The sequence below is a fragment of the Schistocerca gregaria genome, chromosome 6 (genome assembly GCF_023897955.1).
Source record: "Schistocerca gregaria isolate iqSchGreg1 chromosome 6, iqSchGreg1.2, whole genome shotgun sequence".
Lineage (NCBI taxonomy): Eukaryota > Metazoa > Arthropoda > Insecta > Orthoptera > Acrididae > Schistocerca > Schistocerca gregaria.
In genome coordinates, this window is record NC_064925.1 from 414,848,022 (window position 1) to 414,920,110 (window position 72,089).

Below are 72,089 nucleotides of genomic sequence, written 5' to 3' on the forward strand. Positions count from 1 at the left end.
GTCCCTTATCATTTAGCTACAAAATAGCAGGTCAGCAACTGGAAGCAGTTAATTCCATAAATTATCTGGGAGTACGCATTAGGAGTGATTTAAAATGGAATGATCATATAAAGTTGATCGTCGGTAAAGCAGATGCCAGACTGAGATTCATTGGAAGAATGCTAAGGAAATGCAATCCGACAACATAGGAAGTAGGTTACAGTACGCTTGTTCGCCCAATGCTTGAATACTGCCCAGCAGTGTGTGATCCGCACCAGGTAGGGTTGATAGAAGAGATAGAGAAGATCCAACGGAGAGCAGCGCGCTTTGTTACAGGATCATTTAGTAATTGCGAAAGCGTTACGGAGATGATAGATAAACTCCAGTGGAAGACTCTGCAGGAGAGACGCTCAGTAGCTCGGTACGGGCTTTTGTTAAAGTTTCGAGAACATACCTTCACCGAAGAGTCAAGCAGTATATTGCTCCCTCCTACGTATATCTCGCGAAGAGACCATGAGGATAAAATCAGAGAGATTAGAGCCCACACAGAAGCATACCGACAATCCTTCTTTCCACGTACAATACGAGACTGGAATAGAAGGGAGAACCGATAGAGGTACTCAGGGTACCCTCCGCCACACACCGTCAGGTGGCTTGCGGAGTATGGATGTAGATGTAGATGTAGAAATGGCTCTAAGCACTATGGAACTTAACATCTGAGGTCATAAATCCCTTGGTCTTAGAACTACTTAAACCTAACTAATCTAAGGACATCACACATATCCATGCCTGAGGCAGGATTCAAAACTACGACCGTAGCAGCAGCGTGGTTCCGGACTCAAGAGCCTAGAACCGCTCGGCCACAGCTGCCGGCTACCATTTGGCCATTTGCCACATAGATATTAACCGTATGTTAGTTTGGAATCCATAGTTACATGCTACCTGCCTTTTGTACTATGCTGCTTTGAGACATCAAAAATTTTGTAATTTGTGATTTTTGACTGCATTACTATACAACAGTACACTTTGCAGCACTATACTACATTAACACAACACTAGATTAGACTACTCTCACCCGTCGCACAACCAAGCTAGATTTTTCATTTGTCTTGATAGTGACCCCTGGCAGACTGAGGCACAGCTCAGGTTTCATAGGGACCCTGCTACTGCCACCCAAGTTGTATAGATTGGGAGGTGACTACCAGGGAATAATCCCCGAGGCTCATCTCCTCCATCCTTGTGAAAAGTTGCTGTAGTTGGATGTTCTGCTATGGTACAACTCGTCGTCTTCATATGTGACCTTTTCCTTGTTGTCTCTAGCCAGTGTATGCTTGCAGTTCATATGCTAATACATACATCAAAAAAAGTTTTGCATCACTCCGGTTCCCAGAAATCCTGAAGACAGACGTTGACTGTGGATTCCGTATGACCCATATAGTCACTCTGACTGTTCAGATAGGTCACTAAACGTGCCTAAAGGTGTAAACAGCCATGCATGAGCTGCTCCCATTGGACGAAGTGTGTCCGATAGCAAATCATATACAGTCACTCCGCCAGGAAGGAGGTACATGGCTCATGTAGTCTGTAGTTCCATCGTGCCTAGACGGTCAATACCGCGGTTTGATCGCGTCCGCATTCTTACTTTGTGCCAAGAAGTGCTATCAACAAGGGAAGTGTCCAGGTGTGTCGGAGTGAAACAAAACGATGTTGTTCAGACATGCAGGAGATACAAAGAGACAGGAGCTGTCGATGATATGCCTCGCTCAGGCCGAGAAAGGGCTACTAGCGCAGTGCGCGACCGTGACCTACGGATTATGGCACGGGGGCACCCTGACAGCAATGCCACCATGTTAAATAATGCTTTTCGTGTTGCAACAGGACGTCGTGTTACAACTCAAACTGTGCGTAATAGGCTAGATGATGCACAACTTCACTCACGACGACCAACGCGAGGTTCATGTTTGCAACCACGATACCATGCAGCGCGGTACACATGTACCTGATAACTTGCCGAATAGTCCGCTCCAGACTGGCATCATGTTCTCTTCACTGTTGTGTGTCGCATAAGCCTTCAAACTGAGAATCGCCGGAGTCATGTTTGGAGGCAACCTGGTCAGGCTGAAGTCCTTAGAGACATTGTCCACTGACTACAGGAACGTGGAGGTTCCCTGCTGTTTTGAGGTGGATTATGTGGGGCCGACGTATGGCATTCATGGTCATGGAAGGCGATGTAACGGCTGTACGATACGTGAATGCCTTCCTCCGACTAATAGAGCAACCATAATGGGCAGCATGTTTACAAGGCATTCGTCTTCATGGACTACAAGTAGCGCATCCTTCGTGCACATCTTGTGAATGCCATCCTTCAGAATAACGAAATCGCTTGATTAGAGTGGACAGCATGTTCTCCAGACATGAACACTACCAAACATGTATGGGATATAGACTAACAAGGGATGGATGACGTGATCCATCACCACTCTGAGGGATCGACGGCAAATTCCTTCCACCTTTCTGCTTTCCCTTCTTTGCTTAGAACTGGGATCCATCTGAGCTCATGAAATTCATGTAAGTGGTTCTCTTTTCTCCAAAGGTCTCGCTAATTTTCCTGTAGGCAGTATCTATCTTACCCCTAGTGTGATAAGCCTCTACATCCTTATAATTTATCTTCTAGCCATCCCTGCTTAGCCATTTTGCACTTCCTATCGATCTCATTTTTGAGACGTTTCTATTCCTTTTTGCCTGCTTCATTTTCTGAATTTTTATATTTTCTCCTTTCATCAATTAAATTCAATATTTCCTTTGTTACCCAAGGATTTCTTCCAGCCCTCTTTTTTTTTACGTACTTTATCCTCTGCTGCCTTCACCACTTCGTCCCTCAAAGCTACCGATTCTTCTTCTACTATATTTCTTTCCTCCATTCCTGTCAATATTTCACTTATGCTATCCGCGAAACTCTGTACAATTTCTGGTGTAGTCAATTTATCAAGGTCCCATCCAATTAAATTCCCACCTTTTTGCAGTTTCTTCAGTTTTAATATACAGTTCATATCCAATAGATTGTGGTCAGAGTCCACATGTGCTCCTGGAAATGTCTTACAATTTAATACCTGGTTCCTAAATATCTGTCTCACAATTACATAATCTATCTAAAACCTTCTAGTATCTCCAGGATTCTTCCATATATATAACCTTTTTTTATGATTCTTGAACCAAGTGGTAGCAATGATTAAGTTATGCTCTGTGCTAAATTCTACCAGATGGCTTTCTCTTTCATTACTTACCCCAATCCTTATTCACCTACTATGTGATGGGGAAAAAAGATAGTAATTCCTTTAGATCAATTACTGTTTTGCCCTATGTGAGTGCTCTCTCCTCGAAGATCCGTCATATTCTTGAGAAAAACTGTGTTAAGGCTATCTTACGAAGATTGCAACTTTACTCGATGTAGATTAGCTAATAATTTAATAAACGGAGATAGTGGTTTCTGTTTGGACAAAGCATAGAACCCAGCTCTTGGGGTAACTAAACTGCAGAGAAGTTGTCATGGTTTCATCTACGCCGAACATATATCAATAAGCGAATCGAATTTCTGTACAATTTCTTCAAAGGCGGCGCTTATATAAGCGCATCTTAATGCTGCTGACCAGCGTCTGTGACCCGCATACGAAACACCGCCGCTGTGGAGCATGTAAGGACGCGCATAGCACAATGTCGTCAGCCTTACCGCACGTTCTATGGATGGCCGGACAATATTCACCAGAACTATCGGCGGAAGAAATTTTATTTGCGCGGCCGCATATCCGAAAATTAGAGGGCTAACATAAAATCTCTTTTGTATGGTGATTTCGGTTAACTGTTTTCTGTGCACCAATTACTTAGTCTTTCAAGAACTTCACTAAAATCCTCTACTCATTTAGCGCTTGTGCTGCCAGATACTGTAATTAGGAGATCATCTCCGTAGGCTGCGCAGCCTCTAGTGTCTGCTGTACTATGAAGCTGGTTTATTAATGACTCTATGCCAACATCTCAGAACTGTGGACGCAAAGAGCATCCTACAAGCAGGCCTTTGGTGATTGCTGTCACGATTTTGGTTCCAATGTTTCAAATGGCTCTGACCACTATGGGACTTAACATGTGAGGTCATCAGTCCCCTAGAACTTAGAACTACTTAAACCTAACTAACCTAAGGACATCACACACATCCATGCCCGAGGCAGTATTCGAACCTGCGATCGAAGCGGTCGCGCAGTTCCAGACTGTAGAGCCTAGAACCGCTCGGCCACTCCGGCCGGCTGTCCCGATTTCGTTTCAAGTACATACCAGTTGCATCTGAATGTCTGTGCAAAAATTTCGTAGTATGTTATAGAGACATATGAGGCAGTCCATCTGCTTCATTCATTTTAACAGGGCCCGCCACCATAAATTACCAGAAGCCATAGCTATACCAGTCATTGTGCCTATAACGTACTTGTCCACTGAGGTGATCACAACATATGCTGGTTGATTTACCGATCATGGGTGGTTTTCCATTTCCTGACACCATCCTGCAGGGGATTAACGCCTATTATATTTCTGTGATCCTTCAGGTGGCAGCACAGAAGCTCTTCTTCTATTTTGTCTAGAACACACCATATTTTCCCCCTCACCTTACTTTCATTGCGGGGCGGAGCTGAAACTACTCTGATTCCTTGGTTACAATTTCTCCATCTACTAATTTTGAGGCTAATTATACGCTGCATTACCTCCTTCCCTCTCGGTGTGACGTATTGCCTCTCGTCACATATAAACTTTCCATGCAACGTCCTCATTTCTGGTGGCGCTCTTCTAAACTCCCTTCGCACTACAGTTGTCCCGTTCCCTGTTCATACGTGCGAAAGCCACCTCCGAAGTTGCCTTCACTGTTGTGTCCCGTACCGCTACCTCGGGAATCTCTCTTCGCACAGCTGCCTCGTTCTTCTCACTGTCCGTCATTAAACTTTTCGGTGGGAGGACGTTATCGCGCCTCTGAGGCTTTGGCCGTTCACAAACTGTTTTTGTGATTTCTCTAGTTCAGAACCCTGTTCTACTCATTAATATCGAGACCCTCCTGTTGTGCTCTCTTTCCAACATCGGCATCATCTTCTTCTACTCCTTCTTAGCGTAGTCCCATTGGAGCGTGGTCTGCTTTTTTGCACAATGTACACCTTTTCGTACGTTCTAACACTAGCTGTAGGTTTATGTTCCTTGATTTTAGATATACGTTTATAGTACCTATCCGATGCGGTTAAGGTCTTCCGCGCTGGTTGTGGTCTTCAACAGTGAGACAATAGGTTAAGCTGATGACTAAAGTAGATGCTATATAATGTGTCCATACCACCGAACGCTCCATTTTTGGATCTTTTCGTTGATTGGAGCCACTCCAGTTAGTTGTCATATCGTTGTCTTGTTACTATGGCCGAGCGGGAAATGGCTAATGGTCTTCTCAGCATCCGAATTTTCATAATGTAGTGAAACCTGAAAACTACTTGGTGTGAGCTTACGCTCAGTATCACATAATGCAACTGTCTTCACCGTTGTGCCTTATATCTTTTATTTTATGTGGATGTGCATCTTGTTCTCACAAATAATATCAGTGATGTGTCTGAATCGATTCAGATCACTGTGATTCCTGCTTGTTCATCCTCTTACCTGTAGTCGAGAACCTAGATATAGAAATATGTCCATCTTGCTAAGTGTTTCAATAGCCTTCGTTGTATCCACCACGTGCATCATATCTTCACCATATTGGATTGTCATCTATACTATTTTCTATAAGGGGCTTGTTATCGTAAACATAACAGTAAAAAGAGCAAGTATGTAGCTGAATTATTTAAGTATCTGAATCACACATGATCACTAAATTCACAAAGGGTATATTGGCTACAGGTATGCTACAGATAGCGCAGACAACACATGCTCCAAAATAACTCACGAAAATTAAATAAATGACGGAAGGAGCGTAAATGAGTAGCCATAAAATTTAACTGATACACAGTGTTAACTCTTTCGCGGGCACATTTTTTGTAGCACCTCAGCGAACATAATATTTCGCTGTCGTTTTATGAATATGGTAAACGTACTGTACTTATTTTTAATAACTTTACTTTTGAGATAGAGGACCAAAAACTAAGTTCGTTTGTGAGGTATTTAAATTGGTTGTAAATGGATTTACCACTTCCCTTTTGAGTGCTGTTATGTGTCGCCACTCCACGCAAATAAAATCATAAACATTGTTTTGTGTTTTTATTTTGTTCTGAAAATAATTGTTACTGCTATTAATGTTAACTTACCACAACGTGAAAACAATCCTTGAAACTTTGTCATTGGATAAAGCTACGAGCTGATAAGGGATGCAATAAAGGATATTGCAGGAGGGAAGCAATGTAATCTGACAACACTATTAATCCCACGACATGCAGAAACTAATTGTTGTAGTAGTTTTAGTACACCTTGTGCAGTGTACTACCACAACATGTCTGGAATAGACAGAGGTGGTAAGAAATGTTCAGAGGTGGTAAGAAATGTTCCTAAATGTTTTTGGATACCACTTTGTTGGTGCTAAGTACGCTTTCCAAGGACCACAAATGACAGATAAATTTTACAGGAAGTATACTTTCCAAGCCACTTCCAGATACTATATTGGTGGTTACCATCATTCAGAATAACCTATTAATACACCGCTTTTTGTCGGGATATATACTTCTCGCAATCCTGAAGGCTGTATTTCACAACAAACTAAAACTACAGCTGGTGCAGCGAACTTCCACTAGATGCCAGGAGGGTTCACAAGCGATAACACAAATTCCCTTACTCACTGTAAATACACTCCTGGAAATGGAAATAAGAACACCGTGAATTCATTGTCCCAGGAAAGGGAAACTTTATTGACACATTCCTGGGGTCAGATACATCACATGATCACACTGACAGAACCACAGGCACATAGACACAGGTAACAGAGCATGCACAATGTCGGCACTAGTACAGTGTATATCCACCTTTCGCAGCAATGCAGGCTGCTATTCTCCCATGGAGACGATCGTACAGATGCTGGATGTAGTCCTGTGGAACGGCTTGCCATGCCATTTCCACCTGGCGCCTCAGTTGGACCAGCGATCGTGCTGGACATGCAGACCGCGTGAGATGACGCTTCATCCAGTCCCAAACATGCTCAATGGGGGACAGATCCGGAGATCTTGCTGGCCAGGGTAGTTGACTTACACCTTCTAGAGCACGTTGGGTGGCACGGGATACATGCGGACGTGCATTGTCCTGTTGGAACAGCAAGTTCCCTTGCCGGTGAGGAATGGTAGAACGATGGGTTCGATGACGGTTTGGATGTACCGTGCAATATTCAGTGTCCCCTCGACGATCACCAGAGGTGTACGGCCAGTGTAGGAGATCGCTCCCCACACCATGATGCCGGGTGTTGGCCCTGTGTGCCTCGGTCGTATGCAGTCCTGATTGTGGCGCTCACCTGCATGGCGCCAAACACGCATACGACCATCAATGGCACCAAGGCAGAAGCGACTCTCATCGCTGAAGACGACATGTCTCCATTCGTCCCTCCATTCACGCCTCTCGCGTCACCACTGGAGGCGGGCTGCACGATGTTGGGGCGTGAGCGGAAGACGGCCTAACGGTGTGTGGGACCGTAGCACAGCTTCATGGAGACGGTTGCGAATGGTCCTCGCCGATACCCCAGGAGCAACAGTGTCCCTAATTTGCTGGGAAGTGGCGGTGCGGTCCCCTACGGCACTGCGTAGGATCCAACGGTCTTGGCGTGCATCCGTGCGTCGCTGCGGTCCGGTCCCAGGTCGACGGGCACGTGCACCTTCCGCCGACCACTGGCGACAACATCGATGTACTGTGGAGACCTCACGCCCCACGTGTTGAGCAATTCGGCGGTACGTCCACCCGGCCTCCCACATGCCCACTATACGCCCTCGCTCAAAGTCCCTCAACTGCACATATGGTTCACGTCCACGCTGTCGCGGCATGCTACCAGTGTTAAAGACTGCGATGGAGCTCCGTATGCCACGGCAAACTGGCTGACACTGACGGCGGCGGTGCACAAATGCTGCGCAGCTAGAGCCATTCGACGGCCAACACCGCGGTTCCTGGTGTGTCTGCTGTGCCGTGCGTGTGATCATTGCTTGTACAGCCCTCTCGCAGTGTCTGGAGCAAGTATGGTGGGTCTGACACACCGGTGTCAATGTGTTCTTTTTTCCATTTCCAGGAGTGTACATACTACAGTGATAAGTACACACTAAAAGGGTTAAAACAATCGAATAATACATATACATCACATAGGCTCTACACTAAGTGTGAACCTCTACCGAATTTTTAGAAATCACAGAAAGATAAGGTTTCTTTGCACATATTCCAGCAGTGCATTAAGTAACTTGAAATGCAAGGGACGATAATAAAACGGAGTGCATAAGACATTAGACAGAACAATTTAAATACTTTCCTGTAGTCATGTTGCAACATACGAAAAATAATCGATCTCTGAGGCTCTTCAATACCATGTCACTCAAAGCTAGACAGTGCCGGAATTAATCACCACTGCAGGACAGAAAACAATTACAATTTAAATATGTAAACATCACAATATGTAAGTATCCAACGCATTGTGTATTACTATGCACTGCAAACAACTGTAGCCGTCTCACCAAATCCCTAACTGAAATTTCATTCTGTGATCAGTTCTGTATTGTGTTCTGAAAAGAGTCATTTCGGGATGTTATAAACTCATGCAAAAGAAGAGAAAAATATCCTTTATACTCACATGAGGAAAGGAAGCCACTTAGCAATGAATATTAAGTTTGTGTGATAATACTGAAGCTAGGTTTTATTAATGCTAACTTCATGGTGAAGACTGCATGCTTGACGTTATAGAAATCTAATTCATGAGTACCAATTTTTTACTTCCACAATAACAATAAAGTCACATATACAACATTGCAACTCAAACAATTATTCGAAGGTAAATATATAAATAGATTTTATTTATAGAAATCTAATTCATGAGTACCAATTTTTTAGTTCCACAATAACAATAAAGTCACATATACAACATTGAAACTCAAACAATTATTCGAAGGTAAATATATAAATAGATTTTATTTAATCGTTGCATACAGAAGTGCTAAAAGGTATATTATTAGAATGTAGATACTAAACTTTACGTTAAAAGACTGATTAACTCCCGTAATACCAACACATTTTACATAATGTGCATTACCATGAGGATGGGGGGCGACACATTGAACACCTTGAAAAAGTTTTTTAAAAAATTTGATAATTGTTGTTGAAGTATATTAACAACATGCTTTTTAAAAGCCAACTTGTATGCGATCATGGTCCAGATATGGAAATACCTTTAGCACAGTCTTAGCAATTACTACACACTTTCGATAAGGTGTAATGTTGGTTTTATGAACACCACAAACAATATAAAAAAGCCATTTCGGTAATTGTTTTTGACGTTTTCTCTCAATATACTTTTTAAAGAGATGCTGATGTGTAACTAAGGCCCAAAACTTGGAAATACTGCAAACGGCCTTCATTGTAGAAAGTGACATCTACTACTGAGACTTAAATTTTTCGGTTGAGATTACATGAAAAATATGAAATATCCTCGGTATATTAGGAAAGTAATGTGACTGATTTTTGGTCTACCAAGGTTTTTTTTTTCGAGATTTGGTTCCTACACAGTAGTTTCTTTCGGCAAATTTACGTCGGTATAATCATTCTTCCCAGGCTTGGCAGCAGCGCCGAAAGGCTTTGAGTCCTACGGCCTTCAGTATGTTTCCAGAGTCCCAAAATGACGTCTTTTGAAGAAATTCTTAGTTTCGCCAACAGAAAATGCATGACAGGGACACACATCAGTTGACTAGGGTTCCTGTGGGACAACAGGAATGCCTTTTGTGGTGACAAGATCCGTGATGGAAATGGTTGTGTTAAATGGAACGCTATCACGATTCAGTGTCCATTCGTCTGCATGTACAGTCGGTCTCACTCGATTTAATCTTCTCCTGAGAGTTTTAAGGATATCCTTGCATAACACAAGGTTGACAGTTCGTCCTGAAGGAACAAATTCATTGTGCAAAAAAGTAAATACAAGCTTTTTTTATATTTGATTTTCTCATTCGAGCTTCTTTTGGTGGAGAAGGTGTCTCACTGTGCCACTCCTCACTTTGCCCCATTGTCTCAGGATCATACTCAATAATCCTCAATACAACAACGATGATTACACTAATGAAACATTCGCAGTTAATAGCAGTCTTCTCATGAACACCAACACACCTGTTTCTTCAATTGTTGTTCTTCTGAATTGTGAGATTTCTCAGCACGATTTTGGCACAAACCTTCCACATGTGCAAATCTTCAGTCAGATTTTTGATTTAACGTGAAAGTTGTCAAGTTTGACAGTTCACCCATTATCTTTATTGTTAAATGTCCGTCTGGTTTCGAAAGACCATGCACACGTTCGACGTTCTCGTCGGTTTTTGATTTTGAAGGCCTCCGTGAGCAAGATTCATCTTCATCGGGCTATCAGCCTTCCAAAAATGATTTGTGCCAGCGAACAATTTGTGCTCTTAACAAGGATTTTTTCCTATAGGCCTGTTTCAACTTTTGAATGATCGCACTCATTGATTCCCCAAGTTTAACAATAAACGTGACTGAATAACGTCGTTCTAAATTCCGCTGTTCCATTACTGTAAACACAAAACAAAAACTCAACTTCACTGATGGGGGCTACCAAAAATCACGTGATTCATGTAAAGAGCTGAAAACTCAGACTGTCAGAAAGCGACGATCACGCCAGTGTACATAGCACTGCTAGATCGTTCAAGTGCTGTCTGCGACATTACTTTTCTCACACCACACATATACTGAATCTGGTAGTATAATTCCTTAAAAACAATAATATAGTTTGAAGGTGTCAGCTTGCGAACCTTTCAAAGAAACAGCACCGATATGGGCTTCAGGAGGCGAAGGCCGACTCCTGTACCCTGATGACTGCATGATACAATACTTTACACTTTGACTAGACCAATCAGCACGTCATTGGACTGTTGATCACTGGAAAAATTATGCCTGGTCGTCATCAGAGGACTGTTCAAGCTGGTGGAAGCTTGTGTAATGGTGTGGGATGTGTGCATTTACAGTGATATGGAACCTCTTATACGACTCTGACAAATGACAAGTGCATAAGCATTCTGTCTGATAACCTAAATCCATTCCTGCCCATTGTGCATTCCGATGGACTTGGGCAATTCCATCAGGACAGTGTGGTACCCCACACGTCTAGATTTGCTACATAGTGCCTCCAGTAGCACTCTTCTGCGTTTAAACACTTCTTTGACCACCAAACTCCCCACGCATGAACATTACTCAACATACTCCATACCACATCGTGTTGAAGCAGTTCTGCGTGCTCGCGGGGCCCTACGCTATATTCCACAGTTGTACTAGTTTCTTTGGCTCTTCAGCGCATAATCCACATGTAATCCATTCACATTAAAGTATTTATGAATGGACTCACAGTGAACATCACCTCAGATGATCAATAAACTTATAGTGTCAACATGTACATCACAGAAAACTACATCGAAAATTCTGTGCTAGACTTGTGGCTCATAGTAAAATCCCTTTATCAACACTAAGTATAAAAAGACATCTAGCGGTACCGCAAAAATTAATCGAAAACATGATAACAACCAGGGAAATCATGTCCATAATGCAACAACACACACAAAAGAATTTTGTGTCCCTGGATGCACTGAAAATATTGAAGAATTATGTCGCAGTACACTAAATAAATTGCCTTTCAGTAATTTGCCTACCACTTCAGCACAATTAATCCAACTCAATATTTATTGTGAAGTTCAACGACCTCATTGGCAAATGATGAAATAAGACTGCTTGAACACCATACTCAGTCACTACAGGCAACTCTTCCCTCATGCTTTAACATACCATCATTATACTTAAAACTCACTACAACACAGCCAAAGGCCATCACTTCTTGGTATTTCAACAAGAAATCAGCCCCTAAAATCGTATAACTAGCCAAATTCCACACAGTTACTAAATTCGAATGAAGCTATAACCTTGACAAAGAAAATCAATACTGACTTGTCCCTTCATCCCTGCTCCTTTTCTGTTAATCATCCCTTTCACCTGAGTCCACGGTAAAGAAGGAATAATCCATAAAGCTACAACTTCAGATCTGTGAAATGCTGACTCGCTCACCCCAGATGACTGGCTTCCAACACCTTAAACACAATGTGAAATATGTTTGAAACGTTGGACTCTTCAGAGAATTGAGATTTTCCTGTCTATCACTTAGCAATATGTAACTCAAACATACAATAGTCAACGTATTCAATTTCTCACAGGCATTTTTCAATCTGCTTTCAGCACTCAAATCAGCCGTGCACATCAGTTTTCAATTATGTGGCCATGGGGCTATGGGCTACCCACTTGAATATATTTATGTGGATAAAATAAGCGTAATTCTACAAAATAGGGACTTGTCAATGTCAGTGACTACCATTCTCTTCAGCATCTTGATTTGTCGTAACAGTCTTCTAATCTAATCACTATTACCACTCCTAAAATTGTTGCTTTCATTGCAATCACATAATTCCTCCGATTCCTCCAGTTTCCGTTCCCATATCTATCACAATATGTATCACATTGTTGCTGATCATTATTCCAATTGCTCTGTGGCCTCAGATTAGGATAAATAACTTACTGTTGCTTCTACCACATCCATTCCCTTCAGCATTGTCATATTCTAATTCTTGGAGCAAATTTCAAAACCCACTAACTACCCATTTACCTGACCAGGAATAATAATATGGCTCAACTTGGGAGGAATTTTTCCACGTCAATTATAATTCAGTTCAGTAGGATTGTAAATTTTGTTAAAAATTTATTTTTCCACACCATTCATTCAAAGAATGAAGCAGGATTTATAAAATGAGTATTATTAATATTTTTCATAACCAAATATGCCAAAGATTATGTCTTGCGCTGCTCAGACCATTCTTCTAACAGGAATATCTGATAAAACTCGTCATATGGTACACAGTTTCACGTACTAAGGTCACCCACCAAACAGCCACATACAAAATCAGTTCTGTGATCGGCTAGCAATGTGGAAGGAAATACAAAATCAAACTAGTCTAATCAAGCATGAGGATAAGTACCATTTAATGTAATTATGAAAACTTGAAATTTCAGAACAGGCAACAAACGGTTATATTGAAAACCATGCTTCATTTCATAGTTTCCAGCATCATGATTAAAATGACCATGTTGGTGAAGAATTCTCCTCCTTTCATAACGAGCTTCAGGATCTCATTCATCTTCTTGAACAGAATATAAATCACTATTATCTGGCACACGACCTTTGCTGTAACAATGACCTCAACATTTTTTCACTTTTAGAAACTCTCTCATTCATGTACTGTCATAATTCTTTATTCTCCTCTTACACTCCATTTGATTTTCTCCAAATCTCCAAACGTCTGGAGAGTTTCTAGGACAATAGATTGATTCCAAACGAAATTGGCAACTTCACATTAATCATGCCTTAGAAAGATATTAAAGCCGTCCTACCTCATACAGAGATTATTTGATCCAGGTGGAAATAAATATATTTGCACAGCTTAATTTGGCTTTTTTAGCTTCACACACATATGGGCTGTTGTTATGTGGTCACTCATGTCATGTCTGTGACGTAGTACTGATTCTGAAATAGCTCCTACAAATAATTATGAAATTAGCCCAAGGGTAAAATGCAGCCCTTTGTTCACTAAGATAAAAATAGTGATGATGATAAAACTTTATGTCTTTTTGTCATTTATATTCACTGAAAACAGCACAGAAGATTTTGACACCACAGAGAACATACTCTATCATTATGCTAGAAACAAAAACGATATTGACATTGTTGTTGTTGTTGTCAGTGCTGAGACTGGTTTGATGCAGCGCTCCATGCTATACTATCCTGTGCAAGCTTCTTCATCGCCCGGTACCTACTGCAACCTACATCGTTCTGAATCTGTTTAGTGTATTCATCTCTTGGTCTCTCTCTACGATTTTTGCCCAACACGCTGCCCTCCAATTATAAACTGGTGATCCCTTGATGCCTCAGAACATGTCCTACCAACCGATCCAGTCTTCTAGTCAAGCTGTGCCACAAACTTCTCTTCTCTCAGCATTCATATGTAGCACCACATTTCGAAAGCTTCTATTCTCTTCTTGTCCAAACTAGTTATAGTCCATTTTTCACTTCCATACATGGCTACGCTCTATACGAATACTTTCAGAAACGACTTCCTGACACTTAAGTCTATACTCGATGTTAACAAATTTCTCTTCTTCAGAAATGCTATCCTTGCCATTGTCAGTCTCCATTTTATTTGTTCTCTAATTCGACCATCATCAGTTATTTTGCTCCCCAGATAGGAAAACTCCTTTACTACTTTAAGTATCTCATTTCCTAATCTAATTCCCTCAGCATCACCCGACCTAATTCGACTACATTCCATTATCCTCGTATTGCTTTTGTTGATGTTCATCTTATTCCCTCCTTTCATCACAGTGTCCATTCCGTTCTACTGCTCTTCCAAATCCTTTGCTGTCTCTGACAGAATTACAATGTCATCGGCAAACCTCAAAGTTTCCATTACATCTCCATGGATATTAATACCTACTCAGAATTTTTCATTTGTTTCCTTCACCGCTTGCTCAATATACAGATTGAATAACATCTTGGATAGGCTACAATCCTGTCTCACTCCCTTCCCAACCACTGCTTCCGTTTCATGCCCCATGGCTCTTATAACTGCCATCTGGTTTCTGTACAAATTGTGAATAGCCTTTCGCTCCCTGTATTTTACCCCTGCCAACTTCAGAATTTGAACGAGAGTATTCCTGTCAAGATTGTTAAAAGCTTTCTCTAAGTTACAAATGCTACAAACATAGGTTTGCCTTTCCTTAATTTTCTTCTAAGTTAAGTCGTAGGTTCAGTATTGCTTCACGTGTTCCAGTATTTTTTACGGATTCCAAACCGATCTTCCCCGAAGTCGGCTTCTACCAGTTTTTACATTCGTCTGTAAAGAATTCGCGGTAGTATTTAGCAGCTGTGACTTATTAAACTGATTGTTCGCTAATTTTCACATCTGTCAACACCTGCTCTCTTTGGTATTGGAATTATTACATTCTTCTTTATGTCCGAGGGTATTTCGCCTGTCTCATACATCTTGCTCACCAGATGGCCGTCAGTAGTTCTAATGGAATGTTGTCAACTCCCGCTGCCTTGTTTCGACTCGGATCTTTCAGTGCTCTATCAAACTCTTCATGTAGTATCATCTCCATCCTCTTCCATTTCCGTAATATTTTCCTCAAGTACATTTCCCTTGTGTAGACCCTCTATATACTCATTCCACCTTTATGCTTTCCCTTCTTTGCTTAGAACTGGGTTACCATCTGAGCTCTTAACATTCATAATAGTGGTTTCACTTTTCTCCAAAGGTCTCTTTAATTTTCCTGTAGGCAGTGCCTATCTTACCCCTAGTGAGATAACCCTGTACATCCTGACATTTGACCTCTAGCCATCCCTGCTTAGCCATTTTGCACTTCCTGTCGTTCTTATTTTTGACACGTTTGTATTCCTTTTTGCCTGCTTCATTAACTGCGTTTTTATATTTTCTCCTTTTATCAATTAAATTCAATTTTTCTTCTGTTACCCAAGGATTTCTACTAGCCCTCGTCTTTTTACCTACTTCATCCTCTGCTGCATTCACCACTTTATCCCTCAGAGCGACCCATTCTTCTTCTACTGTATTTCTTTCCCCCATTCCTGTCTATTGTTCCCTTATGCTCTCCCTGAAACTCTGTAAACCTCTGGTTTATCAGTTTATCCAGGTCCCATCTCCTTAAATTCCCACCATTTTGCAGTTTCTTCAGGTTTCATTTACAGTTCATAAGCAATAGATAGTGGTTGGGGTGCACATCTGCCCCTGGAAATGTCTTATAATTTAAAACCTGCTTGCTAAATCTCTGTCTTACCATTACATAACCTACCTGAAACTTGTCAGTATCTCTAGGCTTCTTCCATGTATACAATCTTCTTTTATGATTCTTGAACCAAGTGTTAGCTATGATATTCCTAGATTAGACTCAAAAAAATAGGTAACTTTCGCAAAGTAAACTGTTTGAACTTTTTGAATAAACTGACATGTTGTCCAATCAATACCGCTTTCAACAATTTTAGGAGTAAGTTGTATAACTAAGTTCTATAAGTTGTTAATAATCAATCCACTCTACAGTTCAAGAGAGTTCTTCGAGAGTAGTAGAGTAGAAACTCAGTTTTAGGATTATGATTACAGTTCTGTACAACTGGTTTATATATGATAAATAATTTGTATCTGTAAAGTGAACAGTAATTTTGTCATGATAACTACTGGACTCTCATCTACAGAAACCACTCTTATTTTTTTCACAGCAGAGAGCCTCTCTGCAGCTCTTACCTTAACCGAGTGGTAAGTGCACTAAATTTTCTTGAAATGTCTTCCACAGTGAATTCAAACTTCTGCACTAAATGCTGAATTCGTCTCTGTAGTAGAATAGCACTGCCTCGTTGTTGACTGGGAACATCCAGCAAGTTACCATTAATCCAATTCGTACTAGTTTGTAATTTCACTCTATGTTCCTTTCCACTAGTTCTCGGGCTAACATTTCATTAGGCCCCTTACATTAGACTCAAATCCCATAATTCTTGGCACATTAGCATATTATTCATTTTTAATTGTGTTTTGAAACTGAATTACATCTCTATAGATCATCAACAGGAGCTATAGTATCATTTTGCAGAATACCACAAGTAGTACTAGATTCAGAAATTGTATCAAATTGACACATTATTGTAAACATTACATCCTTGTAGGAGTGATGTACTAAAAGTTACATTATCGCTCCACAAACATTAATTATTCATTGGAAAAACTGCGTTGATGATCACAGAAGCACAATCAGCCCTAGCTGACAGCCTCTTTCCACAATCCACCGCATGACCACTCCAGATTCATACTAATAGTAATGAAACAAATAATTTTAATATAAATTGTTCTATGTTGAACTACATCGCAGTAGTAAAGATTAGGCAAGACTAGTGTTTGGACTAATTTTTGTTTAACATGGGTTGGAAATATTTTTCTAAATTTTTGAATTGCATGTAGGGAGGAGAGCGATTTCCGGCAAGCTGTGACTGTTTGTTCTTCCCAGTTTAGGTGTTCATCCAAGATTATTCCAAGGTCTTTTACTGTTTTTTGGTATGGTAGTTGAGGAGTATTTTAGGGACCGTTTCGCGAAAGTACCGGCTGATTAACATTGGATGAGATATAAGTGTGACCTGGGATTTCTTGGGGTTTAGTTTCAGACCTAGGTTCTGTGCCCAGCGAGAAACAGAGCAAAGATCTGCGTTCATACTCACTACTGCGCCAGCCATGTTTTTGGGGCTTGCACTTATGTACAGTTGGATGTCGTCAGCATATAGATGGTAGCTGCAGGAGTGAATCACTGAAGAAATATCATTAATGTACAGTGAGAAGAGTAGTGGACCAAGGACAGAGCCTTGGGGAACTCCAGAATGCACGCTTTTCCATGATGACTTTTCCGACCCACAAACGACTTGTTGACTTCTGTTTTTGAGGTAGCTGTCGAACCAGTGTATTGCGCTGATTGAGAAATTCAGCTGTTTCATTTTAATTAGTAATATATCGAAGTCAACTGTGTCAAAAACCTTGCTAAATTCAAGCAGTGTTAGGATAGTAGCTTCACGTCTGTCCATAGCAAGTATAATGTCATCAGTTACTTTGATTAATGCAGTTGCTGTACTATGGTGCTTTCGAAAGTCTGACTGATATTCGTCATGGATGTTATGAGTTTTGAGGTAATCCGTCAGCTGTTCATGGACGATGTATTCTAGGGCTTTAGATATTGCAGGTAGTATGCTGATCGGCCTGTAGTCACCTGGTGACTTAGAGTTGCCAGTCCTGGGTATAGGCTGGATTAAACTTTGCTTCCACTCAGTAGGATATATACTACTGACAAGAGACAGGTTGAAGATGTCTGTGATAACTGGAATAATAGTGTCTACGACGTTTTTAATCATGCCCATGCTCACTCCATCATTTCCTACTGCCTCGGAAGAGATTCTCATAATAGCCTTGTGTACTGTGCCGGTTGTGCAATGTTTTAGGAAAAACTTGTCTCTCGAGAGATTGATATCTTGGGGCTGGTAATTTGTCGCTGCGTGGCAGATTACAGATGTTGAGAAGAAATCGTTTAATTCTTCTGCAGACGCTTGATAACTATAGTCAGTGATACAATATCTACCAGCTGTGATAACTATGCTCATAATTTGCCGTAGATAAACTGTGACTAACACAGCTCACTTGTAAGTCCCGAAATAACCGTCACTTCCCTGTATCTCTTTAAACAATTCCGAAAGAAAATCTTTCAATCTACCAATTTCATTCCTCATTTCAATATCCGCTGATGCCTCATAAGTAAGACAGACGATTGCCTAGAGAACAACACAAATCATACCACTTGTTGACCGACAACCAAGCGTTCTGCTCCACTCCCGTTAAAGTATGACAAACCCAGGACCATTCCATCATTTAGGATGACATCAAAAAAACGTCACCTGAGGAAAGAAACAGTCTATCAACGCTCTCCTTCCAAACACAGGAACTAACGGCAAGCAGAAAGAAGAAACAATAGTAACAAGAACCTGATAATAATAGTATAGTAATAAAAGAAAAATATATCTTGCAATGATACGAAAACAATAAATCCACCTGAACACAAGACAATGCAAAAAGTATACATAAGAGAAATATCAAGTACTAATTTAACACTAACATACCACACTAAATAATCCAACAACATTATTAATTACGTGACGTCAAGCTATTAGGCATCCTAGTGCCTCTAATTGTCTAACGGACGAGGTTCCTACATTCTACCTTCTCCAGACTATACCACCAAGGACACAGGTAACTGTGGCACAACATCCAAAATACTCTTAAATAGTTTCACCAGCCTGATGTGCACGACATACATTTTGGTAGGAACCTGTACCTTTCCGTTAACCGGCGTGTTCATCCCCACGACCAGATATGGTCTGTGATATTTGATCAAGATTTTCTTCGTCTTTCCTTCTGGCGTACTGGGATTAGCGACCAATACCCACTGCCGTACACGGTACTGTGGTAGTCTGCCCATTAGCCTATTCGGCGGTCCATGGCATTCGTGTTCGCCTTTTGTACGTTTTTCCACACCTCCCGATTTCTTCTCACAACCTTCTTCACTGCTTCGCTGTTGGCGCATAATTTAGGACTTAAAGCGTCAAAGTGGAACAGCATTTTCGGCTCGTATACTGGCTCAGGTAGAGACATAACTGTTACCATGTGGACCTTCGAGTTGCACGTGCAAACTATATATAGAAAATAGATATCCCAGTCACCATTAAGGCTTTGCATTTTGAAAATGGTCTTACGGTGGTGCTCCATTCAAATTTTGTTTTGCGGGTGGAACGGACTCTTTTGTAACTTCCGAATACGCAATACATGACACATCTGCTCCGTAGGTTCCAAAACTAAGCTCGTTCTCTGGTCGGCAATTAAGTTATTGGGGACTAAAATCTCCAATATCCAATATAATACTAGTGCCACTGTACTGGCCTGTTGATCTGGAATTGATATCATTACTATATCCCGCAAATGCGTACAGGTGTACTGTGGATAGTAGATGTCGAGCTCAAGCATTTAAAATGGCTTCGACGCCTCTGTTGGCCTCAGCGAAGGGATTCTCTTGTGCAAAATATCCTCTCCCTCAGGGCATGGTAGACATTCTTTGACACGCTTCCTATTCCTCCACCAAAACCATTCCGTAATAAGCCTGTCTGTTGTCCGTCGGCAATCAACAACTGATAACAGCTGGTCATGAGCCTGTTGTATCAGTTCCTTTTGAAGAACTCTCGGGACCGCGATACGTGGCCCCTATTTCGGAATCCTGCAAAACAAATCTTCAAGTATTAAAGCGTGCGGCTGTGACTTAAAGGCTTGATAATCGTTATCGTCTGCCTATGCACCCTGCTGTTCCAATAAACTCTTGCCCAATACACTAAACAAGGCTGTTTTGCGAATTAATGTAACATCGTTTGTGTGTCTTATGCCCGACAACCTCGTAATTAAACGTATTAGCTTGAGGGCCCAGTGTGGCAAACGAGAAGAGGGATCATTTAGACTAAACAATCAGTTCAATGACGCATCATCAGTCACAACTTTAAATTTTCTACCATTCATAAAACATCAGAAATGTGTAATATCACATATGACCTTTAACATTTCCTTTTCATTTGTTGAGCCGTTACTTTACGCCTTATTAAACCGTCACGGTTCATAAACTACTAGGTGCCCCTGTCCATAAAGCATCCGACCCAAAATACAGCCGACTGCCTTATTTGAGGAATCATAAGACGGGATGAACTCTTTGTCAAAATCTGGAATAGCAATACTACATCGGAAATCATTCTTTCCCTCAATTCCTCCATTGATACCTGATACTCCTGCGTCCACTGAAACATTACACTCTTTGTGTATTACCTAGTAAAGAAAATCATACATTCTCTAAAACATAAATTTTATCTGGTTTTGATGGTGTTCCCGATAGAGTAATAAATGTTAACTCCCCAAATCTTAGAAGCATTAAATGATAAATAGCACCATTTGGCATTTTCTGCGACCTGCCTGAGGCGTTTGACAGTGTGAATCACAGTACAGTCCTAGATAAATTGCAGATTTATGAGACTGGAGACACAGAAAATCAAATGATAATGTCATACGTAACCAAATCAATAAGAAAAGTTGTACTAAATAAGTCAACCAGTAGAGTCCAAGGACATGATTCCCCAAGGTTCAGTATTAGGCCTATTATTGTTCCCTATATATATGTAACCGATCTGTGGTCTGATACGCCACAAGCAGAAACAATTCTTTTTGGACATAACAATAGTAGCGTAACCAGTCCAAGCATACGCAAGAAACAGAACAAATGATAAACGATGTTTCTAAAAGTAGCATTGGTTATCTGCGAATGATCTCACACTCAATTTTTAAAAGGCACAATATATTCAGTTCTTCATATCTATGAGTACTACATCAGTGTTAAGGTAACAAGTAGTAAGGAAATAGCGAACAGGTTGAAACTTCAAAATTGTCATGTGTCAGTATTGACGAGCATTTACACTGGAATAAGTGCATTTTGGAACTCCTAAAACAACATAGTTCAGACCCTTTTGGAATTAGAAACATTGCAAATCTCGGGGAGAGGCAAATCAGTAACATGCTATATACCCCATATTTTCATTCAGTGACGACAAATGGGATAATGTTCTGGGGCAATTCATCTTTAAAAAAGAAACACTTCATTGTTCAAAAACCTACTGTACGAATGATATGTGGCGGTCACCCATGATCATCTTACAGTCATCTGTTTAAGGAATTGAGCATTCTGAGCACTCCGACAGTACAGTAAAGTATAATTCAAAAACAATCTGAAAAAGTTTCTTCTTGACACTTCTGTTCAGTAAAAGAATTTATATTTAATGGGTAAAAGTTGGTGGACAGGAGCTACTAGCTTAAATCTGTAAATTTTACAGTTATAAATGATTAGCATGTAGCCATCTTTACAAATTAATTGGCGATGTGTATGTGAAATGGCTGATTACACATCATTACTATTTGTTGTACAGAATTATCTGTGGAACATAAATCTAACTTACTAATTAATTTGTTCAAATGTTCAGTTGTATTCAAGAAATCCCTTATGAATTTACGATAGCTCAAAGCGACAAACGACTGCATGTGCTTGTTAGATGTGCAGACTTAACCTACTAAAAGCATCCTCCAATCGTCTCACATGTTCCGGTTTAACCGAAGAATACACTATTAAGTCATTCAAATAGATCATGTATGGGCCTTAGGATTTAACCCTCTTAAAACTCCGTCCAATAACCCTTGAAAAGTAGCAGGCGCGATTTCCAAACCGAATGACATTCGCTTCTATTGATAGCGTCCGCATGATGTGGTAAACGCTGTCTTTGGCCTATGCTCAAGTGCTACTTCCAACTGATGACTACTTTTGAGTGACATGCAGTAAAATAACAGCACTCAACACTTATCCAAAATTTCAGTAAGGTTAGCGATTGGATAATCATCTACTATCTCAGAAAAAAAACATGTATTCCTTGGTTCCATCCAATGATATCTTAGGGATGATTACGACATGTGTACTTCAGAGCCTGCTACTTCATTCTTGATCCAATCTCGTAGTTTCTGTTCCATGAACTTCTCTACTAATGTCTGTAAATGTCTCGCTGTACGAACTGTTTGCTGTAAATTGGTGTAAAATCCCAATTTTATACAGTGCTGAGTTACTAGAGTAGCTGGTAACACCCCATCTCTACAAAACAAGTTGATAAATTTCAATAATACACTTTCCTTATTTGTGCGATCACTGGCCTACAAGTGACACAGCTTCTTGCGTAATGTTTGCTTATGACTCGTGTCCAAACTCAACGTATCGACGTTTTAATATTTAGTAGTGTCATTATACCTTTTGACAGATTAACTCCTCCTCTCCCAAAATTATTTACGCTAACTGAAACCCTTATATTATCCATTAACATTACTCAGTGAGACACGCTTCTGCATACAAAACAATGTGAAACATCCAACTCTTCATTACACGAGTGAGATTTAACTAGGTTCTGGTCTTTCGGATTTAGTGGAAGATCTGATGTGACCATCAGACTACAATTCTTGGAGTCGCCTGTTCTATTGGGAAAAAGACTGATAGGTGCGGTTACTGCTGGATCAAAAGGAGAAGAATCTACCTCCAACTCTGCCTATTTTCCCCCGACAGGCTGTGACTGAACCTCAAAGCTTTACAAAACCACAAATCTACGAAGAAGGTCCTCATGCTCGTACTTTTGGTAAAACATTTCTTCTGTTAACATCCGCAATTGCTCTGTTATAGCAGCAACAGATTCTGTTGTAATACCAGCACTTGATTTCACCACTACCAGTACCAGAAACACAAGTAACTCACTACTGAAGAAAAACCTTATACGTTACCTTTTCTCATGTGTCGTCACCCATCTATAGTCTGCACTATGGAGAGCCAAATGATCAACACGTGTACATGTAAAAAATGTGCCTGCTACACCTGTACACCTGTAATGCATGGCAATTCGCGCCCTGCAAAATTGCAAAACAAACAATGATAAGTTCAGGGATTCACATGAATTCGCAAACGTAACCTTATTATATTCCACCCAGTACTCGACGTTGTGGGTCTCTTAACTGAGAAAAAATACTGAATCAAACATAAACAACGTGTGGTTCAACGCACCCCATTGTAATGAGCCAATGCTAGTGAAATGGAGATACGACGAGTACCACTGCTCGGATGTAATTTACTAAATTACCCAGTCTTACTGCCCGACTCCAAGAAACGTTCTTTGGGCTTAAGTGTTACCGAACAATCACCTCTCTCGGCTAACTCTACGGTTTGTATGCTGGAAGAACATTTCCCCCAGACAACCCGCGTCGTGAAGCGGAACGACTAATTCATGACACCAACTGTAACAGTTGGGCCTATACCTGACCGAGCGAGGTGGCGCAGTGGTTAGCACACTGGACACGCATTCGGGAGGACGACTGTTCAATCCCGTGTACAGCCATCCTGATTTATGTTTTCCGTGATTTCCCTAAATCGTTTCTAGCAAATGCCGGGATGGTTCCTTTGAAAGGGCACGGCCGATTTCCTTTCCCATCCTTCCCTAACCCGAGCTTGCGCTCCGTCTCTAATGACCTCGCTGTCGACGGGACGTTAAACCGTAACCACCACCACCGCCTATTTCTGACCTCTGCCCCTCATGATTGGTGAGATGGTGAGGGAGAGGGCAGATTACCGCGGTGTCATATACTCAAACGAATGTAGTATTGACAGATCTTTGTGAAAGCAGCCTTATACTGCATTCCAGCTGCCTTCACGGACGCGCTTTGTGCTTGAAAACACGGCCGATCCAGTAATACGTCGACGCCCATTCCCGTTGGCGACGTCTGTTGACCTGAGTCATGAGTGGCAGCTACCGTGATGCTGAGTTGCCCACGAGAAGTGAAGAACGAGGGTATGAGTCAGTCATTGGGCAGCTAGTCAACAGATCTTCATCAAGAAGCGTGTATTGTGGTTACTCTGAAATTCAAAAGCACATCATTCTGTTTGGTTCAAACTCAGGCAGAACGGCGGCACTACTCAATGCTTTGAGCAACGAAGTTCGATTATTTACAAGCTTATAGCTATGCTTCTGATGTAGACTTATCGGAGCGTCATGAGTAGGTTTTCTTTATATTACTTGTTCCGTTAGCTTTTTCTAGCTCGCTCTCTACTGAGCACGGGTTGCTATACCCAGTTAAATTTGCGAAGTATGAGTTTCTTGGTAGCACGTACGTTCCTGAGTAATAAAATATTACTTCACTCTTGGTCACACTGTTCCATGCACTCGGCCGTTGACAGGTGGTGTAAACGCCACTCTGCCTGGACTGTTTTATCATAGTGGTAACAATACCGTCGAGTGGCTTACTTAGTTATCACATAGACCGGGCAGGCCTCTACTGCCTGCAGGCGGTAGGAATAAAATTCTAACAGTTCACATATCCCAAGCCGAACATTTAAGGAGCGCAACAGCACAAAGTGTACTACACATTTTGAAAAAAATGGGGCAGAAAAGAGAATGTAAGTGTCGGACCCAAGAAAACTGATGTAGCACCATTTATGAAGAAGAAAATTCATCACACAGATCGTATACTTGAATGTCAAGGTTAAAGATGAAACTCTACGAGTAGAGGGATGCGAAACTATCATGGGTCCCTCACGTAAAGAATCAACATTTTTGGGCAAAATGCACTCTTTGCAGCACTAAAATGGCCAGTTGTAAAAACTAGCTTCTAACTGATGGGGCTACAGTATGGAGGAATGAAGTAGAGGGTGGTTGTTAGGGAGCTTAGTAATGTATAGACATTGGCCTGGTTATCTGTAAAAGTAGGAATCAGCAGCACAGCTTAGTAATGTACAGACATTGGACTGGTTATCTGTAAAAGGAGGAATCAGCAGCACACCCACTACCTGGTATGGAGACCATGGTGGACATGCCACCTTTGCATCTTTTGATTACAATGGAGGCAGCTGCATGGACATACAGTTAAAAAACTAGAAATAACTTGATTCCTTTAGCATAAGGAGAACTTCGAATCAGTATAACGAGTGTGATAAATATAGGAATTGTGTATGAAATGCCGACTTACCATACAATAACATTTTGCAATTTCATAAACGTTTCGCTCTAACAACTGCAAGAAGGGAGCAGTCGAACAATGAACCACAATACCTTGCAGGAGACATAATCTGGTCTGGTAGAAGGTCGAAAACAGATAAACCCTCTGGGGCCAGAATTTACGGGGCACAGCGTTGAACAAAGAGAGCAGTATCTCGAGGGAAGATAGCCACAGGCGAAATTACCCGTTTTCTGGGTTTACAAGGAGGAGCATTTCCGTTGGTGCTACAAAGATCGTAGCACCTATTTTTGTAAGGTGGTCATGTCGTTTTCATTTTTGTACACGCACTTTAGAGAGAGAGCAATTTACGTTAAACAATGTTTGGTATTGTCGTGGCAAAGTATTTGAACTGCGCGCTCTGCTACGTTATTTGAAGTAGGGTAGGTGACGGACGTATTTCGTAGTGCTGTGTGAACCGTGTCTTTTGGCTCGGTTCCTGTTTTTCCCTTGGTTTACTCCTGTTTGGAGTTTCTCGTAGAGGACGTTGCGGAGCCTCCGCGAGGGTGCTGCTAGCGCGCCCTCTGGGAGGAGCCGCGGTGTGCCGTGCCGAGGGCGGAGGAGGCAGTTGAGATGAGTGTTCAGCCTTGGACGACCGTTCTGTAGCCGGACGCTCGGTCCCTCTAGGTCCCTCTACGCTAAGTCTGGATGAGCCCAAAAACCAGGGCTGTGAGGACACAAGAGGCTGTAAATCTGTGGACAACGTTTGGTTTCCGTTCATGGGCTGGGGAAGCTATGAAGTCCGTATGCGACTGCTAATAACCTCCAGAAAGTTGTGTCGTCACTGAAAGTAAGATTTTTCATCTAGTTAGTGCAACGGTCGTCGTCTGGCGGGGCAAAACTCCAGTGTTGTGGGAGCTATTAATAACTGTGTGGAACGTTTCTCTGCTTTGAGTTTGTGAACGGAAATTGCGTTGCGTGAGTGTTACTGCCCCGTGCATGATCGTATATTTGAACGCCATGCTGACTTAAAGGGCGCGTAGAAAAAAAACAAAAAAAGGAAAATTTTTTGGCTGTGGCCTTTCTGCAAGCTGTTATTTTACCATGGACGGCGTAGGTCACTGTTTGGATAAGCACGTTGTAAGATATTAAATAACCGTGTATTGTCTGGCGGAGAGACAGAGAGGATTGTAGCCAATTAATTTTATGGATGTCTGAATTGCGAGATTATGTTAATATTCGCCAATATTTGTTGTGTTTTAGTACGTAGGTATATTTAACTTTAGTCTTTGTTATTGTGTGTATATTCTTGTGTTAAGGAGTTTATTCCCCGTGGCATTTAAGTACTCTATGTAATTACATTTATGGTAGTGCCAGAGTTTCTATTTGGTAATCCGCCTAGCCACGACTGATGTCGGTTGCTCGATCTGTCTGAAATGTTACGCCTATTGGGTGGAGACCGTTGTTGACTTGCTCTCCTTAGCTCCGAAGTCCCGTATTGATACTGCGGCGGTAGTTCTGCTGGAATCTCATTTTCAGAAGTTACCAGTTCTTGTGAGCACAAATAAAGATACCTTTTCCTCTGTAATTTTCGTCCTCTGGCCAGCAAGCTTTGATTAATGATTAAAATTCGCCGTCTGGTCTTCGTCCAACCTAGTGGCTCGTGTTAGACGAGTTCCCTTTCCAGTTCGGGCAAATGTTTCCTCCTCCTGGTGGAGCCATCCTCTTTCCCGAGCCACACTGGATAAGAGTTGCCCGAGTGTCTGTTGCCGCTAAATGTTCTAGGAGCATGGAAATAAGAGGTTATTTATCTACTCCACCGTTTTGCCCAAGAAAGGCGAATTATAGTATTTCTGGATAACCTAATTATTTTACACTATTAAGATGGTTCTAGCTTTGGAGAAATTGTTGTTTGGTAGACTTTAGCCTTCTGTGTCGGTAATTCGGCGTATTCCACAATCCAACAGTGTTATAGAACTGAAATATTTGATTTTCATACATTTGATGAGACGTGACTTAGTTATTTGCTATTGATGTTAATTGCTTTAAATGGATTTTCTTTAATTTGTGTTTATAATTCTTAATGAGTGATCATTCTTATTGGTTTAACATTTAATGTAAGTCCTATTATCCCCTATGTCACCTACTGACTTCATTTAGAGACTGAAAAAGTGATCCTTGCTCAAGTTTATTGGACTTTCTTAACCATTGATCTTTATCGTTTATGGTCTTAAAATCATGTTTGTTAGATAGGAATAATCTTAGATTCCTATTGCTTATTAAATAATTCTTAAATTATATAGCAAATATTACGAGTTGAAATATTCTCTCATTGTTACTTTGCTTGTTCTGTTGTTTACACTGAAGGGTGTGACAATAAATGCAAAATCTAAAGAGAAGCGTTGGGGCGAATTAATCCTTTCCCTTATCATTACCTTTAAAGGTAACTGTTTGTCACTTGTTATTGAAATTGGTTGGGAAAATAGTTTATTGATTGACCCTCTAGAAATAGTACATCACTGTGTTGACTTGTGGTTGTATATTTTAGATGAAGAAAGATGCAATGTAAAGGACACCAAAGATGAGTATGATGTATATGATGAAAATTGAAAGGAATATAAATTTTGGATACGATTTTTTTGTTTTAAAAGTGAAGGAGTCTCAGATACGACTGCAGCACTGCGCACCTAATTTGTAGAAATGATTATTGCCAGATAGTTAAAGTCGTTCATTTGCCCAGAGCTGAGAGAAAGACCACCCCACTTCCCTGATCATGAATTAAAATTTCAGATGATTAAGTTATTTCATTTTTATAAGAATTCTCTGTGAATTTTGTACTCTTTTGTACGTTGTTCACATTGCACCAAGAGGTAGGCAACAGTTTGAATATAATTTGATAATTTCATTTTGAAATAGGAATCTACCTCTGATGCTGTCTGCTTGCCGTTGTCTGTTGTACTTTGGAGAAATCTGCAAAAGTGTTGTCACAAGACGTGCGGTAAGTGGAAATTTTGATTACAGGCATGCCACTTATTTACTTCAGTTGCACATTTAATATAAAGAGAGGATGTATTCAGCGCAGTTACATTTCAGATCAAATTACGTTATACTTTGTTAAAAGTTAGCATACGAGCTCAAGGTGGATAACAGTTTGTAAAGAAATAGTCTTGGTAACAAGTATTTTTTTAAGAGTGGAAATTAAAGTAGGGCTAAGTTTCACGCAGAAACGGAAATACAGTGGGAATGTTACTCAAGTATTCAGACTGCTAACCAGCTGTGAAATATCTTTCAGCCCCTGGAACGATGGTACAATCAAAACTGCATTGTTGAATCAGAAGGTGGTGCGTAGAATATTGATCTAAGACTCAAAATCAGAAATATGGCATAACAATATTGCCGAATCCACATTTCAAGAGAAGTTCTATGATGTGGAACTTGAACAGGAAACAGATCAAACTCGTGGTAGAACTCATGACTGGCCGGGGAACTTCATAAAACATCAACACACGATGGGTATGGAAGGAAAGGCTCTCTAAGAGTGGACTAAGTGGTGAGGAGGATGAAACTGCACCACATATAAGCTTTAGCGGGCAAAAGTCACACAACATTCGACTCGATAGAGCCTGAGGAAATCGCCTGTAATAAGGATCTAGTGAAGAGTCTTGTATCACTTCTTAATGGTACTTGTTTGATTTACTAGAACCACAGGGGGTGAAACAGCACAATGAATTGTTTCCGTGGGTTTAGCAGTGGGCTAAGACCATTACTGTTTTTATCTACATGCATTAAACATATCAAATTGTAGGGTCTCTACATGAGCCTCTTCGTCATTTCACTTAACATTTAACTTAATGTACTTACATCTGGCACCTGAAATGTGGGCGCAAACTGTAAACTAAATAAAAAAGACTAAGCCGCTAAGTGCGTCTTTAGTGGCTTCAAGGTGTATTATCTTTATTTCACTTCACATTTTACTAACGTTTGATAACTGTCCGAGCACGATTACGCATATTCAGTACATCTATGTGCAGTATGTAGGTATATACATCCTTTCCTCATCTAACCTGATGAATGAAAAGCGTGAATGAGAGTGTACAAGACAAATTTCATATCTAACTCTGTGAGAGTAAAAGTAATCTGCTAGTGTGGCTTAACAGCCAGTCCCATACAGCACATATCACTTAGCAAAGAAGTTGTCCGCAGCTCGTGGTATAGTGGTAGTTCACTTTCAGCTGCGATAGCGAGTGGACGCTGGTTTCTTTGCTGCTCTGCAATTCCGTATTTACATCGCTGTACTTGAGGTTCGTTGAGTGTTATCCGTCAGTTCATCTCCGCGTTTGCTCCTATTCCTTGTAATCTCATTGCTCCTTCTGGTCGTGCTGATGTTAATTTGAATTTTGGGTGTTTAACCAAAATTTGGTCCCTGTATTAAGCCTAGCTACAAATCTCAGGAAGAATACTTTGGTATTTTCTTTTGACAACGTGTCACGTCCTGTTCAGCCGACATCCCTGGAAATAGATGACTGGATTACACAGGTAATTGGCGGCCGGTGTGAACTAGCGATTCTAGGCGCTTCACTCTGGAACCGCGCGAGGTTTTTCTTTCCTATACACTGAAGAGCAAAAGAAACTGGTACACCTGCTTAACATCCTGCAGGCCCCTTGGGAGCACTCTGAACTGCCGCAACATGACGCGACATGGGTTCGACTAATGTCTGAAGTAGCGCTGGAGGGAGCTGACACCATGAATCCTGCAAGGCTTCCCAAAAATCAATAACAGTAAGAGGGGATGGAGATCTCTTCTGAACAGCCTGTTGCAAGGCGTCGTAGGTATGCTCAATAATGTTCGTGTCTGGGGTGGTTGGTGCCAGCGTATGTGTTTAAACTCAGAAGAGTATTCCTGTAGCTACTCTGTAGCAATTCTGGACGTGTGGGGTGTCACATTGTCCTGCTGGAATTGCCCAAGTTTGTCGGGATTCACAATGGACATGGAGGGATGCATGTTATCAGACAGGATGCTTACGTACGTGTCATCTGTCAGACTTGTATCTTGACTTACCGGGGGTTCCACATCATTCCAACTGTTGACGGACAAGGCGAGGCGTAAAGCTTTGCATTAATATTTTACCGGATTCCTAATATTCACGGTACACTCGTGAAATGGTCGTAAGGGAAATTCTCCATTTCATGGTTACCTCAGAGATGCTGTGTCCCATCGCCTGTGAGCTTACTGTAATACAAAGTCCAAACTCTCTAAGGATGGCCTACCTCCGATCGACCATGACATGTTAAACTATTTCGCGGAGGGTGGAGACCTGATCAGTACGAAGGTGGGTAATTTGGTCGTAACAACGTCCTTGCACAGATCAGGCCTGCATCCTTTGCAACTCAGTGCAGTTCGATTATTTGTACGCTTACAGCTATGCTTCAGATGTACAGCTGTAGGAGGATGACGAGTAGCTTTTTCATATTACTTTTCCCGTTAGCTTCTCGTAGCTCGTTCTCTAGTGATAAATGGTTGCTAGACCCAGTTAAATATGTAATGTGTGAGGTTTTTTGGTATCACGTACGTTCTCGAGTAATAAAATGTAATAAAATATTACTTCACTCTTGTTCACACTTCGTTTCATGCCCTCGGCCGTTGATCGGTGTCGCAAATGCCCCTGTGCCTGCACTGTTTTGTCATAATGTCAACAATCCCGTCCAGTGCATTACTTAATTAGCGCATAGGCTGGGTTGGCATCTACCACCTGGACGCGGTACGAATAAAATTGCAAAAATTTACAAATTCCGCGACAAAGTTTTCCAAGTCGCAACAGCAGAAAGTTTTCAACACACTTCGGAAAACTGATGCAAAAAACAGGATCTAGGTGTCAGGTCCAAGAAAACTGATGTAGCACCATTTATGAGGAACCAAATCCGTTACATACATCGTATACTGGACTGTCAAGTATCTCGATGAAGCTATAGAAGTAGAGGGATGCGAAACTGTGTAAATAATAAACGTTACGAGGCAAAAAGCGCTCTTATGAGCACTAAAAGTGTCTGTGGAAAGAATTAATCTAAATCCCTAGGAATATGTTCTGGATATTCACTACTGTAATTAGATATATGAGAATAGATGGGGTTACAGTATGACGGATAGAAGTGGAAGGTGGTTGCTGGGGAGCTCGGTAAGGTACAGAGATTAGACCGCTTAGCTGCAACAGGAGAACAGCTATAATGAATATGATGTATTTTTTGTAACACAATAAGTTTGACTCATACGTCAAGATTTCAATTGATTAAGTTGTTATATTTTTATGTAAATTCTCTCTCATCATTGTACACTTTGTAAATCATTATCCACATTCCACCATGAGATAAGCAACAGTTTGAATATTGTTTGGAAATTTCATTTTGAAACAGAAATCTAGATTAGCTGCTGCCTGCTTGCCGTTTGCTGTTGTGCTTTCGAGAAATCTACGCCAGTGTTGTCACAAGACGCGAGGTGAGTGGAAATTTTGATTAGGAGCGTGCTGTTTTACTAGTTAAAGGCTACCTAGCCACTGACCTTCGTCTGTGCGATTGCGCACAGGTTCCAAAGACTCTTACGGGAATCGCCAAAGCGTGCGCGAGCAACCAGTGAATGGGCAAATGTCTATAAGGTACATTACGTATGTAGAATTGTGGACAGTTGGAATGAGTGTCTCACGGGAAGCGTGTACGGGATACGTCGAAGCACTCGAACTATTCATACACTCCTGGAAATGGAAAAAAGAACACATTGACACCGGTGTGTCAGACCCACCATACTTGCTCCGGACACTGCGAGAGGGCTGCACAAGCCATGATCACACGCATGGCACAGCGGACACACCAGGAACCGCGGTGTTGGCCGTCGAATGGCGCTAGCTGCGCAGCATTTGTGCACCGCCGCCGTCAGTGTCAGCCAGTTTGCCGTGGCATACGGAGCTCCATCGCAGTCTTTAACACTGGTAGCATGCCGCGACAGCGTGGACGTGAACCATATGTGCAGTTGAGGGACTTTGAGCCAGGGCGTATAGTGGGCATGCCGGAGGCCGGGTGGACGTACGCCGAATTGCTCAACACGTGGGGCGTGAGGTCTCCACAGTACATCGATGTTGTCGCCAGTGGTCGGCGGAAGGTGCACGTGCCCGTCGACCTGGTACCGGACCGCAGCGACGCACGGATGCACGCCAAGACCGTAGGATCCTACGCAGTGCCGTAGGGGACCGCACCGCCATTTCCCAGCAAATTAGGGACACTGTTGCTCCTGGGGTATCGGCGAGGACCATTCGCAACCGTCTCCATGAAGCTGGGCTACGGTCCCGCACACCGTTAGGCCGTCTTCCGCTCACGCCCCAACATCGTGCAGCCCGCCTCCAGTGGTGTCGCGACAGGCGTGAATGGAGGGACGAATGGAGACGTGTCGTCTTCAGCGATGAGAGTCGCTTCTGCCTTGGTGCCAATGATGGTCGTATGCGTGTTTGGCGCCGTGCAAGTGAGCGCCACAATCAGGACTGCATACGACCGAGGCACACAGGGCCAACACCCGGCATCATGGTGTGGGGAGCGATCTCCTACACTGGCTGTACACCTCTGGTGATCGTCGAGGGGACACTGAATAGTGCACGGTACATCCAAACCGTCATCGAACCCATCGTTCTACCATTCCTAGACCGGCAAGGGAACTTGCTGTTCCAACAGGACAATGCACGTCCGCATGTATCCCGTGCCACCCAACGTGCTCTAGAAGGTGTAAGTCAACTACCCTGGCCAGCAAGATCTCCGGATCTGTCCCCCATTGAGCATGTTTGGGACTGGATGAAGCGTCGTCTCACGCGGTCTGAACGTCCAGCACGAACGCTGGTCCAACAGAGGTGCCAGGTTCAAATGGCATGGCAAGCCGTTCCACAGGACTACATCCAGCATCTCTACGATCGTCTCCATGGGAGAATAACAGCCTGCATTGCTGCGAAAGGTGGATATACACTGTACTAGTGCCGACATTGTGCATGCTCTGTTGCCTGTGTCTATGTGCCTGTGGTTCTGTCAGTGTGATCCTGTGGTGTATCTGACCCCAGGAATGTGTCAATAAAGTTTCCCCTTCCTGGGACAATGAATTCACGGTGTTCTTATTTCAATTTTCCAGGAGTGTATGTGTCCACGGTGGCTCAGATGGATATAGCGTCTGCCATGTAAGCAAGAGATTCCGGGATAGAGTCCCGGTCGGGGAAAACATTGTCAGCTGTCTATATCGAGGTATATCAACAACACCTGGCGGCAGCAGAGGATTTTCAGTTAGTCATCATTTAATCACCCATTTGTTAATCGTTTAGTTTATTAGCTTGTTCCGTTGTGTCTTCAATAAGTGTGATATTTTTACCAGAGCAAGTATTCTCTCGCAAAACTGTCATTTTTACGTCCTACTGCTATCCAGTACGCAACTATCGTAAATATACAGATCGAGCAACCATTTCATTTAAACATTAAAGGTTTTTATTTCATGTATATCCAGTTACCGACTCCCCACCCTCCATGTTAACAGATACCTCATTATAATGGACACCATCAACAGGAGCACCGATCTTGTTCATGGATGTACCGATTGAACAGTAGGGCGGAAAGTCTACATCCCTGCCTTACACCTTTCTATTCCGACCGCTTCGTTTTTAGTTACCCTCTTATTATTCCATCTGGGCTTTTGTACATATGAAATATTACCCGTCCCTCTCCGTAGCTTATCCCTATTGTTCTCAGAATTTCGAAAAACCTGCACCATATTACATTGTCGAATGCTTTCTCCAACTCGACAAATCCTATGAACATGTCTTGGTTTTTCTTTCGTCTTGCTTCCATTATCAACTGTAATCTCAGATTTGCATCTCTGGTGCTTTTAATTTTCCTAACGCTAAACTGATAATCATCTGATACATCCCCAAATTTTCTTTTCGTTTCTTCTGTATATTATTCTTGTCACCAATTTGGATGCGTGAGGCGTAAAGCTGAATGTGCGATAATTCTGGCATCTCTCAGCTCTTGCAGTCTTCGGAGTTGTATGGATCATATTTTTCCGAAGTCAGGTCGTATGTCGACAGACTCTACTAAACACAACGTGAACAGTATTTTCGTTGCCACTTCCCCCAATGATCATAGAAATTCTAATAGAAAGTTATCTATCCTTCCTGCCTTATTCGATCTTAAGTTTTCCTGAGCCCTTCTGATTCTAGTTCTGCTTCCCCTATCTCTTCTAAATCGACACCTGTTTCCTCTTCTATTACGTCAGGCAAATCTTCCGAGTCGGTAAGGGCCTTCAATGTACTCTTTCCACCCAACTGCTCTCTCCTCTGCATTTAACAGTGGAGTTCCCGGTGCACACTTAATGTTACCACCATTGCTTTTAATGTCAGCGAAGGTTGTTTTGACTATCCTGTATGCTGGGTCAGTCCTTCTGACAGTCATTTATTTTCCGATTTCTTCACGTTTTTCATGCAGCAGTTTTGTCTTAGGTTCTCTGCACTTCCTATTTATTTAATTCCTCAGCCATTTGTATCTTTGTATACCTGTCTTTCCCTAAACACTTTTATAGTTTCTTCTTTCAACGATCAGCTAAAGTATTTCCTTCTTAGCCATCATTTGTTCTCAGTTACCGTGTTTGTACCTATTTGTTTCCAGTTTTAGAGATGTCGATTCCTCTTCAAGTGTACAAGTGTACTGCCTACTGTGTAATTATTTATTGCTGAATCTATAGCCTTAGAGAACTTCAAGCGTATCTCATCATTTCTTAGTACTCCCGTATCCCATTTCATTGCATGTTGTTTCTTCGTGACTAATCTCTTGAACTTCAGCCTACTCTTCGTATCTGCTACATTGTGATCAGAGTCTATATCTGATCCTGGGTATGGCTTACAATCCATTTCGGAATCTCTGTCATACCATGAAGTAATCTAACTTAAATCTTCCGGTACCACCCACCCTTTTCCAAATGTACCTCTTTCTCTTGTGATTATTGAACACAGTATTCGATAACTACTAGCCGAAATTTGTTACAGAACTCCATTAACCTTTCTCCTTTCTCATTCTTGACCAAGGCTCATATTCTCCTGTACCCTTTTCTTCTACTCCTTCCCCTACAACTGCATTGCAGTCCCTCATGACTATTAGATTTTCATCTCCATTTATGTACTGTATTACACTTTGAATATCATCATACACTTTCTCTATCCCTTCATCTTCAGTATGCAACATTGGCATGTATATCCGAACTATCGTTGTCGGTGTTGGTTTGCTGTCGATGGTGATAGGAAGTACTATATCACAGTAACAGTCTATCTCCCCTACCTTCCTATTTATACTGAATCCTTCTCCCTTTAAACTATTTTTTGCTGTTCTTGATACTACCCTACACTCATATGACCACAAATGCATGACTTCTTTCCAGAACACAACAATGGCCCTAACTGTGTGTAGATTAAGCCTTTGCATTTCTCTTTTTAAACTTTCTACCATCCCTACTATGAACAAGCTTCTGACATTCCACGCCATGACTCGAAAACTTTATCCCTTATCTGAGTATTCAATCTTTGTCTCATGGTCACCTAGTGCTGACAGCCCCGTCCTGGAGATCGGAGATGGGCGACTGTTCCCGAATCTTTTTCCAACGAAGAGATCATCAAGATACTTGTTCAGTTACAGGCCATGTTTCCTCTGGATAAGCGTTACATGATCTGATGCAAAGGTTTCCATTGCCTTTCGCATCCACATGCCGTTGGCCACTGCTGATTCTTCCTCCTTTAGGAGTATTTCCCACCCCGAGGACAAGTGGGGTTATAAACGTCTGTCCGCTCCTCTGCCCTCTTCAACAAGGCCATTGGCTTAATGAGGGGATCTTCTTAACCCGAAAGTCTTCGGCCGCCAATATTTATTATTAATCAAAATTTAACCCGTTGCGGGTTTCACACAGGGAGCCGAGAACGTTTCGATTACTACACAAGCGCGCTACACCAAGACTACAGGGACGCTAGTTTTTACTTCCTATTTTGTGGCCAAGGCTAGGGTGATTTCTAAGTTGGTCTCTCGCTTTGTGGGTCCAAGCTAGAACATCCAGATGCTCAACACTCTCAGCCCCTGGTGTGTAAAGTTAGTTCCGTGCAGACGAATGACTACGGCCTTCACCATACGCCAGTTGTCTAGACTATTCTCCACTTTTTGCCCTCCTTCAGACAATGGTTGGTGACAGTAGTGAACCTTTCTGTCCAGTCAATTTAAGCGTTTCTGTTCATCACCCTACCGTACTGCCCTCGGCGTTCTACTGCCGAAACAATGAACAGTAATTTAAAAACTGCACTGATCATGTATGACACAGAATCCCAGCACTAGTGGACTTTTTCTATTCCAAGGTTCAACTCAGCCTTCGATACGGGTCTTCACGAGATTCGTAAGGCAACACCCCTCTGCTTGACTTGGAGATACCCTCTGAATTCTCCACTATCTAGTTTACGGTCTTTGAACGATATTTCGCCGGGAAAAGTCACACCTGAGGTCATACAGCAGCAATGGAAAACAAGGAGAAAGGATACTGGACTCACACATTGGAGGTAGGCACAGTGCTATAATAAGGGTCACCATGTATGCAGGGTGTGGGTTGGTGTTCATGTTTTTACTTCCTATTTTGTGGCCAAGGCTAGGGTGATTTCTAAGTTGGTCTCTCGCTTTGTGGGTCCAAGCTAGAACATCCAGATGCTCAACACTCTCAGCCCCTTGGTACACAATATCGTCACGGGCAAAGATACCAAGCTGCAAGTTTCTCAAATTAAAAAGAAAAGTGAGTGCGTTCAGTTAAAACATATTAAACTCTATCTCGACGGATGTAGACTTGATCTATACAAGAACGTTGCTCTGACCAAAATACCACTCTCGGATTGATGAAGTTCAATATTTCAGGACTGAAAGGCGATAGGCCGCGCGCGAGCCTTCAGCCGCTGTATGCGCCTTCCCTATCAATCTGGAATTGCCTCACCAAATGCTTGTCAAAAGACCTGGCACAGAAAACCGTCGAAGATTCCGCATGACTATCGCGACTGAGAGATCTATCCGATCCTCCGTAACTCAGACATGTTTTTGAAGGGTATCTGTAAGTGATGGGTGTTTAGTAGAGTCTGGTGACATACGACCTGATTTTCGGAAAAATATGATCCACACAACTCCGAAGAGTGCAAGAGCAGAGAGGAACCAGAATTATCTCACAGTCAGCTTTACAGATCACACACCCAGGTTGGTGACTAGTCTTATATATACAGAAGAAATGAAAAGAAAATTGTGGGATGTATTAGATGACGATCAGTTTAGCTTTCGAAAAGGTAAAACCACCAGTGAGGCAATTCTGAGACTGCAGTTGATAATGGAAGCAAGACTAAAGAAAACCCAGGACATGTTCTTAGGATTTGTCGAGTTGGAGAAAGCCTTCGACAATATAATATGGTGCAGGTTATTTGAAATTCTGAGAACAATAGGGGTAAGCAATAGAGAGAGACGGGTAATATTTTATATGTACAAAAGCCCAGAGGGGATAATAAGAGTGGGTGACTAAGAGTGAAGCGGCCGGAATAAAAAGGGTGTATGGTAGGGACGTAGACTTTCCGCCCTACTGTTAAATCTGTACATCGAAGAAGCAATGATGGTAATAAAGGAAAGCTTCAGGAGTGGAGTTAAAATTCTGTGATACGATTCGTTTATGACATTGCTATCCTGATTGAAAGTAAAGAAGGATTACATGATATGCTAAACGGTATGAACTATCTATTGAGTACAGGATCTGAACAGAGAGTATATCCAAGAAAGACGAAAGCGATGAGAGGTAGCAGAAAAGATAACAGCGAGTAACATAACATCAACGTTGATGCTCACGAAGTAGATGAAGCTAAGAAATTCTGCTATCTAGGCAGGAAAATAACCTATGATGAACCGAGCAAGGACGTCAAAAACAGACTAGCAATGGAAAAAATGGCATTCCTGGCCAAGAGAAGTCTACTAGTGTCAAACATAGGCCTTAATTTGATGAAGATATTTCTGAAACTGTACGTATGGAGCACAGAATTTTATGGCATTGATACATGGACTACGGAAAATCACAGCAGAATAGAATCGAAGCATCTGAGATATGGTGGTACAGACGAATGTTGATAATTATATGAATTGCTGAGGTGAGGAACAAAATACGTGGAAAACATTGACAAGGGGAAGAGACGGGATGATAGGGCATCTGTTAAGATATCAAAGAAATGCTTCCATAGGACTAGAGGGAGTTGTAGGGGAAGTCAGAGATTATAATACATCCAGCATATAACGGAAGACTTACGCTGGATATACTACTCTGAGATGAAGAGGTTAGCACAGGAGTGGAATTCGTTGCGGGTCGCACCAAACCCTTTGCCATGTGACTGGTGAGACATAATCAATGAACATTTTGTCCATGGGATCACTTCCTCGCGTGGACTGAAGTAAGCCTTCTGTAGAACTATATTTGGGCTTGACGCATTTGCAATCTTCACACTTACCCACTAATTTACGTACATAGTTATTCGTTGTGGACCAGACAGATAATGTTTAGCTTTCATAACCGTTTTATTTACTTCCAAATGACGGGCAATAAGGGGGTTGTCAAAATACTTAAAAATGGCCAACACTAGTTACTCTGGTGAACAGATCTTAAAGGATATGTCGCTCTGAGCCGGGGTAAGAATTGCTGTTTTAAAGAGCGCGCTGCAGCGCGTAGCGTGAAACAGTCGCCCTCCGTTTGTGGCGGCGGTGGCGCCGCTGTGGCAATCGCAGCTTTGGTGTCTCCCTCTGCTGGGAAAGGGGAAAGGTTGCCTCTTCACATGAATTTAAGGGGCGCTATGAACTCGCCATTTGGTCATTCTGGGTCAGTCTCTCGTCTCCAGCTTGTTGTGTCTCTCGTCCGGGTTTGTTAGCCAGTAAGAGAACTCAGCGAGTGGTCGTCCGGTCGGGGCTTCTTTGCTGCATCTGAGTCTGCGCGTTAGGCCGCCATTCTGCTCGAGTTTTCTCACGCAATGGTCATTGGCGGTTGGAATGATTGGTTGGTCGGTCGCACACTGAGACACAAGACGACTTGTCGGTCTGGAGCGTCGGCGCATGTGAGGTCGCCACGTGAGCCCAGTGGGCCGCGGCGTATAGCACGGTGTAGTGACTTCGCGGTCGACACGAGAGCAACAGCAGTCAACCCACGACATGAGTCTGGTCGGTGTGAGCTGCGACGCCGTGAGACGGGAGATCGGTGCGCCTTCCTGCATCCGTTGAAGCGACTGGCAGCGGACGGTTCTGGAGAGCGATTTGGGGGTGCTGCGCCAGGTCTTCTCGAGAAATCGCCGTTCATTAAAAGTTAAGATTATTGGTGACATGTTGTTTGATTTACTCTTGTTACATCCTACATGTTTTCTTGGTGAATTCACCAGTCGTTTGCTTTGGGGGCGGTACTCGCCCTATCAATCTACCGAATGTTAGCAACTACCTCTGTCATGTTTGTCGGATTTGGTGTGTTAACGAATTTATTGGTTGGAGTGTAACGGTCTAATATCTGAAATATGTTTCGATCTTTGGAAACTTTGATATTATTGCCTATGATCTTAAGAGGCGGTATCTGTGTACTATAGAGAATCTTAACTATGGTCTGGCCAAACTTGTAGAATTTTATATAAGATTGCATATCATGGGCTCTTATTTAAATGATCATTTTAGTATATAAAGTCGCCACCCTTTCACCTTACAAGTTAAAATCGAACTACTTAAACCTAACTAACCTAAGGAGAGCACAAAACACCCAGCCATCACGGGGCAGAGAAAATCCCTGACCCAGCCGGGAATACAAACGCGGGAACCCATGGCGTGGGAAGCGAGAACGCTACCGCACGACCACGAGATGCGGGTGCTAATGTTCTTGATGAATCGCTGGTAAATAAAATAAATTCTTAAGAATATTCATTGAAAATAAATCACGGTAAACGCTCTTAGACTTAAAACATATAATTCTTTTCTCATGTCATTACCTGACACCTTTCCCAGTATCAGGATTTTGTCTGATCCCATGATTCTATGGTTCCTGCCTCTAATTTGTCCAGCAACTTCCCAAAGAGCTCATGTACCTCAGAAAACACGATTGAAACCCATTTGGAGTCCAGTGAATCATGTTACAGCTGTTATTCCGTTGCATGCTCCTGGAACATACGGCTAAATGAATCTGTTACCAGATTATTTGCTCCCTGGATGTGCCTGACAAGGAAACGAAAGGTGTAAACATACACAGCCCACCTCGAACCCACCTCGCGATTGGTCCTGTCTTCCTGGATCTCGCGAGCACCCAAATTTAAGCCTGACGGTCTGTTCCGAGGACAAATGGCAAAGCTCCAAGTGGAACTTGAACTTTTGGAAGGCCAAAACCAAGAAGACTTCCCACTCACACGGAATACTTCAGCTACGTGTGGGACATGGCTCTGGAACCATAAGCTAAACGATCGCACTCCATCGTTTTTTTGTGGAGCGACAGCAACGACGCAAGAATTAGAAGCACAAGTTTGGACAATGAAGGATCGATCAAAATCCGTAACATCCAAAACATGCAGAATACTCAAAGATACTATAATAGTCTCAAAGACCGCGTACTGGGTTTCCCCCATCTGGAGACTCAACCCTTTCTTCCTCAAGCCACTTACTGTGGCTGCAAATTGGACAAAATTCGAAACAAAGTTTATAAAAAAATGTGAGATACGGATAAAGAGAGGTATTTCCTTCTTCTCTAAAGATCTTATCTCTTTCTCTGATCTATTTTAACAACACTAGGTGAGACCAAGGTCCTAAAAAGGGAAGCTCCCTTAGTTCCAGATTTACCATGGATGGTTTAACGGTCAAACCCACTTCCTGCAGGTTAATAAGGACTTTGCTGCACACTGATTTGAATCACGCGTCACCCAAAACAGAGTCTAAGAGATGATAATACTGCCGCTTCGGTGTATAAACTGAAAGGAACACTACCGAACTGGTACAGCTTCCAAACGGTGTCAAACCCTGTAGCACGTTTACAGTCCTCAATTAGAGAAATCTTCTGGTACGCCTTGTTCAAATTCAGGACGGTAGTATACTGTGCCCCCTGCAAAGGAAATGGAACAGGTACGGAAGTCCGGGAGCGGTACAGATTTTAAGACTGCTTTTTGGTTAGGAATTGTATAATCAACTACCGATCGCTAACTACCGGCTTGACCCTTCGGTGCCTGAAACCTGGGCGACGCATAAGGAGAGGTGAAAACCCGTATCACGCCGACTCGATGCCTCTCATTAATCAGCTGTCAAAAATTTTCATTTTGGGTGGCGCACCCGTTATGGACGTTAGCAAACCAGAATATCGTCCATCAAACCGATGTTATACTGAATCCTGGTGGTGACACCGAGTTTATTAGTCATCACGTCAGAAAACCGCCAGTTCGGCACTAACTCGTGACCATTAACTTTATCACAAAACCTGCCTCTCTAAGTCATCCAACATTAACGGAATCTCTACCACATCAGCCACACTCTTACAGAACAAACCAATAGTCAACAAATACGACAACTGAAGTATCACTGTTGTGGAACATTAATGCATTCGCAAATTCCTCACAATGTTCCAACACTCACAAAACTTCTCCCACTTGAGGTAACTCATCTACCGCCTTTCATCCCTGACGTATTAAACTCTTTATCGGCGGCTAGGGTCCTGTTCTGTACAAGGACGTCGTTTTGGCCACTTTTGGGGTGATAGTAAACTCCAAAATTTGAATAATCCAAGTTTAATGATACCTTGTGTGCCCTTCCCTATTAATTCATGATGTATTTCGGTGAGCTTGTTAAGATAAACTTCGTGCTTTTCGCCCTAGCATCGTGGTAGTCCAGCCAGGTTCCCCTCAACTATATCGGTGTACTTGTTGCCTGTCGCGGTTCATTCCAAAATAACTGATGCTCATTTCATTGGTGAAGATTTTTTAATAGGTCCTGCTTTTTTCATTTAAGTTATTATCGCCAACTACTGATGAAAAACTTCTGGAGATTGAAATTCTGTCGTGTCTCCTATTTAAAAGCAGTGCAGTTTATCTTAAGGATAGCTACCCTTTTCATTGAAATTATTCCGGACCAGCTGTGGTACATCTTTTTTGGGTATTTAAAGTTTGTTTGGTCTCCCAATAAAAATATGGAGATTCATTTTTAAAAAAGCTACTATTTTCAAGGCCGTCATTATGTTCATTCATATGGTAAAATAATTTTGGAGCGTTGATGACTTGTCTTCTCGCCTTTTACTGTAATTCTGGTGTTACTGTAATTTTGGTGTTGCAGAGGACTGTATAACCTATTGCAATTCTGAGTTGCGCCTGCAGATAGTTTGCTTATAATCGTGTGTAGTCATGGGCATATGGTTTTATCAATTTATGTTGCCTTACAATTTGTTATGTACCACAATTTGTCCTTACTTTGCTGTAAATGGAGTGCACTGTTATAAGTTCTTAAGATTAGTTTTGCGTCTGTTGTAGTTGACCTTGTATGGGATCTGCCCACCTACCAGTACGGTCGTGGATGGCAGCGCTGCACCACCGATGCTGTCTGTTCCATTATCACCGCATAAGCGAGGTCTCAATTGTATTCATATAGCTTTGTCTTATTCTAAACATACGTCACCGACGGGCGTAACACATTTGTTGTCTGCTTACTTGTAGTTTACGGTGAATTTTAGTAGCTTTAACGAATTTTTAAGTATACAAAGAAGGTTATTTTCGCTCACTGCCGAACTATTATAAACAAAAGACAGGTTTAGCTAGTATGGGAAACTTTTTCTTGTTAAGAATTTGCTAAACATTTTTTTCGTAAGAGTAAAGGGAGAAGAATTTGTGTTAATGTTCTACTGTATAAAATAGCGTTGGTGTTGTCACCGGCGAATGCTCTTCATTGTTGTCTGGCCCACTCGCAACATTTGTATCCATGCTGTGCAAACAGTAAAGTTGAGCAGTTAAGCATAATGATAAAGCCGGTGGCCTTGGAATACTCCTAATACATTAACTTTTTTTCTGTACATAATTAGCTTATACTTTGTGTGTATTTATTAATTCATCTACTTACACTCATTAAATTGCGCCACGTAGTGCAGTGATGTTACTTATGTGTCTATAGGATCGTTTCTGTGTACGTCAACTCTTCTCATGTTCAGAATATCGTGTGTGTGAATATTGTCCTTATTAAATGTTCAGTAGTCTTGAGTAACACTGGAAGTTGCGCTCGACACTTCCAAACCAGAAACTACATTTACTGATGATTGATTAAAAACTGTGACTCCTGTAACCCTTAGGCACCCTGTAATATTAGAAACTATCTTAGATACTTGTATGGAATGAAAATTTTATTGATGTGTAGAATGAAATCCCTGTAGTTGAGAGGAGAGCAATGGAGTTTTAAGCAAATCGTTGCCCGCTTTAGTTCCTCGCAAGTTTCAACCGATGTTCAGTTTGATCGTCCTCTGTTTTCACTTCTTTTCTGTCATAGACATTCAGGTGAATGACGCGCTTTCACTCACAGCTATGTTATAATCTTATATGGCTGCTTCATTTCCGTTAGGTCAGAAACAAAGGCATTTATGTAAAAATACAACTGCACTATGCATCAATGCAGACAGGTAAAATGGACTACGTGTGTAATTTGTTTGTTAGTTGGTCTTAAGCCAAATGAACTCACTATTATGTGCCATTTGTAATGATGAAGAAGGATATCCTCTGTACTGAATGTTATGGCAGTCTGTGTATAATATTTCTGTGGGTGATGGGCATCAAGAAAGATAACATTCTAAAATATTTGTCTAAATGCAGTCATACATGTAAAGAGAGAGAAATAATCGTACATCTTTGATAGATATTATTAATTTTATTTCATTACTTGTTTAAATGGAGTTCAATGATATTAAAGCTTCATTAACATTCTTTTACGTGGATACTTTTAAGGTTTCATTTTATCAATTCATTTAATAATTCATTCACTTTAAATATCTGTGAGTCGGTGTCCCCATTCACTTTTCAGACAAACAAGAGATTTAGTCTTGATTTTATCTGCCCGAACCACCAGCACTGTCACTGATGACATGGAATCAGTGGGATGTCCTTCTGAGCCAATGTACTTGGTTCCACATGAATATGTTCACTGGCTAGTGAGCCGGTATCCCAATCCAATTTGCACACATTCAAGAGTCCCAGTCATGACATTCTCCATCTAGCAGCACGAACACCCTGTCCAATAATGAGGCATCGGTGATATGCCCTCCTCATACACTGTTCTAAGTTCCTCATGAATATGTTCAGTGGCTTGTAGAAAAGCTGTTGTCACCATCCAATTTGCAGTCGCCCAAGACTCTTAGCCGTGACATTCTCTGGCCAGTATCTCTAACACATCCCCAACGTTGAGGCATTGTTGGGATACCCACTGTAATCAGTTGCTCACGAACATGTCTATTGGTTAGTGAGTCATTATCCCTGTCCCTGTCCCTGACTTTTCTTCACCAAGCACCTCCAACACCCACACTGACGAGGAGGAACTGGTGGGATGTCCTCGTCATGAATACGTTTAGTGGGTAGTGAGGCGGTGTGCCCGGCCCCCAGGTGGGCGCACAACGGTCTTCTCCCCGACTCTCTCCGCCCAGCACCTCCGACACCCTCTCCGGCGGCGAGGGATCGGCGGGATGTCCTCGTCACACTCCACCACAGGCGGCTCATGGATCTCGGCAGTCGTCACAACCATCCAGCCATCGTTCACCTGCACACAAAAGCAATTCGTCCCTTTAAAATTCATAAGACTTCCTTTACGCAACTACAGTACCAATAATTGTATAGTGTGACTCGTATGGACAAAGTGTACATTAAGAGAGAACATCTTTCGATTATTGTGTGTGATCGAAAGAAAGGGCAGTGTGTTCAGGGAAAATCATTAACGGTGACAAGGATCTTAATTATTATCTTCCAATATTAACTATACTTGTGCCACTTTATATTGGTCTGAGAAAAGGGTATGTTGTATGTAATCTAAATAATCCCTTAGCAGCGAGTTTTCAATGAAGTTGTGTCTGTAGTGCTGCCTTACCTTCCCGATGACTTTGCCGCAGGCTACATGAATGGCAGCAGGCGGTGGCCGGGACTTCTCCGCCTGCGCTGCCAGCAGAACCAACTCGTCCACGTCTGAGCGCAGCCGCCAACGCGCGGCGCTCATCCTCTGTGGGAGATTTGTTTCCAAGGTCACAATTCATCCATTTGTTGATTTTCAGTTTTATTTTCTATCTTTCATGTAACAACTAATATTTTGTGGGCGTTTACTCGCACCATAAGTTAAATTACTCTCCTGTTAGTGTATTAAATTCAGCCGCCTTGCAACATTTATCAGTTAGACAGGAAGGTCTTAGCTTTGGTAGCACATACTTGGATTGTTTTCCAGACGGTCATATGGTAACAATACGACAGTATTTTACCTTGGGTCTGGATCGTTAATGTGTTGTACTTAGAATTGGTTTGAAGCAAACTGCTTTTAAATTATCTTCGCTTAAATCATCCGGGCTGATAGTCCCTGGTCGGTGTACAAAACTCTCTAATGACATTTCGTCTCCGACTGCGACAGATATTCTCCGAGGATGTTTCTAGGAGTGAGAGATGAAACGTCAGGGGAGAGTTTTATAAATCGGCCACGGCCTACCAGACCAGTGGTTTCAAGTGAAGACATTACCGGCAGTGAAAGCTTATTTTTTATGCATATAAATTAGTTTAACAAGCTAAAACGATGTGGTCCCACCTCTCTACTACGTAACTAAAACGTGGGTCGCCACGTTTAAGTCGTTGAACATGGCCCCTACTGAAACCATCCTGTGACGGCGACACATAGTGAAAAAATCCCTCATAAATAGTCTCTAGAAAATCCAATTGGTTTCAGAACTTCTATCGTCTGACCACAAGAACCAGCCAAGTACGAGCAGTACAAATAGTCACATAAACTACCTCCAACTGGTACCTAACATCTCACACTCATAACATCCTCCATAAGCAAAACAGAAGAAGCTAATGGATCTACTCACTGCTTTGAGGCCTCTAAATATCGAGCACGTGTACGCACATTCAGTTACAACGGACGACTTGAAAACCTGCAAGTGGCTAAGCCGGACCTAAAATCATCGCCTACTCAGTTGGTCCAAGTATCAGCTAACGAATCATCATCATGCATAAGTGAAATCAGATACAGTTCTTGCATTAAATTTATCAGATTTTATAGAGAATGTTCAGTAGTGGTAAATGCTGTACTAGCAGTAGTTGCACGTAATGTACACTACGTTGTTACCGATTTTGGAACCAACAGCAACCAGTTTATGAAGACATTTCTTCACATTCCGTAAACTTTTGTGCAGCTCTTGTGATGTCGAATAGTTCCATCTAATATTAAATCTCAGAAACTTAAGTGATTTCTGACTCTTAATGTCCAGCGTAACCTCCGTTTTTATTTAAAGTACATTCTTCTTGTACAAAGTACAATTATGAGCAGGCCTGTGGGTGCAGAGTTCCTATGAAACGGATGTACTCGCATAGAAAGCCGAAGGATATTTCGTTTTAGTAGCGCTACAAGCACGTTTGACGAAGGCACAAAGGAATAGGTGTTATTCTATGATGGCCTATTTATAACTACGAGTAGCTAAGATAGATGTACTAAATCCAGAAGGCCTTACAGTAATCAGAGGTCTCAAGTAATTATCTTAGTAAACGTGGGTGCACCTAAGAGTCATTACTGTTTTTCCAAGAAATCTCGGTGGTCCTCACCTCTGGCTTTCCAATTAAATCGACGTCTATCAGGTCTCCGTAAAAGTCTTCCTCTGCCTCCCGCCGAGACCGGAGGCAGAACACGCCCAAAAGCCTTCGGAACATCTGAGAAGAAAAAAATAGATATCACGTCACGTACTGATCATACGGAATGACAGCGTGTCCATTATGGACTGTTGTACGGTCAGAAAGATTGGAATGAGAACAGGGAGAGGTCCCTACGAAGATATTTTACTAATCAGTATTCTAGTAGATGGAACCTTCAGAAACGTCGAAATGTCTGATAATGGAGTGTTTTTAGGAAATTTAAATATTAGCTCATGAATGATTTACAAATTCTGACCAAAGTAACGGTCTCAGTTAGTACAATAATACATGTAGACCGAACATGTTCTAAGAACCAAATCGATGATTGAAGCCTTGTCGGGTAGTGGGGACTTACAGTGCCAATTAAAACAGGTACACAGTTTTCGAACAAGTATTATGATACGTGATGTAAAGAGTGGGGGGTTTCGCATTGCATTTGAGAACAATGTACGAACAGTACGCATGATTTCATGGGACAGAACACAGCTTTATAGTTACCAACGCTGTACGTTTTCCTTTTTGTTTTCCGTTTCTTTCTCTGTTCTTCACGTCAGCTGATAACACAAGGACAAACAACGGTTCCCACTAGTTACTGTTGCCCTACTTATTTGGCTCTCTGTACAAATTTCCACAAATTCTTTGCCCTGCCATTTTAAAGCCACTTCCACATTCAAAGAGTCTACCACCAATTTGCCCATAAATTGCGCCAAAAGAGTGCAAGGTACTTGTGGCAAACGGACGAATGTAAAGCATGTATCGGATAGCTTGATCTATCGACTAGAAGGAATAGTTGCATGAGGTAGCATTGAGTTATTTGCGCTCTATATGGCTTTAAAAGAGTTAAAATTACCCGTTCAGCCAAGTCCAGAAATTTTCATAAGTTGTTCTAAAGTCACATTCTGAGGAGAAAAGTGAAATAATTCTGACAAGAAAATGTCGACTTTCTGCCACGTCGTTGCCCAGTTCGCCCCTGACGAAATTGTATGCTCAGTTTCCCTCTCTGTTGTCCAGTACGTAAACAAGTAGACTTGAGTTGCCACAAACTCACATGGTAATTGTTTAAGACTGTAAGGGTCGTATGCTCACTAGCAACTGAGTTGCTTAACGTTGCTCCTTTCTGAAGCTGGCAAAAAGACCTCCATTAGGAGGAGGAGCAGCAGAGAGTGCAATAATATTAACGTCCCTTGCAGTCATTGTTTCACTTGGGACCGAATGAGAAATGATGACGTTCAGCAGCTAATGACTTTCGATTACTCCATCTACATTGAGAGGCCTGGTTACATTAATTTCACGTCGAGTGCATTAGACAGCATGTGTTGCTCACATCAGCAGCTAGGTGAAACGTAACATGCCCCCTTTAAATTGCTTCAAAACGAATCTCGTTTTTAACGGTTTGTGTCCTTAGCAGCTTCCATTGAATGATAGGTGATCCACAGCTACGGCTACGAAAAAGCTCTTAAACGTAACACTCAAGCACATAGGAACGCACGCGCAGATGCAACCAAATATGCTATGCTGGTGTACACCTAACTCGCAATGGTGCATAAGCGTCGAGCAGATTAAGAACAGAAGAAAGAAAGAGAGAGAGAGAGAGAGAGAGAGAGAGAGAGAGAGAGAGAGAGAGAGAGTGAACGATCCACTTTTATTTCCTACAAATTTTAGAAGTAGCTACCTCTGTTTGGAAAGGACACTATCAGAGTAGAATTGCTAGTCGGACACTAGACCCTTTGTTCTGACTAATAAAACGCAGCACGCTATACTGTTTTTAGAATATTCCACAGAAAATATCTTAGCACCCAATATCCGAGGGGAGTGTAATAGGACGTCTAATAATCTCTGTGTACACACATGATTTACCACGAGATATCTAGGGGAATGCAAGAAATTAGTTGACACCGAAAATAACCTGGAATATGCCACATGTTATGATCTTACCAATTTTTTAAATCGATTGAAAAATTTAACACATTCACTACAGAAATAAGCAAAAAATAATTATTTAAACAAAATAATTATTTAAAATTTACCACATCATTAAATAGGACTAAAAAGTGTAAAATAATTTCTCACAGTCAAATACAGTTCAAGACTCTACGTCACCTTTAAGTTGATTTAGAATCAATTGTGGAACCTGTACCGAAGAGGTTGACAGACAAGGAAGCGATCTAACAGGAACGTGCTTGAAAGTGGTGCTTTTCTGGTGATGTAATGTTAAAGGTAAATCCTAAGAAACCATGAATCGAGCTCAACGCAACATACAGATACTCAGTAAGCTGATAAACGCGTCTCAACTCAAGTATAGGAGTCTAAAATCTAAACTCCATCCGAACATGCCAGGAAGCACCAAGTTACCGACCGGCCGCCGTGTCATACTCAGCCGACAGTTTGTCGCTAGAAGCGTATATGGAGGGGCATGTGGTCAGCACACCGCTCTCTTGGACGTATGTCAGTTTACGAGACCGGAGCCGCTGCTTTGTTCAAGTGGCACTGAGCACTATGGGACTTAACTTCTGAGGTTATCAGTCCCCTGGAACCTAGAACTACTTAAACCTAACTAAACTAAGGACATCACACACGGCCATGCCCGGGGCAGGAGTCGAACTTGTGACCGTGGCGGTCTTGCGCTTCCAGACTCTAACGCCTAGAACCACTCGACCACTCTGGCCGGCCAGCAGCTGCTTCTCAATCAAGTATCTCCTCAGCTTGCCTCACAAGGGCTGAGGGCACCTCGTTTGCCAACTGCGCTCTGCATACCGGGTGGCCACCCATCCAAGTGTTAGACCAGCTCGACAGCAGTAAACTTCGGGGATCTGACAGGAACCACTGCGACAAGGCCGTTGGCAAGTATGTTGTTGTTGTTGTTGCCTTCAGTCCTGAGACTGGTTTGATGCAGCTCTCCATGCAACTCTATCCTGTGCAAGCTTCCTCATCTCCCAGTACCTACTGCAACCTACATCCTTCTGAATCTGCTTAGTGTATTCATCTCTCGGTCTCCCTCTACGATTTTTACCCTCCGCGCTGCCCTCCAATGCTAAATTTGTGATCCCTTGATGCCTCAGGACATGTCCTACCAACCGATCCCCTCTTCTAGTCAAGTTGTGCCACAAACGTCTCTCCTCCCCAATCCTATTCAATACCTCCTCATTAGTTACGTGATCTATCCACCTTATCTTCAGCATTCTTCTGTAGCACCACATTTCGAAAGCTTCTATTCTCTTCTTATCCAAACTAGTTATAGTCCATGTTCCACTTCCATACATGGCTCCACTCCATACAAATACTTTCAGAAACGACTTCCTGACACTTAAATCTATATTCGATGTTAACAAATTTCTCTTCTTCAGAAACGCTTTCCTTGCCGTTGCCAGTCTACATTTTATATCCTCTCTACTTCGACCATCATCAGTTATTTTGCTCCCCAAATAGCAAAGCTTCTTTACTACTTTAAGTCTGTCATTTCCTAATATAATACCCTCAGCATCTCTGCCCCAGAAAGCCCAAGCCGAGATTACTAATCAGTGCTTAGTTGGTTGGTTGGTTGATTGGGGTTGAAGGGACCAAACAGCAAGGTCATCAGTCCCTTGTTACAAAGGCGGTCAGTTCCGACAGAGGGACAGCTCAGAAGAGTCAAAAACGATAAAAGGTAAAAGGTAAAAGGTAAAAGGCTAAAAAAGTGCAGTTGTGTCGTCAATGATAAAAACACAAGGAGGGAAGTCAGTAAATGGGCAACCTCAAGAGAGGAAATATCCCACCTTTGATGCAGTACAAGCAAGACCACATGCTATTTAAAAGCGTTCAACCGCCAGAGTGTAAAAGGGCGGATTGTAGAAGGGATTAAACAAACCTAAAAGGCGATAAAAACAGTAAAAGGGAAAAAAGAAGGAACATGGCCAGGGAGGGGAGTCAGGAATCTCCAAGCACAGCCTACAGTGGGAGACATCCCAACCCTCACCGCCCAGCCCCTACTCCAGAGGGAGATGAAAATCCTTAAAACTGAGAATAAAAATCACTTTCACGGAGGAAACTGAGAACCAGTTCAACCATCCGGGAATCGTCTGCTAATATTAAGGGTAAAGTGCAGGGAAGTCTGTACTTAGTACGCAAAGCTAAAAGAAGGGGGCATTCCACCAAAATGTGGGCCACAGTCGACTTCAGCATCACTGGAAACTGGATTGCTGTCAACTTACTACAGCAGGCTAAGATAAACAGTACTGAAACATACCCCCGCCATCTTTTGCTGTTAAGGTCTGTTTTTTTTTTTTTTTTTTTTTTTTTTTTTACACACTAAATCTACATCTAATTTATTCTTAATCTCTACATTTATAAGGCACTATTTCCAGATTCACGCTATAACACTACGGAAAAATCTCATTTAGCCTGCTCAAATCATTTTGCGTTTAATTTTGGACCGTAGTTTTTAATTTCATTACTGAACTCTCGTCATTTGAGCATCTGCTTATAGCAGAGTGTTAAAACATTTCTCCCTGTGGATCATTATGCCGTAGCTGATACTGCCTTTCCAAGCATTGACTAGGTCACCCACGTAGAAGTTGAAAAGAGCTGGAGACAGGTTACATACTTGTCTAATTCTCTGTTTTATTGTTACTTATTTACACAAGTTCTTTATTCTCCATCATAATTTTTGGCCCTTTGTAACAGCTTCAAAGGAGTTGATTAGACGAACCGGGTAACCTTTTTCTGCAGGATGTAACATATGACTCGTCTATTGCATTTAACAAAAGCATTTTCATAATCTACGAACATTATAGCATCTCTAATTAAATTCTTTCATCTTCTTTAACCGTTGCCTTACCCTAAAATATACTGTCAAGACAGGATAGTTCTCTTCTAAAGCAAAAAAACGCATGCAACTGTACTCGCTGTTAAATAAATTGCTAAATAGCTACTGGCAAACCTCCCATGTCGTATGTCGAGGCACGTGAAACTCTTTTGTTCCTGACGTATCTTCCAAATTGTGTTGGACATCTATTGAGGGGTTCGTGGTTCCGTTACTTTTCGTGACTGACGACTTGTGTCTGCAAGCCGCAGCGGAATCGGGAGCATCAATGATGTTCAACGCTGCCTGTGGACGGAGAGCCAGGACAAATAAGTCTCATGGACCGCGATCATACTAGCTGTAAGATTCACCAACAGCTAAACCGACTGGACGAGGAAGTAACCATTACATGAACAAAATTCTTGTTTCTTCGTTTGCTGCTTATACACAACAATCAAATATCATTTATTTACACTACAGAGCAGATGTGTATGTAGAACGTCTGCAAAAATAGGGCCATGGGGACGGGATGTACGCAACTCATAGTAGTTTGTGGCATGACAGACTTCACAATTCATGCCACTCACTACACAGCACCCAATAACTGTGATGCATTTCTTCAAACTTATTCTGACTTTTTTTTCTGTCTCGCTGGCGATACAGGGTATCAATTTCTTCATAGGGAGGCATAGCTGCCACATCTTCTTTTCGCAGGATACACCCATATTCCAGACCAGCAAAAATTAATTATATACATATATTTGCTGCTGGTGAATCACGCTGAACAAAATAAAGAACCTTTATGGACTACACTATATGCAGTACGTCACATGATATAGTATTCTAATATGTCCTAGAACAACGTCGCCAGCGAGCCACTAAATTCACTTGATAATGGAAACAAAAAACTATCGGAATTCACCGAATGCAAAAAATTCAGGCGGTACATCAGTTACCGAAACCATGTCCGACAATACTGTAAAACTACTTTCGAAGAATGAACATCAAATCTGATCACCGGAAAGGATCGTTTCCTTCGGTAAAACACATCTGGGCTAGGTGGATACGAACGATTTCAAATCTGAGATCACAGCGATGAGCAGCATTAGTTTACACTCGACGTCAACAGCAAATGATGATATTGTGGATAAGAGATGACGGAAACAAGATGTTGGCTCTTCACTTACTGTTTCGTATAGTGTCCCACCAAACGCTATGTTATTACGTTTTCCTATCTAAAGACGGTCCTCAAAAAACAGTTCAAATATTCAGTCAATGACCTTTTCTCACCAAGAAGAAGCACTACAGCACGAAAAATAGCACTACGAAAATCACACAAGCACATACAATATGTTTACGCCACACGATTCGCCATCGCAATGTTGCCTCTCATCTGCCCCCTCGTGTTGTGCGATACTTCATTGTTGAAAAAATCGTCTAAGACCCACACTAAAAAACTTAGCTCCTCACTGTACCGCAGCGCTTTCCTAGCCATAGGTAATACGTGCCTTATCTGTCTTTGTAACCTTCATCAATGATAATGTTAGTATCGAATTAAACATTTCAAAGTCAGATTCATTATTTCCCTACTAAGCAAGATAAAAGAATAAAGTGTATTTGAAAATGTCCCAAATCGAAGCTAATGTGCTGATAGAAGTCTTTTTAATTGAGTGCAGCCGCACACAGTACCCGCAGATGCCTACAGAATTGTGTTATAAATTTGCTTTCAAAGCAAGACGTCGACCTACACAACTACAACATATATTTTTGACAGACCGATATCTTAGATAATTTTTTTCAATATGCGGTGAAATGCGAGTGGTAACTACTTGTGAATATGAACAGATACGAAACAGTCACGTCTTGTGAAGTTTCAGTAACACTGAACTAATAGTTGTACAGAATACGATTGCATCAGACATTTCCCAAGAACTTCTGAGATTTATGAACCGACGCACTGAGTTGGTCTGTTGGTCGTCGGGATATACAGATACGTCCCTTTAGACCTTGAATAAAATTAGGTCGGAATGGAGTAAGCGTCGAAAGAAACTAAAAAACGAAAGCGATGGTGTCAAGGGGCCACCATAGTTTGCAAGGAAGACACATTCAAAACGACGGTGAATTAATTATGGAGGAATGCATGCAGAAGGCGAAGCTGTATTTCGAAACAGAATCAAAATGCTCATACTGTAGTAAATAATAGTTCCCTAAGAGAATTAAGACCCTTACTAGAGAACATGTACACACATATTCGAACACTTACAACGTGATAGCACGAAAGTGTTACAGACATGAGGCAGTGCAGCCAGTTCCTAGGTCAGTTACGATCATAAAATTTGCTCAAACTGGGTGCAGAGTTACTAATAACACGAGGGAGATCTTCGATACAAATTAACGGAAATGTCGAATACTATTCATGCACCCAAAAGTAAGACTTAAACAATAAATGGTGTATACTTTTGACATGATGATAGAAAACCTATAAATTAGTGGATGCGAAATCACAAGATATTATCCATACAACAGTACCCGTATGTAATGTAATTATCAGCAACCAGAATCAAAAAATACGTATGTAGTGGTAAGAAGCAGTAAACCCCAACTCCTTTCCGCTGCAACGCGACATGTAAATAGTAGACACCTTAAGCAATTTCCTTACATATCTGCACCATATTCTTGCAGTAAAACCATAAGAAAGACACACCGAGTTCATCGAAGCACGTCTAAAGACATTCTGAAACAAATTACCCACAGTTTCCTAAAAACCTAAAAGATCTCAGGTATATCATGATTTCTTGAAAATGCGCAAAACTTCTATAACAGCAACACGTTTCTTATACACGATTTCTACTGGAACAGAACGTGATGTGCGCCAGCTGACAATGAACATTATTTTACTTGCATGTAATTTGGTAGCAGTTGGGACTTTTTGAACCTCTCCTGCCCTTACGTTGCATTGTGAAGATTGCAGTGTTTTTCGTTTTTGTTTCCGTTGTTCTTTACCACTTGGCTACTGACGTCCGACAGATGTTTGGTCGTCTTCACTTTGCTTCATTGACCACTTAGTTACCAACTTCACAACGCCACCTATGAGCTCGGTTCACTGTAACTGTAGAGAGAGATACAGATAGACAGCCAGCAAGTGACCTAATACAACCATCGTTAAAAGTAGCGGCTTTTAGTGTAATGACTCGTGACATAGTAGGGTAGAGAGAGAATGGAGAAACGGCTGGCCGCGCTTCAGTATGCAGACTAACGTAGAGGGAAGAGTTTGACGACATGCCAGCGGCCTCCGTTCCATCACGTGTGTACCATCCGCCCACACTCCTCCACCCTGTTACGGTACCAGAACATAATTTATCCCTTAACAACGTTATATTGCACTTTGACAAGCGACATCCATTTAATAAGTTCCTTTATCCCCTACGTTTAAAATAAACATTAATTTTACAACGCCAATTATTATTTTCAATAATCTACGATTTTTTGAACCGCTGCAACACTAAGAATATTTCTTCTCGAGAGAATTGAACAGGACTATTTTCTTAAGAAATTATAATGCAGCTTAACTGAACATTGAATTGCACTTTTTCTCAAAGCAGTCCGTCTGTCTAGACCATTAGTATAATATTCATGTCAGTCCCTAGTCCTACTAAGGTTAAATTATCAACTATAACAATTTTTTTCTTGATTCGACCTATCAGTTCTTCGTTGGCTGGGCTGTGACCAATATACACAATCTTGATAGTAAATACAAGATGTAAGACATACCATGATTCAGTATGCTAATACGATGCAGAATAAAGTCGGCACAAAGTCAATAAATCATCTCGAAAATGAAAATAAAAAAATTCCGGAATTTAAAGAATGTAAAGAACTCAGCAGGCTACATGAGTTACCGAAATCATGCCCACGATTTAGTGAAAGTACTCTCATAATTGAATCTCAAGTCGCATTGGAAAGGATTTCTTTTGTCTTTCTCGTTAGAATGTAGCTGGTGTGATTAAACATCCAAAGTAAAACCAAATAAAAGTGATCTGAGGCGTGATATACAGCGTTCAGCAGCAGTAGATTACACTAACATGTACAGCAAAGAAGGTTAGCGGGGATAACAGATAACCGAGAGAAGATGTTGACTAATCACATACGGTTCCGTATTGCGTCAATCCAACGCTGGCTTTGTAAGTTTTTTGGCGGAAGACCTTTCTCGACAAGCTCAATTAAAGAACTTGTCTCACAGAAAAGAAGCTCTAGAGCACAAAGAACAGCACTACGAAAATCACGTAATCACAGTCAATATGTTTACGCAACACGATTCGAAATCGCAATGTTGCTATGCAACTGTCCACCTAATGTTGTTTGACATTTCATTGTTCATAAATTCCTCTGGGACCTACGTCAAATAGCGACGATTACTTCCGACTGCATCCAGACAATTTACTGACCATACGTATAATACGTGACTGATCTGCCAAGTCCACAAATTCCCAAATCAACTGCAGTTCAGAAGTGCATATCTCATAAGCTATAAAATTTGTCACTTTCCTTGATGACCACATTAGTTTCAGCTTTAAACTTACACCCTCAAATTTTTCGATGCCTATTAAGCGAGGCAAAGGAATAGCATTTACTGAAAATATTGATTTCTAATTAACAACAACCTACATTGCAATGTTTACCTAGATTTACCTAGACTTTAGTTGGGATAACACAACCTTCTTCATAATTTTTCGATCAGCTACCAGTTTGTGCCTGGAGAACTGTGTAATAAATTTGTTTTAAAAACAAGCAGCTGACTTGCACATATCATATAATTATTTCCTCGATGATTACAAAGTGTCTCTTTAGCCACAGGAGTTCCTGAAATCATACTTAAATGTACTGTGAAATGAGAGTGGCAACTACTGATGAATGCGAACATATCCGAATATTCACTTCTTTTCAAGTCTGAATAACGTTGGGAAAGCACCTCAGCGAAATATGTTTGCATCAGACACTTAACACGAAATTTTGACATTTATAAGCCGACGCCCTGAGTGCGTCTATGGTACGCTGCGATGGGCAGATGACCCTTTCTTAAAGCCTGAATAAAATTAAGATGTAGTCAGAATACGATGATCGTCGAAAGAAACTGTGAAATGAGATGCAATGATTTCAAGAGGCAACTATAATACTAAAAGACGACACATTTATTACAATGACAGACGTGCAGAAGGTTCAGCTACGTTTCGAAACAAAATCGTAATGCGTGTGGGGCAGTATATATTGCGTCACCTGAGAGCATTAAGGTCCTTATTAAAGAACATGTACACAAGTTTGTATGTTTAGAACGTGAAATATTGTGTGATGATACGAAATTCTGGGAGACGTGAGGATTTCCACACTATTCGTAGGTCAGTTACGTACATCAAATATTCGGAAACGAGGGACAAAGAGGAGTAATTTTATTAATAACGGCAGCCAAATATTTGATCCATGTTAATTGAAATTTCGAATATTATTCGTGCATCCAGAGGTCAGACATAATCAGTCAATAGAGAATACTTTTGAACATAAGGTCAAAAAACGTAAAAATCTGTGACACGTAATCACAGATATTAACTATACAGTACTGAACAATTAATGTAACTAACAACATTCAAAATCCAAACATACTTATTTAGAGGTTAGAAGCAATAAACGGTAACTCATTTCCACTGCCACACAACAGATGAACAGTGGAGTCCTTAATTCCCTTACGTATGTGCACGATTTCCTTGTAATAAAACTTCAGGAACACACATCAGCGTCACCGATGCGCTTCCTAAAACACATTCTAAACAAATTATCCATACAATATTTTCCATAGCTTCCTGCAAACATAAAAGATTTCACGAAAGCCCTGATTGCTTGAAAATTGTCAAAGCATTTACAGCCGAAACACGTTTCTTGTGCTTGGATTCTACTGGAACAAAATGTGATGTGCGCGAACAGACACAGAATATTATTTTCCTTTGTAGCAGATGGATTTCATTTTACTCTGTCCAGCCCCCATGTCGCATTCTGAAGTTTGCAATCTGTTTCGCATTTCATTTCGTTGCTCGTACGTGGTCAGCTGCCGACGTCCAACCCATGTTTGGTCGCCTTCACTTCGCATCATTCACTACTGAGTTACCAACTTCACAGAGCTACCTACACTGTGAATGTACTTTTGTACCAAAGTGGGCAGATAATGTAGATACACAGACACACAATTTAAAGGAGAACACATGCTCGTCCACTTGATCGGAATCTGTGCGACCCCTCAGAGTACCATCCACTGTGGAATGTATAATGAAGTCAAATTTTTAATGGTGTTCACCGCTGACAGATTGGAAACTAGGCATATGCCTTTTGGCGGCAAGGCCCTTTTTAGCTAAATAAATGCCACGCTCTCATTCTGCAACGAAGTGCCTGTAAGTGTATGAGAGAGAGAGAGAGAGAGAGAGAGAGAGAGAGAGAGAGAGAGAGAGAGAGAGAGGGGGGGGGGGGAGGGGGAGAGACAGACGGACAAATAGAGAGCCAGAAAACGACGTAATAAAACCGTGGTCAAATGTAGCGCTTCAGTTTGCAGACTAACGAAGAGGGAAGAGTTTGATCAAATACCAGACAACTACATTCCCTCACGTGTGTGCCATTTACACACCACCACCACCCTACTACACAGTACAGAATAGGACAATTTTCCTAACAAATTTAATGTAACTTACTGATTACAGAAATACATTTTTGCTTGAAGCAACTCATTTCTATTTATTTAAGATAAATAAAAAATTCATCTTGAACCCAAACCCCTCTCTTCCCCACCACATCCCATGCCATCTCCCTTCCATACGCTCTAGCGCACATCTCGCCGGTCTGGACTTTTAAGTATAATATTCATATCAGTCCCTACTACCACCTAGCACAAATTTTCAACAATATCAATTTTCACCTTGCTTTTTTGGTCCTCGTCGACTATGAACAATATAAAGAGCTTTGGCAATCTCTAGAACATGTAGGATATAAAAAGCGATACATTATGGTAATATGACACAGAATATAGCCGACACGTAGCCCCTAAACACTCTTGATGATGTACATATACACCTTTCAGAATTTGAAGGATATAGAGAGTTCAGCATGTTACATCAGCTACCGAAATCATGCCCACGATTTTGCAAAACTGCTCTCATAGGCTAAAGCTCAAGTGGGATCACTGGAAACTTTTTTTTCCATTTTTCGTTACAATGTAGCTGGTGTCATTAAACATCCAAATAAAATCAACTACAAGCGATTTCATGTGTGTGCTAAAGCGCTCAGCAGCAGTAATTTAGAGTGACATTAACGGCAAAGGACATTAGTCTTAATAAGAGATGAAGAAGAAAAGATGTCGATGTTCACTTACGGTTCCGTACTGCGTCACACCCAACGCTGGCTTTGGAAGTTCTTCTGTTGGAAGACTTTTCACGAAAAGCACTTCAGATATTAAGTTAATGAGCTTTTCTCACCAAGAAGACGCTCTAGAACAAAACGAATAGCACAACGAAAATCACGCAAGCACAGACAATGTGTTTACGCAATAAGATTCGGAATCGCAATGTTGCTACGCAACTGCTCGCCTGATGACCTAGGATATTTCATTGTTGACAAATTCCGCTGGTACCCAAGCTAAAGAGCGACGACCTGTTATGACAGTACAATAGTATCGTACTAACTATACAAAATAAGTTACTGCAATGTTCATTCTCAGTATTATTGTTTTCCTCTTGAGTAAAATTTATTAATCATCTCTCTTTGAAAATCTAGAAGTGAAGATGATGATGTGATATAAGCTGTTATAAACGAGAACAGCTGCAACCATATTTGCGAAGAATTGGGGTAATAAGTTTTTCTTAATGCCACGTAGGCCACCCGCGTTGGCATAGCGCTTCTAGACGCTTCAGCCCGGAACCGCGCAACTGCTACGGTCGCAATCCTTTCTCGGGCATGGATGTGTGTGATGTCCTTAGGTTTGTTAGGTTTATGTAGTTCTACGTTCTAGAGGACTCATGGCCTTAGATGTTAAGTCCCATAGTGCTCAGAGCGTTTTAAACCATTTGAACCAATGGCACGTAGTCCACTATCGCTATAGTTTGATGTGGCACTGTAGTTCCCAATTATGACAGTTTCAGGACGATGGAGAAGTTTCTAAGAACAAATTCAAGTAGCCTGTGTAGTTCCGGTTCAAATCAGTTTCAAAATTCGTATGCGGTAGTAAATACTGGGTCCCAAATGCGAATTACCCTCCATAGTAAAGACCATATACACACACACACACGATTGAAGGTTTAGAAAGTGAAACATTATGTAGTGGTATGATGTGAGAGCATATGGCGCTGCTGTCGCCACCGTATGGCGGCTGTGTACGTTAACCACTGCTGCCATGTTGGTGGTATTAGGAAGGAGTAGGCTCTGCACCACTGCTGAGTACCACTTGCTCATCTCCATACAGTACAAAAAGGACACTTATTTATGTGTTTTTAGTGATTTATCTCCTGTTTTCTCTCGTATTTTACCTAAATACAACAGTGAACCAGATGTTTCACATGTATTGACATGAACATTGCGCGTAATATTTTAACATAATTGCAGATGTGTTAGCGTAACTAATCATTGTCTTATGTAGGTTGGAATAATCTACATTAAATATCTGCATAAAATATTAATTGAAAGTCTGTATGAAATATGATATTCAGTAAATAATAAGTTTGAATATCAAATCAGTTTTCTAACCTTTAGCTTAAAAGTTGGTTCAAATGGCTCTAAGCACTATGGAACTTAACATCTGAGGTCATAAATCCCTTGGACTTAGAACTACTTAAACCTAACTAATCTAAGGACATCTCACATATCCATGCCTGAGGCAGGATTCAAAACTACGACAGTAGCAGCAGCGTGGTTCCGGACTGAAGAGCCTAGAACCGCTCGGCCACAGCTGCCGGCTACCATTTGGCCATTTGCCACATAGATATTAACCGTATATTAGTTTGGAATCCATAGTCACATGCTACTTGCCTTTTGTACTATGCTGCTTTGAGACATCAAAAATTTTGTAATTTGTGATTTTTGACTGCATTACTATACAACAGCACACTTTGCAGCACTATACTACATTAACACAACACTAGATTAGACTACTCGTCACACAACCAAGCTAGATTTTTCATTTGTCTTGATAGTGACCCTTGGCAGACTGAGGCACAGCTCAAGTTTCATTGGGACCCTGCTACTGCCACCCAAGTTGTATAGATTGGGAGGTGACTGCCAGGGAATAATCCCCGAGGCTCATCTCCTCCCTCCTTGTGAAAAGTTGCTGTAGTTGGATGTTCTGCTATGGTACAACTCGTCGTCTTCATATGTGGCCTTTTCTCGTTGTCTCTAGCCAATGTATGCTTGCAGTTCATATGCTAATACATACATCAAAAAACGTTTTGCATCACTCCGGTTCCCAGAAATCCTGAAGACAGACGTTGACTGTGGATTCCGTATGACACATATAGTCACTTTGACTGTTCAGATAGGTCACTAAACGTGCCTAAAGGTGTAAACAGCCATGCATGAGCTGCTCCCATTGGACGAAGTGTGTCCGATAGCAAATCATATACAGTCACTCCACCAGGAAGGAGGTACATGGCTCATGTAGTCTGTAGTTCCATAGTGCCTAGACGGTCAATACCGCGGTTTGATCGCGTCCGCATTCTTACTTTGTGCCAGGAAGTGCTATCAACAAGGGAAGTGTCCAGGTGTGTCGGAGTGAAACAAAACGATGTTGTTCAGACATGCAGGAGATACAAAGAGACAGGAGCTGTCGATGATATGCCTCGCTCAGGCCGAGAAAGGGCTACTAGCGCAGTGCGCGACCGCGACCTACGGATTATGGCACGAGGGCACCCTGACAGCAATGCCACCATGTTAAATAATGCTTTTCGTGTTGCAACAGGACGTCGTGTTACAACTCAAACTGTGCGTAATAGGCTACATGATGCATAACTTCATTCACGACGACCAACGCGATGTTCATGTTTGCAACCACGATACCATGCACCGCGGTACACATGGACCTGATAACTTGCCGAATAGTTCGCTCCAGACTGGCATCATGTTGTCTTCACTGTTGTGTATCGCATAAGCCTTCAAACTGAGAATCGCCGGAGTCATGTTTGGAGGCAACCTGGTCAGGCTGAACTCCTTAGACACATTGTCCACTGACTACAGGAACGTGGAGGTTCCCTGCTGTTTTGAGGTGGATTATGTGGGGCCGACGTATGGCATTCATGGTCATGGAAGGCGATGTAACGGCTGTACGATACGTGAATGCCTTCCTCCGACTAATAGTGCAACCATAATGGGCAACATGTTTACAAGGCATTCGTCTTCATGGACTACAAGTAGCGCATCCTTCGTGCACATCTTGTGAATGACATCCTTCAGAATAATGAAATCGCTTGATTAGAGTGGACAGCATGTTCTCCAGACATGAACCCTACCAAACATGTATGGGATATAGACTAACAAGGGATGGATGACGTGATCCATCACCACTCTGAGGGATCTACGGCAAATTGCCGTTGAGGAGTGCGACAACCTGAATAAACAGTGCGCTGATGAACTTGTGGATAGTATGCCACGACGAATACAGGCATGCATCAATGCAAGAGGGTGTGCTACTGGGTATTAGAGGTACCGGTGTGTACAAAAGTCTGGACCACCACCTCTGAACGTCTCACTACACAGTAGTACAATATACTAAGCTTGGGTTTCATGAGAAATAAAAAGGAGGGAAATAATGTTTATGTTGATTTCTATTCCAATTTTCTGTATAGGTTCGGATTCTGGGAACCAAAGTGACGCATTTTTTTTTTTTTCATGATGTGTGCGTTTTCGCTGTCAGCAAATTCCACTTGTGCCACACTTCTTCTTTCCTTGTTATGTCATCGACTATTCCATAACCAACTATCGTAGTCTGCAACGTTTTGTGTAGTGGCACATTCTCACACGATGTGTTCAAGTGTGACAACTGCACCATATTCACAAGGGCCTGTAATGTCTGGTCGTATTTTCTGCATTAAAGAAGGATATGGGCCATGTCCCGTCAGGTAGCGTGTAGGTTCCTTGGTCGGGAAGAATTATGACTTGTGGATCTTTCTTATATGCCCCACGTATTTTGCAGCTGTGACTTATTAAACTGATAGTTTGGTAATTTTCACATCTGTCAACACCTGCTTTCGTTGGGATTGAAGACTGAGGGTATTTCGCTGTTTCACACGTCTTGCTCACCAGATGGTAGGGTTTTGTAAGGACTGGCTCTAACAAGGTCGTCAGTAGTTCTAATGTAATTTTGTTTACTCCCGGGGCCTTGTTTCGGCATAGGTCTTTCAGTGCTTTGGCAAACTCTTCACACAGTATCGTATCTCCCACTACATCTTCATCTACATCCTCTTCCATTTCCATTATATTGTCCTTAAGTACATCGCCCGTGTATAGAGTCTCTATTTACTCCTTCCACCTTTCTTCTGCTTTCCCTTCTTTGCTTAGAACTGGGATCCATCTGAGCTCATGAAATTCATATAAGCGGTTTTGTTTTCTCCAAAGGTCTCGCTAATTTTCCTGTAGGCAATATCTATCTCACCCCTAGTGTGATAAGCCTCTACATCCTTATAATTTATCTTTTAGCCATCCCTGCTTAGCCATTTTGTACTTCCTGTCGATCTAATTTTTGAGAAGTTTCTATTCCTTTTTGCCTGCTTCATTTACTGCATTTTTATATTTTCTCCTTTCATCAATTAAATTCAATATTTCCTCTGTTACCCAAGGATTTCTTCTAGCCCTCGTCTTTGTACGTACTTTATCCTCTGCTGCCTTCACCACTTCGTCCCTCAAAGCTACCGATTCTTCTTCTACTGTATTTCTTTCCTCCATTCCTGTCAATATTTCACTTATGCTATCCGCGAAACTCTGTACAATTTCTGGTGTAGTCAATTTATCAAGTTCCCATCCACTTAAATTCCCACCATTTGGCAGTTTCTTCAGATTTATTCTACGTTCGTAACCAGTAGATTGTGGTCAGAGTCCACATGTGCTCCTGGAAATGTCTTATGATTTAATACCTGGTTCCTAAATCTCTGTCTCACCATTACATAATCTATCTGATACCTTCTAGTATCTCCAGGATTCTTCCATATATATAACCCTTTTTTTATGATTCTTGAACCAAGTGGTAGCAATGATTAAGCTATGCTCTGTGCAAAATTCTACCAGATGGCTTCCTCTTTCATTACTTACCCCCAATCCATATTCACCTACTATGTGATGGGAAAGAAGAGCGTAATTCCTTTAGATCAATTACTGTTTTGCCCTATGTGAGTGCTCTCTCCTCGAAGATCCGTCATATTCTTGAGAAAAACTGTGTTAAGGCTATCTCACGAAGATTGCAACTTTACTCGATGTAGATTAGCTAATAATTTAATAAACGGAGATAGTGGTTTCTGTTTGGACAAACCATAGAACCCTGCTCTTGGAGTAACTAAACTGCAGAGAAGTTGTCATGGTTTCATCTACGCCGAACATGTATCAATAAGCGAATCTAATTTCTGTACGCTTTCTTCACTGGCGGCACTTATATAAGCGTATCTTAATGTTGCTGACCAGCGTCTGTGACCCGCATAGGAAACACCGCCTCTGTGGAGCATGTAAGGACGCGCATAGCACATTGTCGTCAGCCTTACCGCACGTTCTATGGACGGCCGGACAATATTCACCCGAACTATCGGCGGAAGAAATTTTATTAGCGCGACCGCATATCCGAAAATTGGAGGGCTAACATAAAATCTCTTTTGTATGGTGATTTCGGTTAACTGTTTTCTGTGCACCAATTACTTAGTCTTTCAAGAACTTCACTAAAATCCTCTACTCATTTAGCGCTTGTGCTGCCAGATACTGTAATTAGGAGATCATCTCCGTAGGCTACGCAGCCTCTAGTGTCTGCTGTACTATGAAGCTGGTTTATTAATGACTCTATGCCAACATCTCAGAACTGTGGACGCATCCTACAAGCAGGCCTTTGGTGATATCTGTCACGATTTTGGTTCCAATGTTTCAAATAGCTCTGAGCACTATGGGACTTAACATGTGAGGTCATCAGTCCCCTAGAACTTAGGACTACTTAAACCTAACTAACCTAAGGACATCACACACATCCATGCCCGAGGCAGTATTCGAACCTGCGACCGAAGCGGTAGCGCAGTTCCAGACTGTAGAGCCTAGAACCGCTCGGCCACTCCGGCCGGCTGTCCCGATTTTGTTTCAAGTGCATTCCAGTTCCATCTGAATGTCTGTGCAAAAATTTCGTAGTCTGTTATAGAGACATATGAGGCAGTCCATCTGCTTCATTCATTTTAACAGGGCCCGCCACCATAAATTACCAGAAGCCATAGCTATACCAGTCATTGTGCCTATAACGTACTTGTCGACTGAGGTGGTCACAACATATGCTGGTTGATTTACCGATCATGGGTGGTTTTCCATTTCCTGACACCATCCTGTGATCCTTCAGGTGGCAGCACAGAAGCTCTTCTTGTATTTTGTCTAGAACACACCATATTTTCCCCCTCACCTTACTTTCATTGCGGGGCGGAGCTGAAACTACTCTGATTCCTTGCTTACAATTTCTCCCTCTACTAATTTCGAGGCTAATTATACGCTGCATTACCACCTTCCCTCTCGGTGTGACGTATTGCCTCTCGTCGCATATAAACTTTCCATGCAGCGTCCTCATTTCTGGTGGCGCTCTTCTAAACTACCTTCGCACTACAGTAATCCCGTCCCCTGTTCATACGTGCGAAAGCCACCTTCGAAGTTGCCTTTACTGTTGTGTCCCGTACCGCTACCTCGGGAATCTCTCTTCGCACAGCTGCCTTGTTCTTCTCACTGTCCGTCATTAAACTTTTCGGTGGGAGGACGTTATCGCGCCCCTGAGGCTTTGGCCGTGGCCGTTCACAAACTGTTTTTGTGATTTCTCTAGTTCAGACCCCTGTTCTACTCATTAATATCGAGACCCTCCTGTTGTGCTCTCTTTCCAAAATCATCATCATCATCTTCTACTCCTTCTTAGCGTAGTCCCATTGGAGCGTGGTCTGCTTTTTTGGACAATGTACACCTTCTCTTACGATCTAACACTACCTGTGGGTTTATGTTCCTTGATTTTAGATATACGTTTACAGTACCTATCAGATGCGGTTAAGGTCTTCCGCGTTGGTTGTGGTCTTCAACAGTGAGACAATAGGCTAGGCTGATGACTAAAGTAGATGCTATATAATGTGTCCTAACCACCGAACGCTCCATTTTTGGATCTTTTCGTTGATTGGAGCCACTCCAGTTAGTTGTCAGATCGTTGTCTTGTTACTATGGCCGAGCGGGAAATGGCTAATGGTCTTCTCAGCATCCGAATTTTCATAATGTAGTGAAACCTGAAAACTACTTGGTGTGAGCTTACGCTCAGTATCATATAATGCAACTGTCTTCACCGTTGTGCCTTATATCTTTTATTTTATGTGGATATGCATCTTGTTCTCACAAATAATATCAGTGATGTGTCTGAATCGATTCTGATCACTGTGATTCCTGCTTGCTCATCCTCTTACCTGTAGTCGAGAACCTAGATTTAGAAATGTGTCCATCTTGCTAAGAGTTTCAATAGCCTTCGTTGTATCCACCACGTGCATCATATCTTCACCATATTGGATTGTCATCTATACTATTTTCTATAAGGGGCTTGTTATGGTAAACATAACAGTAAAAAGAGCAAGTATGTAGCTGAATTATCTAAGTATCTGAATCACACATGATCACTAAATTCACAAAGGGGATATTGGCTACAGGTATGCTACAGATAGCGCAGACAACACATGCTCCAAAATAACTCACGAAAATTAAATAAATGACCGAAGGAGCGTAAATGAGTAGCCATAAAATTTAACTGATACACAGTGTTAACTCTTTCGCGGGCACATTTTTTGTAGCACCTCAGCGAACATAATATTTTGCTATCGTTTTATGAATGTGGTAAACGTACTGTACTTATTTTTAATAACTTTATTTTTGAGATAGAGGACCAAAATCTAATTTCGTACATATATCACCACACCGTCTTTGTGAGGTATTTAAATTGGTTGTAAATGGATTTCCCACTTCCCTTTTGAGTGCTGTTATGTGTCGCCACTCCACGCAAATAAAATCTTAAACAGTGTTTCCTGTTTTTATTTTGTTCTGAAAATAATTGTTACTGATATTAATGTTAACTTACTACAATGTGAAAACAATCCTTGAAACTTTGTCACTGGATAAAGCTACGAGCTCATAAGGGATGCAATAAAAGATATTGCAGGAGGGAAGCAATGTAATCTGACATCAGTATTAATCCCACGACATACAGAAACTAATTGTTGTAGTAGTTTTAGTACACCTTGTGCCGTGTACTACCACAACATGTCTGGCATAGACAGAGGTGATAAGAAATGTTCCTAAATGTTTTTGGATACCCCTTTGTTGGTGCTAAGTACGCTTACCAAGGACCAGAAATGACAGATAAATTTTACAGGAAGTATACTTTCCAAGCCACTTCCAGATACTATATTGGTGGTTACCATCATTCAGAATAACCTATTAATACACCTCTTTTTGTCGGGATATATACTTCTCGCAATCCTGAAGGCTGTATTTTACAACAAACTAAAACTACAGCTGGTGCAGCGAACTTCCACTAGATGCCAGGAGGGGTCACAAGCGATAACACAAATTCCCTTACGCACTGTAAATACATACTACAGTGAGAAGTACACACTAAAAGGGTTAAAACAATCGAATAATACATATACATCACATAGGCTCTACACTAAGTGTGAACCTCTACCGAATTTTTAGAAATCACAGAAAGATAAGGTTTCTCTGCACATATTCCAGCAGTGCATTAAGTAACTTGAAATGCAAGGGACAATAATAAACGGAGTGCGTAAACCATTAGACAGAACAATTTAAATACTTTCCTGTAGTCATGTTGCAACATGCGAAAAATAATCGATCTCTGAGGCTCTTCAATACCATGTCACTCAACGCTAGACCGTGCCGGAATTAATCACCACTGCAGGACAGAAAACAATTACAATTTAAATATGTAAACATCACAATATGTAAGTATCCAACACATTGTGTATTACTATGCACTGCAATCATCTGTAGCCGTCTCACCAAATCCCTAACTGAAATTTCATTCTGTGATCAGTTCTGTAATGTGTTCTGAAAAGATTCATTTCGGGATGTTATAAACTCATACAAAACAAGAGAAAAATATCCTTTATACTCACATAAGGAAAGGAATCCACTTAGCAATGAATATTAAGTTTGTGTGATAATACTGTAGCTAGGTTTTATTAATGCTAACTTCATGGTGAAGACTGCATGCTTGACATTATAGAAATCTAATTCATGAGTACCAATTTTTTAGTTCCACAATAACAATAAAGACACATACACAACATTGCAACACAAACAATTATTCGAAGGTAAATATCTAAAAAGATTTGATTTAATCGTTGCATACAGAACTGCTAAAAGGTATATTATTAGAATGTAGATACTAAACTTTACGTTAAAAGACTGATTAACTCCCGTAATGCCAACACATTTTACATAATGTGCATTACCATGACGATGGGGGGCGACACATTGAACACCATGAAAAAGTTTTTTAAAAAAATCGTTAATTGTTGTTGAACTATATTAACAACATGCTTTTGAAAAGCCAACTGATATGCGATCATGGTCCAGATTTGGAAATACCTTTAGCACAGTCTTAGCAATTACTACACACTTTCGATAAGGTGTAATGCTGGTTTTATGAACACCACAAAAAATATAAAAAAACCATTTCGGTAATTGTTTTTGACGTTTTCTTTCAATATACTTTTTAAAGAGATGCTGGTGTGTAACTAAGGCCCTCAACTTGGAAATACTGGAAACGTCCTTCATTGTAGAAAGTGACATCTACTACTGAGACTTAAATTTTTCGGTTGAGATTACATGAAAAATATGAAATATCCTCGGTATATTAGGAAAATAATGTGACTGATTTTTGGTCTACCAAGGTTTTTTTTCGAGAACTGGTTCCTACACAGTAGTTTCTTTCGGCAAATTTACGTCGGTATAATCATTCTTCCCAGGCTTGGCAGCAGCGCCGAAAGGCTTTGAGTCCTACGGCCTTCAGTATGTTTCCAGAGTCCCAAAACGACGTCCTTTGAAGAAATTCTTAGTTTCGCCAACAGAAAATGCATGACAGGGACACAGATCAGGTGACTAGGGTTCCTGTGGGACACAAGGAATGCCTTTTGTGGTAACAAGATCCGTGATGGAAATGGTTGTGTTAAATGGAACGCTATCACGATTCAGCGTCCATTCGTCTACATGTACAGTCGGTCTCACTCGATTTAATCTTCTCCTGTGAGTTTTAAGGATATCCTTGCATAACACAAGGTTGACAGTTTGTCCTGAAGGAACAAATTCATTGTGCATGATGTCCCTACAGTCAAAAAAGTAAATACAAGCTTTTTTTATATTTGATTTTCTAATTCGAGCTTCTTTTGGTGGAGAAGGTATCTCCGTGTGCCACTCCTCACTTTGCCCCATTGTCTGAGGATCATACTCAATAATCCTCAATTCAACACCGATGATTACACTAATGAAACATTCGCAGTTAATAGCAGTCTTCTCATGAACACCAACACACCTGTTTCTTCAATTGTTGTTCTTCTGAATTGTGAGATTTCTCAGCACGATTTTGGCACAAACCTTCCACATGTGCAAATCTTCAGTCAGATTTTTGATTTAACGTGAAAGTTGTCAAGTTTGACAGTTCACCCATTATCTTTATTGTTAAATGTCCGTCTGGTCTCGAAAGACCATGCACACGTTCGACGTTCTCGTTGGTTTTTGATTTTGAAGGCCTCCGTGAGCGAGATTCATCTTCATCGGGCTATCAGCCTTCCAAAAATGATTTGTGCCAGCGAACAATTTGTGCTCTTAACAAGGATTTTTTCCTATAGGCCTGTTTCAACTTTTGAATGATCGCACTCATTGATTCCCCAAGTTTAACAATAAACGTGATTGAATAACGTCGTTATAAATTCCGCTGTTCCGTTACTGTAAACATAAAACAAAAACTCAACTTCACTGATGGGGGCTACCAAAAATCACATGATTCATGATAACAACCAGGGAAATCATGTCCATAATGCAGCAACACACAAAAAAGAATTTTGTGTCCCTGGATGCACTGAAAATATTGAAGAATTATGTCTCAGTACACTAAATAAATTGCCTTTCAGTAATTCGCCTACCACTTCAGCACACTTACTCCAACTCAATATTTATTGTGAAGTTCAACAACCTCATTGGCAAATGATGAAATAAGACTGCTTGAACACCATACTCAGTCACGACAGGCAACTCTTCCCTCATACTTTAACATACCATCATTATACTTACAACTCACTACAACACAGCCAAAGGCCATCACTTCTTGGTATTTCAACAAGAAATCAGCCCCTAAAATCGTATAACTAGCCAAATTCCACACAGTTACTAAATTCGAATGAAGCTATAACCTTGACAAAGAAAATCAATACTGACTAGTCCCTTCATCCCTGCTCCTTTTCTGTTAATCATCCCTTTCACTTGAGTCCACGGTAAAGAAGGAATAATCCATAAAGCTACAACTTCAGATCTGTGAAATGCTGACTCGCTCACCCCAGATGACTGGCTTCCAACACCTTAAACACAAGGTGAAATATATTTGAAACGTTGGACTCTTCAGAGAATTGAGATTTTCCTGTCTATCACTTATCAATATGTAACTCAAACATACAATAGTCAACATATTCAATTTCTCACAGGCATTTTTCAATCTGCTTTCAGCACTCAAATCAGCCGCGCACATCAGTTTTCAATTATGTGGCTATGGGGCTATGGGCTACCCACTTGAACATTTTTCTGTGGATAAAATAAGCGTACTTCTACAAAATAGGGACATGTCAATGTCAGTGACTACCATTCTCTTCAGCATCTTGATTTGACGTAACAGTCTTCTAATCTAATCACTATTACCACTCCTAAAATTGTTGCTTTCATTGCAATCACATAATTCCTCCGATTCCTCCAGTTTCCGTTCCCATATCTATCACAATATGTATCACATTGCTGCTGATCATTATTCCAATTTCTCTGTGGCCTCAGATTAGGATAAATAACTTACTGTTGCTTCTACCACATCCATTCTCTTCAGCATTGTCATATTCTAATTCTTGGAGCAAATTTCAAAACCCACTAACTACCCATTTACCTGACCAGGAATAAATATATGGCTCAACTTGGGAGGAAATTTTCCACGTCAATTATAATTCAGTTCAATAGGATTGTAAGTATTGTTAAAAATTTATTTTTCCACACCATTCATTCAAAGAATGAAGCAGGATTTATAAAATGAGTATTATTAATATTTTTCATAACCAAGTGTGCCAAAGATTATGTCTTGCGCTGCTTCAGACCAATCTTCTAACAGGAATATCTGATAAAACTCGTCATATGGTTCACAGTTTCACGTACTAAGGTCACCTACCAAACAGCCACATACAAAATCAGTTCTGTGATCGGCTACCCATGTGGAAGAAAATACAAAATCAAACTAGTCTAATCAAGCATGAGGATAAGTACTATTTAATGTAATTATGAAAACTTGAAATTTTAGAACAGGCAAGAAATGGTTATATTGAAAACCATGCTTCATTTCATAGTTTCCAGCATCATGATTAAAATGACCATGTTGGTGAAGAATTCTCGTCC